Source organism: Muntiacus reevesi, chromosome 3 (assembly GCF_963930625.1).
Source record: "Muntiacus reevesi chromosome 3, mMunRee1.1, whole genome shotgun sequence".
NCBI classification, from domain to species: Eukaryota; Metazoa; Chordata; class Mammalia; order Artiodactyla; family Cervidae; genus Muntiacus; species Muntiacus reevesi.
This window is the reverse complement of record NC_089251.1, coordinates 107,284,682-107,356,770: the sequence shown is the minus strand read 5'-3', so window position 1 is coordinate 107,356,770 and position 72,089 is coordinate 107,284,682.

The following is a 72,089-nucleotide window of genomic DNA, read 5'->3' as shown; positions in this document are numbered from 1 at the left end:
AGGCTCACCACGCCTCCCCACCCCTTCTGGACACACCTCCCCAGTCACCACCAGGGCAGCCCCCCTGGGGGGTCTTGCTTCGGGAGATGCATCTATCTGCCAGCCCCCCACTCCAGTCCAGGGGGGCTGCTGAGCTCCGGGAGAAGCGGCCAGGTGTTCAGCCCCAAGACGCCTCCCAGAGGCTGTGCCAGAGTTTGGCAGATGGCAAGGCTAGAGTGCGGGGGTGGAGAGAGCCCAGCCTCGAGTATTTAAATATTTGCTTTCTTACAAAATGGCATTCTTGGGAATATTAGCCAATTTGTATAGAATGAGTCTGCACTGGGCCCCCAGGTGACACCAGAGGATTCTGAGGAGGAGGAATGTACCTGCAGCCTCACCTGCTGAGAAGGTTCTGGCAAGTCCCCGCGCAGGAGCGGCCCACCTGCCCGGACAGGGAGGGCCGGGGGTGGCAGCCTGGGCCCCACACCGATCACGAGCTGCAGCCGGCAGAATCCTTCCCAGAGCAGCGGGGTGAGGCTGCCACCCTTTCCTTCACATGGGTGCACACACACCCTGCCCAACAAGCTCAGGGCCAGCCCTGGCTCCTGGGTCAATGTCACCATGGACTGCAGCCTGCCAGGCCTCCTTGTCCCTCACCATCTCCCGGAGTTTGCCCAAGTTCGTGTCTATTGCATCAGTGATGCCATCCAGCCGTCTCATCCTCCGATGCCCTCTTCTCCTTCTGCCCTCAGTCTTTCCCAGCATCAGGGTCTTTTCCAATGAGTTGGCTCCTTCCATCAGATGACCAAAGTACCGGAGTTCAGCTTCAGCATCTGTCCTTCCAATGAGTATTCAGGGTTGATTTCCAGAGCTGAATTCAAATCCCAGTACCACTTCTTAACTCGCTGTGTTACCTTGGACAAAACACCACCTCTCTGGGCCTTACTTGTCCTGCTTGTAAAGTGGAGAATAGGGGCTTCGCAGGTGGTGTTCGTGGTAAAGAACCCACCTGCCAAGGCAGAAGACACAAAACACGAGGGTCCAATTCCTGAGAAGGGAGGATGCCTTAGAGGAGGCAATGGCACCCCCCTCCAGTATTCTTGCCTGTAAAATCCTATGGACAGAAGAGTCTGGCAAGTTATTGCCCATGGGGTCATAAAGAGTCAGACACGACTGAGCATCTAAGCACTTTAAATATTTACTACTATTTTACCCTCCAATTAAAAATAAATTTAAAAAGGAAGAAAAGAAAATGCTTCCAGTGGAAACAAGAGCTGAAGAATAGGAAACGTGCTTGCCTGCAGCCACGTAAAGGAACACGCGCTGGGTGCTATGAAGTGTATGCATGCGCTGACAGTCAAAGCGGTTTTACCCGGGATCCAGCAAACGAGCCACACCCCTGCTGTGCTGTTGTTCAGGTTTTAAATCACGTCCGCCTCTTTGTGACCCCATGGACGGCAGCGCGCCAGGCTTCCCTGTCCTTCACCATCTCCCAGAGCTTGCTCAAACTCATGTCCATTGAGTCAGTGATGCCACCCAACCGTCTCATCCTCTGTCACTCCCTCCTTCTGCCTTCAATCTTTCCCAGCATCTTTTCTCCAGTGAGTCAGCTCCTCGCATCAGGTGGCCAAAGTATTGTGGCTTCAGCTTCAGCGTCAATGCTTCCAATGACTAGTCAGGGTTGATTTCCTTTAGGACGGACTGGTTGGATCTCCTTGCTGTCCAAGGGACTCTCAAGAGTCTTCTCCAACACCACAGTTAGAAAGAGAAATATATTTAAGTTGATTCTATGAACAAGCATTTTGTGAGCACCTATTAGGTGACTTTGAAGAAGCTATTCTTGCTTTCAGGTCCTCAGTATATCTACTTGTAAAACTGGCAGGTTAGGACACAGCCCATGACATTCCTTCTAGAGCTACCATGCAAATCATTCATTCATGCAAAATTCTCTGACTACTAAGACAAAAGGTGAAAAGAAAGGAATCCGTATGAGGGCAATGTTGAAGCAGAAGGAATGCATGTCTAAGAGTGAAGTTTCAGGTGCTAAGAACTTCAGTGTATGAGTAACAGCTGAAATCCAAGGCCAGCAATGATTCTTTTCTGGCACGCCTATTCCTCAGTCTTAGGATCGTCATCACCAGATGGGGTAAACACTTATGGGCTGCTTGGGCTTGGTTATTAAATTTCTACCTGTAAAAATAGGGTAAGAATAGTGATTTCCTCAGACAGTTTTAAGTGTTTGGGGAGATAGATCTATGATACTTTAGTTGAGCAAGATCACCCCTCCCCGGATTTTTTCCCTCACCCTTCCTCGAGTAACTCTTCTCCTTCACTTTCAATCCTCTGCTCACTTAGCACATAAACCCTGAGAGCCCCCTATCCTCTGGGCACTGTTCTGAGGAGAGTGGCCAGGGCTGCAGCAGACAAGACCCTTGCTCTCAAGGGTCTCACCTTCTGGGCGGCAGGGGAGCTGGGGAGACAGACCCAGGACAGGCAACAAATAAGACCAAGGCACAGGATGCTTTGACTGAGTGTGACTGTGGGCCTCTAGGGAGGTCTCTCAGGGGAGGTGATATTTGAGCTGAGACCTAAGTTTCGTGCAAGAGCAGCCATGCAAGGATCAGGGGAGAAACATTCCAAGCAGAAGGGAAATCTGTGCAAAGGCCCTGAGACTGGGATCAGGCTGGTAGGTTTAGGAACATAAAGGTCCAGGTAACTGGAACTTGTCGAGTGAGTGACTAGTTTATAGAAGAGGTTCACGCTGAGCCTTCAAAGTTAAACTCTCAGGGAGGTCTCTGTTCCTGCCAGCATCCCTTCCCTTGCTTCCTTAATGGCCCAATGAGACCCAGGACCCTGTGGGCAGAGACCACAGTCTCCTTCGAGGAAATGGGTGGACAAGATTCTCACGTGGCCGTTTTAACTTTTCCTGAACTTAGGAAAGCCATTGAGTGTTTCTCCTCCAAGGAAGAGGCACACCATCTGGGGAGGGGCAAGATCCTACGCAGTGCCCTCCTAGGAGCAAGGATGCTGCAGGCAGGAATGCAGGCCCCTCTGGGAGCCTTTCAGGCCAAAGTCAGATCTTGAAAAGGCTTAGCCCCACGGGTGGGGATTAGACAGGCTGCAGGGAAGGGCTGGGATTATGGCAAATCCGTCAGGTACAAAGCCAGGCGGGACTTCCCCTGCCCTCGTTGCCACCCCTGAGCTGGCCCCTCAGCTGACCCCAGCCGTGGTCCAGCCGTGAGCCTTTGTCCCTCCTGTCCATCAGCACGAGGGCTGAGGAAGCGAGATGCTGGGCCGAAGCCCTGGGGGTGGGAGGTCCCAACACAGTCACCCCCACCCTCTTCTGCCCCCCTCGTGCCCAGACGGCTGACCCTCTCTGCTCTAGCTGCTTGGAGGTTTCCGGGCCTTCAACCCCTTAAACTAGGGCATCCCTCACAGCCAGATGGGTTCCCAGGGGACCCAATCCACCCTGCAGCATCTCATTCCAGACGGGCAGCACTTTGTTATTGCTGTTTTACTTTTGATTTAGGTCCAGCATGTAAAACCGTATACAAGTCGTATAATACTTTGGCCACCTGATGCAAAGAGTTGACTCATTGGGGAAAAAAAAAAAAAACCCTGATGCTGTTTAAGACTGAGGGCAGGAAGAGAAGGGGACAACAGAGGATGAGATGGTTGGAGGGCGTCACCAACTCAATGGACCTGAATTTGAGCAAACTCCAGGAGATAGGGAAGGACAGGGAAGCCTGGCTTGCTGCAGTGCATGCGGTCACAAAGAGTCAGACACGACTTAGTGGATGAACAACGGCAACAACAAGTCATGTGCGTGCAACTCAGTGAGGTTTTACCATCTGGATGCATCCCACACAGGGAGATCTAAGCAGCACCCAGGACACCAGTCCCTCCAGCCCCCCACTGCCAGAGCCCCTGCAGACCCTTTCACCCACCCCTGCAGGCGTAAACCAGTGTCCTGACTCCCGTCACTGTAGGTTAGTTTCACCTGCTTTCGCATTTGATAAGAAGGAGGGTCACACAGTATGTGCTTCCTTTGGTCTGGCTTCTTTCACTCAGCTCGTCTGTGAGATTCACCCACATTGTTGCCTGTGGTGATGGTTCATTCCTTCTTCTCATTGCTCTTTAGTATTCCGTCAAGTCTACTGTCAATAGTCACTGGACCATTTCTGCCAAAATGACTGTATTAATTATCTATTGCTGCATGATAAGTTATTCCAAAACTTAGCAGTTCAAAACAGCAATAGTCTTATTATCTCACAGTTTCTGTGGGTCAGGAATTAGAAAGAAGCAAAGCTGCGAGATCTGGGCTCAGGGTCTCTCACGAGGTTGCAGTCTAGGCCTCATCTGAAGGCTTGTCTGGGGCCGGGAGACCTGCCTCTAAGACAGTTCATGCACACAGCTGTGGGGAGGAGGCCCCGGGTCCTCACTAAGCGCTGGGCCGCCGTCTCCACAGGACTTCTTGCGTGCCCTCAGAACACGGCGGCTGGCTTCTGCTGCAGGAGAGAGTGACGAGGAAGCTGCAGGGCTTTTGTGTCCTAGTCTTGGGAGCCACACACTCCTGCCACACTCTATTCAATGGGAGGGTGTCACTGTGCCCACGTTCAGGGTGAAGAGAATTAAACCACCTCTTGAAGGGAGAAGTGAGGCTTCCCAGGGAGGTCAGTGGTAAAGAAGCCATCTGCCAAAGCGGGAGACGAGGGTTTGATCCCTGGGAGAAGGAAAGAGCAATCCACTCCAGCGTTCTTGCCTGGGAAATCTCATGGACAGAGGAACCTTGCAGGCTGCAGACCACGGGGTCACAAAGGAGTTGGACACGACTTAGCGGCTAAACAACAAAAACGAAGGTAGAAATATTAAAGGACCTGTGAGCTTGTCTTAGAACCACCATAACAAGTAGCAGTTCCTTTTTGCATCAAGTTCAATCTCCCTGGTCCCGGCAAATGAGACCCATCCCCTATTCCCTGCCCACCTCCTTGTTCCCTGCCCACTCCCTTGGCTCAGTCAGCACTGAAGACAAACAGATCCAGGTTCTGGGCCCAGCTTGGTCAAGAACCTCTCTGAGCCCCAAGATCCTCTTCTGAAAAATCAGGATAACAAGGGGTGCCCACTTGGAAATCATTTTGAGGATTGAATTCCATGTGGAGAACTCCCTTGTCCCTGAATTCCATTCCCTCGTGGCACTGAGTTTATAATTCTGGGTGTGAAATTGAGCCAAAGCCTTTAGCATGTTCAGTGTAAGTCAGGCAGATCTTACAGAAAAACCACCAACTTACACTTCTCCCTGGCAACAGGGGTGCAAACTAAGGATGCTCAGCGACCCTGCCCATCAATCCTGCTTCCGGTCAACTGGCCTGCTGGGGAGCTGAGACTCTGAATCCTCAGGGCCTGAACTCCCGTTGGAACACTGCTCAAGCCCAGAGGCCAGCCTGCCTGTCCATTCCTCAGGTCACCCTCTCAACCATCCGTGCCAGGCTCTGTGCAGACACAACGAACACAGCTTCCGTCCACCCCGAGCTGACCTACTGGCAGAGAAGGCAAACTGTAAAAAGCTCAGTTGTCACTTTATGTTGTGAAAAATGCTATAAGGCCGTGAGAGTTTAAACCTGGGCCCCTGGTCTTAGCAAGGTGGGGGCTCTCTGGGGCCGGGCTCTAGGGGGTGCAGCCCAGGGAAGAGGAGGCAAGGAACCTGGCACTGACGAGAAGGCTCGCAGCTGGAATTCGAACATGAGGGTCATTGTGGTGCCAGACGGGGCTGGAGGGGTGACAGGGCCCAGACCCCAGAGCTGTCAGGCCGGGCCCTCTGGCTATATCTTGCAAGTAAGCTGAGGATGCTCTTGAGTTTTAAGCCAAGAGACAACCTGATCCATTTTGCGTTTTGAAATATGCGAGCAACAGATTCTTCCGCGTGTTCCCGGTTGCCTTCAGAATCCTGCCCAGCCAAGGTGCCAGCTGCTCCAAAGGAACCCGCTTCTTCTACCATTTCCTGGCTGTGTGATCTGAGCCAGGTTGCTCACCTGCTCTGCGCCTTCAGATTTCCACTGAACACGATCGCCGCTCCAGGGTTTCAGGGTGAAACCGACAAGGGAAAGACACCGAGTGCCCCCCTGGACCCCTGGCATGCAGCTGACCGTTCTCAGCAGCGCTCTCAGCCCGGCTCCGCTCCCCTGCCCCTCGGCAGAGGCTCCCCTTCCCCTGCCCTGCCAGTGCCTGGCAAGGAGCCTCCTCTGTGCCTCCTCCACCCCACACTATTCGTTCCTCCTGCGTCACCAGCCCTTCATCCAGCTCTCGGGACTGAGGAAGGAGAAGGTGAGTTTCAGCCAGTTTGACTCCAAGCACACCCGCCAGGCAGCGGAGGAAGATCATTACTGTAGATAGAATCCTCACACTAGCCCTCTCTCTGGCCCACTTGCCACCGCGACCGTGTCTTAGGGTCTCTGGTTGGCACTGGGCACCATGCCAGGCATCATGTATATTTAGTCCTCACAGCAACCTGGAGACAGGAATCTTTTTTGTTTTTTTGGCCACAGCATGTGGCATGCGGGACATCCATTCCCTGACCAGGGATGAAACCTGTCCTCTCTGCGTTGAGAATGCAGAGCCTCAACCACCAGACCATCAGGGAAGTCCCAGGTATGTTACTGAACCTCATCTTCCAGGTAAAGAAACCGAGGCTCAAGGAGGCAAATCATTTTCCCAAGGTCACACTTTCCTGGTGGCTCAGACAGTGAAAAATCTGCCTGCAGTGCAGGAGACCCAGGTTCAATCCCTGGGTGGGGAAGATCCCCCGGAGAAGGGAATGGCAATCCACTCCAGTATTCTTGCCTGGGAAATCCCATGGACAGAGGAGCCTAGTGGGCTACAGTCCACGGGGCTGCAAATCATTGGACACAACTGAGCGACTAACACTTTCGGTGAAGAAACCGAGGCTCAGGGAGACAAATCATTTTCTCAGGGTCACATGATGGGACTCAAGCCCAGGTTCATCTGCTTCAGAGTATCAGTCAAACACACCCACACGGACACGCACACGTCCATCACTGGCCCCATCACTTCAATAGGGCGCTGTGTTATCAGACACTCACTAGGTGCCTGATTTCAGTTAAGCCTCACCACAACCCTGGAAGGAAGATACGGCTTCACGGCCATCTTGCAGGTGGAGAAAACGAGGCCCTGAGAGGTGGAGTCCCGTGCCCAAGGTCACTCCAGAGAGCTGGCGTTTGAATCCAGGCCCTGACTGTTCTAGGAGATGGGTTGGCAGGGCCGGTTGCCTTGGCCACGCCACACAGCCAGGAGCCCTCGTGCACCTCCACAGCTCCGCCACCTGGAGCTCGAGGACCGCCGGCGGGCCCACTATCACCTCCTGTCCGAGTCTTGCGGTGACTTGGCTGCGACCCGCCAGGCCCTGGACCGGGTTGACCCAGCCTCACCCTACCTGGCCTCCGGGGCTCTCGATGACCCCCCCCAAGCCTCCCACCCTCGAGTTCCTGGGCCCCAGGCTCTTCTCCAGTTCTTCTTTCACCCTGAGCCAAGCAGGTTAAAGACATGCCAAAAATGAGTCCCCTCTCGCTTTAGTGCACTTGTATAATGCGTGGCAGAGAAGACTGCGTTAATCGCTTGGAACCCACATTTTTCAGTGACATTAATCTCTAGCCGGAAAAGCCTCTCTGGACGGTTCTTGTCAGTCTGAAGGCACTTAACGTTGGCTAGGGGAGCAGAAGGGGCCCGCCTGGAATTCCTCTCTAACTCCCAAACACCACACCCACCAACCCAGCCCAGCCAGCTTCCCTGGGTATGGCGGGGTGGGGGAGATGCCTGCAGGGGGTGCGGGGGGACCAGGAAGGGTGGGGTGATGAGTGAGCTGCGGGTGCACCGTGGTGTGTAGGCGTGGAGGTGAGAGAGGCTGAGCTTCAGACATGGCCGGTGCTCACATCCCCCAGGTCTGCTGTTCACAGAAGTGCGTCCCTATATTCACGTGCACGACATGCATGCCAGTGACTGGGACACACATGTGTGTGTGTGCATGTGTTTCTAAAGTGTGCACCTCTGTGTGCATGCATGCCAGTCAAGGGTAAGCATAGGTGTGCACGAACCCACCAGAGAATGTGTGTGCAGGAGAGACTGCAGCTGTGCCCACGAGTGGAGCTGCGAGGGCCATGTTGAGGGTGCTGGTGGGTTCTGAACACACACATCGGGCGCAAGACGCACGCAAGGGTGCTTGTGCCAGAGCACACCTGGGATGGTGAGCTGAGGAGGGGACCTCTGACTCTGAGTGTGCACAAGTGTGGGGAAGGCAGCAGTCAGGCCTTGGGTCACTCAGCAGGAGTGAGGGTTTGGGCAGACAGATTGAGCGTGAACTATGCACTGGCCACTGGGTCAGGCAATAGGGAGACAGCGATGATCAGGACGCGGTGCTCAGAGCCAACGGAACACCACTCGGCTCACAGGCGCCATTCACACATCTCCTCCCAAGCCCCCATTTGGCAACTTGAGCTTGGTGACTTGAAACAGACCATAGTGAGAGCATTTATATCATATATGCTCAATTGTTCAGTGGTGTCTGACCCTTTGCAACCCCATGGACGGCAGTCCACCAGGCTCCTCTATCCATGGGATTTTTCCCAGCAAGAATACTGGTTGGACTGCCATTTCCTCCTCTGGGGGAACTTCCTGACCCAGGGATCAAACCCGCATCTCCCACGTATCCTGCATTGCAGGTGGACTCATGATCGCTGAGCCACCACACCATGGAAACTGTCAAACGCCAAATCAGGCTTTTCTTTTTCCAGAAAGCCTGTTGATAAAACCAGCACGTCACCGAAGGAGAGAACCATCCCCACCCTGCCAGGATGCTGTGCCTGCTGCTGCTCTTGCCCACGGGTGCGTCTGTCTTTGTGCCAGCGCAGCCCCAAAGCAGTTTCGGAACTGTGTGGGAATGAGCAGGATGAGCAAGCAGAGTCAGGGAAGAGGGAGAGAGAGGCAGCTTGATGGAGCGTGAATGGACACGGGTTTTGCAACACTCCAGGAAATGGATCCCTTTTTATCCCAAGAGCTATTTGTGAAAATCTCCAAAAATAAAAAAACAACTGCCAAGGGAAAAACAAAAAAAAAACAACTTGAACTCATAGACATGAAAACTGCCATGATCCTCTGTCAACACCGAGCGCCGTCAAGCCAGGCTGTCACTTGGCTGTAAGTGGTGGCTCTGGGTCCTGGGCCCCGGTGGTCAAGCTCAGAGCTGTGCTGGCTGGAAGTGAGTCAAGAAGACGGAAGAGACAGAACCAGAGAGACAGGAGGGACAGCAGGAGTGTGCAGGGCCCCCAAGCCAAGGGCAGAAGGAGCTTTGAGAATCAGGGTGACCTTCAAGAGCTGCGAGAAAAGTCCCTGTCTCCCGCTCCGCACGAGAGAAGCCGGAGGCTTGGGGAGGTCAGTGTCACGAGGCTGGGCCAGATTCAAACCCAGGAGAGTCTGATGCCAGGACACCCAGAAGAAGACTGCAGCCCAGAGGAGGATCCAGAACCTTCTTCTTAGCTTCTCAAGGCCCCAAAGCAGAGGCTCGAGTCCTCTGGTCTCCTCCAAACGCGCTCATCAGCGCAGCTGCCCGTGAACCACAGTCAGGCAGGACTCAGTCTCTCTGGGAACATCACCCCCTGCCAGCTCCCAGGATACTGAACACCCAGGGAGGCAGGTGGCACTGGGGAGAGGCCACCGAGACCCTTGTCCCCTGGCAGCTGCCCCCCTCCCCTTGACTGCCCTTGATCTCCTTGGCGGGATGACATCAAGGGATGTTTTTAATAAGAGGGCAGGAGGCCTTGGGAGCTGACCGGGCTGAAGCAGTGCCGGGCAATTAATCTCCTGGTTGAGGAGGCTCAGCCGTGGGTAACCAGATCCCCGGAGAGAGGCTAGGCACACCCCACCTTTCATCTCTGCCCGTGGCTGCTCTGCGTGGGCACTGTGTGCCCCTTCATTAACTCCAGGCCCCAGCAAACCAGGCAGGTGGGGGGGTGCGTATGTAACTGTGTGTGAACCCTCCTGAGTGTATCGATGCCCAGGTGTGTGCGTGAACAGATGAGTGGCCACGGTCCTCCAGGCACGTATATATGAGACAGACCAAATCACTGACCTCAGAATCAGACAGACCTGCATTCTGGGTAAGGCCCCGGCTCTTTCTAGCTGAGTCACCCTGGACAAGTAACTTAACTCCTCTGAGTCCCTATTTATCATCAGTAAACTGAGGATAATAATAGTGGTAGGAACAACCACATATGCTCCTGGGAAGCAAGTGATACTGTTCATATCGAAGTGCGTAGAACTTAAACCATGATAATGAATACATGTTTTTATTCCTATTACACATGAATAGGTTACCCATCTAAGTGGTAGTTAGAATCCTAGGAATGATCTCTAATAACCTTAGTATAAACCACCCCACTGTGAGTGTGGGGAGAACCTGTGCATACAATGAGATATCTTGCCCATAATTATGTTCCATCCCATGGCAAAAGTGAGATTATGCAAGTGGCCAAACCTAATCGCATAAGCCCTTTAAAATCAGAGATTTTTTTTTCCACCTGCCAGGCAAAAGTCAGGGCAATTTGCAGCATAAAGGAGATTGACCCAGAGAAGCAAACTTCTCCATTGTTGAGCCGGAAGAGGCCACACAAGAGTGGCCACTACAAGCTAAGAGTGACCCCTGCCAACTGCCAGCAAGAATGGGGATGTCAGTCCTGTAGCTGCAAGGAAGTCAGTTCAGCCAACAACCTGAATGAGCATGAAGACAGATTCTCTCAAGAGCCTCTAGGTAGGGCTTCCCCGGTGGCTCAGGAGTAAAGAACCCACCTGTCGATGCAGGAGACACGGGATCGATTCCTGGTCCGGGAAGATCCCACATGCCACGTATCAACTAAACCCGTGTACCACAACACCTGAGCCTGTGCTCTCGAGCCCCAGAGCCACAACTCTGGAAACCCAAGAGCCCTAGATCCTGTGCTCCTCAACAAGAGAAGCCACCAAAATGAGAAGTCTGCGTGCCACAATGAAGAGAAGCCCCGTTCGCCGCCGCACCGAGGGAAAGCAGGTGCAGCAATGAAGATCCAGCATAGCCAAAAATAAATTAAATAAATACATATTAAAAAAAATTTTTTTTTCTATAAGAGCCTCTAGGTAGAAGCTGAGCTGGGCTGACACCTTGATTTCAGCCTTATCCCTTGAGCCGAGAAGACAGCCAAGCCCGTTCAGATCTCTGACTACTCAGGTCAGGATGTCACTAGGAGGATTTTGCCAGTTTTGGAAACGTTCTGGGACACTCCTGGGTCCCTGGTAACTGGAAGTAACAACTATGCGTCTGCTTTGAGCTCTGGTAGACACTTTAGACTCCAGTCCAAAGATGTCATGGGCCCAGGGGACAAAAAGTGAGGGCTAGAGCAGGCTGAGAGGTACCCTGGGTGAGCCTGATGGAGATCTGCTGGAGAGACTGAAGCAAGTCACTTACCTTCTCTGAGCCTCAGTTTGTTCATCTGAACAATGGGACACCAGCCCCGAACACCACCAGCACCAGGCCCACCTTCATCACAAAGGTAGCTTGAGTGAATGAATAGATCTTTTCTCCTTGCTCTCCTAATATTTATTGGCTATTTTGTTTCTACACAATTTCATTCATTTCTCTGTGTTTCATTCTGTTCCATAATCATGACCCCCCCATCTTGGTTTTAGTCTTAGAGACAAAGACAATGAATTCAATCCTCCATAGCTTGAGTGAATGAAGAGCATCTTGGTGCGTAAGGAGAGCTGTCCCACAGCAGGAGAGGTGGTGGCCTGTCTTCCAGTAAAGTTGGTCTCTGGCCTGCTGGTCCACCTCAGCCAACACCAGGGCACCCATAAGAGAAGCCTGGACCTCATTTAGCCAGCTTCCTCTCCCCAGCCCCCTTATCCACTCAACTCTATGGCTGTCAACCCCACCTCGAAAATCTTCAATCATCTCCTCCCCACCTCCCCAGCCTTCGATCCAGTGCCTAAACGTAGCCTTGATGACCACACAGCCTCCTGACATTCCTACCTTCAGCCTCAGCCCCTGTAACTTAATCTCCATGGCCCTGTTCACAGCCCACCCAGGGCTCCTATTGTTCTTGGAGTAAACTTTCTACTCTCCTCTGAAAATTATGACTCATTTTCACTTTTGCCCAAACAAAAACAAACAAACAAAAAAACACTTTACTTTCCTGATGCTAGCAAATTTGAGCAGTTTTGCATATATTTACTCCCCAGTCCCTTCTTACCCAATTATTTCCCACTCCTCTTTAAAATTTTTGATCATTTCTGTTTTTTTAAGGTACTACATTTATGTGATATAAAATTCAAAAGTATAAAAAGGCAGACATTGAAAGATCAGTTCAGCTCCAGCTGTTGTCCTCAGTCATCCAGTTCATCACTAAAAAGAAAGCCCCTCCTACCACATTTTGGGGTGTGCACGCAGATTTATTCTAGGTGTATACTAACGAGTACATATACAAGCTCATTCCTACACAGGTAATTAGCATCTCATACTTCATTTCTGTTTCAGCTAACAATGGGTCTTGGCAGTCGTTTGTCTTGGAACGTTAAGGGTTGCCCCCGCCCTTGTTGACGGCTATATAATGTTCCACTGGGGTAGAAAGTGTATCATAACCCCTCTCCTGATAGACTCAGGCTGTGTCCCACCTCTTGCTGTCACCGATATGTTGCTGGAGTGTCATTTCACACAAAGTTGAGCTTATTTGTGCAAGAAGTTCCTAGAGGTAAGATTGTTGGGTCAAGGGCAAAGATATTGCCAAGTTGCTTTTCATAAAGTTGTAACAGTTTGCATTTCTGCCAACAACTTATGTTCCTTTTTCCCTATGAACTAACCCGGTGATGTCTCTGATTTCACGATCGTTATCTGATGGGTGAAAAATGGCATCATACTATAGTTTTAATGTGCAGTTTTCTTATTTTGAGTAAGGTTGATCATCTTTCATAGTCATTTCTAGGAGTCATTGTTTTTCTTCTCTGTGAGTGGTCTGTTCATATACTTCATCTATTTTTCTCTTGAGTTTTTGGCCCTTTATTTTTGATTTACAGGAGTTCCTTATATATGAAGGAAGTTAGCTCTCGGCCTATTTAAACAATTTAAATAACTTAAATAATTCTTTAAATGTTTGATGGCATTCCTTGTGAAATTATCTGTACCTAGTGATTTTTTTTAGGAAACTATCTCTATTTCTTCCATGGTTATTAATGTGTTTAGATTTTAGTACTAGCTACATTTTTATAAGTTATATTTTCTTTAAAAAGTATCCATTTCAACTAATTTCTCAAATATATTTAGGTATTCTTTTATTTCCTCTGAAATTGAGGGTATTTCTCCATAACCATTTCTTATTTCATGAACGTGTGTTTTCTCATTTTTTTCTGGATTACATTACCTAACATCTTATCTATTTTACTTGGTTCTAAAAGATAATTTTTGTTAGTTCTAATATTTCTCTGGTTTCTAATTCATTAATATTCACTGTTATCTTTATACATTTTTCTTGTGATTTCTTTAGATTTATTTTATTGCTATGCTTCTAAGTTCTTAGATTGAATATCTAATTTAGAAATTTTTAATCTTTATTATATATTAACAAAAGTGTTTAGAGCTATGAACTTTTCTCTGATCTTTGCTTTAGTGGTATTTCATAGCTCTCATATGGGTTGCTATTATTAACTCAGCTCTCTGGACTCTGGATTTCTGCAATCTGTATTGATTTCTTTTTTGATGCCAGAGAAGTTAAGAGTGGACATTTTATCTTTTGCTGTTTATTTCTTGTTGTATTGAATTGTGAGCTAAGGACTTCCCTAGTAGCTCAGATGGCAAAGCATCGGCCTGCAATGCAGGAGACATGGGTTCGCTCCCTGGGTTGGGAAGATCCCCTAGAGAAAGAAATGGCAAGCCGCCCCAGTATCCTTGCCTAGAAAATTCCACGGACAGAGGAGCCTAGCAAACTACAGTCCATGGAGTCGCAAAGAGTCAGACACAATTGAGTGACTAACACATACACAACCATAATTAGAAATAATGATAGAATTAGTTTATTTCTTCTTCCTTCCTTTTTCTCCCTGTGACCCAGAGTTATTATTTTATGTATTTTAAAGTTTACCTTCATATCTACAATATATCTATTACTTTAATTTTCATATTTAAAATATATCTTTGGTCCTCTGGCTATAAAAGATGAGCAAATCTGTGTATTTACATTCCTTTGTACCTTCTTCCCCCCTTGCTCTCCTAATATTTATTGGCTATTTAGTTTCTACACAATTTCATTCATTTCTCTGTGTTTCATTCTGTTCCATAATCATGACCCCCATCTTGGTTTTAGTCTAAGAGACAAAGACAATGAATTCAAATCTCCGTCAGTCTTTGGACCTTTTGCCACAATTTCTTCTTTCCAAGTTCATCTTCAAGAAGGGGTCATGGGACTTTCATTCACTGAGTTCTCATAGGTTGAAAAATTGGAATTGATTTCTACAGAGCCCAGGCTCTAGCCCACCAGGACAGCCTGGTGCAGTCCAACTGCCTTGCCGGAGAGATGAGGAAGCTGAAGCCAAAATAGGAACAACGGCCCCAGGTCATCCAGGGCTGTGCCCTGGACTGAGCCAGGATGAGAATCTACACAGGGTGCCACCCCAGTGGGGCCTTCGCCTCCAACACCCTCGTGCCCTCTGTCTTCTGGCTTTCTGAAGAAGCGGGTAGGAAGGAGCGTTGGGGCCTCCTGATGTGTTGGGGAGGGATCTTTTGTCACTGATTCCCTGGAATCTCACCTGGGACTTGGTAGGAAGTAAGCAGCAGGAGAATTCTCTCCCATCCTCGAAGGATTAGCAGCCATGCCGGGAGGCCCCCACCCGGGGAGCACATCCTCCCCAGAGAGGGGGAAAGTGTGAGCTCATCCCTGCCGCTGCCCGCCAGGCAGCACGGGGCGGGGAGGGGGCCAGGGGCTCCACCTGTTACTGATAATCTCCCTAAGCCAACCCCATAATTATTCTTTATTAACGGAGGCCGCTGCCTTCGTTACACACGGAAAGGAGGGCGTCCGGAGTGAAGACACAAGGATCAAAAGCTGGTCACATTTTCCAAAGCGGTCTATTTGCCATGACCAAAATAACCTCCCCAGGGGAAGGCTGAGTTCCTGTCTCAGCCCGTCCCGGTGCCCAGCCTGGGAGCTCTAGGACCCCCATGTCCACCAGCCTGGAGTGGCTCCCACAGCCCAGCAGCCTTCATTCATTCAAACATCCCCCAAGAGCACGGTTTAAACCAGGACTTGTACTAGGTTGCTCAACTGGTCAAGAATCTGCCTGCATGCAGGAGAGCCCGGTTCAATTCCTGGGTCAGGAAGATCTGCTGGAGAAGGGATAGGCTACCCACTCCAATATTCTTGGGCTTCCCTGGTGGCTTAACTGGTAAAGAATCCGCCCACAATGTGGGAGACCTAGGTTTGATCCCTGGGTTGGGAAGATCCGCTGGAGAAGGGAAAGGCTAACCAGACCATCCTAAAGGAGATCAGTCCTGGGTGTTCACTGGAAGGACTGATGTTGAAGCTGAAACTCCAATACTTTGGCCACCTGATGTGAAGAGCTAACTCACTGGAAAAGACCCTGATGCTGGGAAAGATTGAGGGCAGGAGGAGAAGGGGACAACAGAGGATGAGATGGTTTGATGACATCACCGACACAATAGACATGATTTTGGGTAAACTCTGGGAGTTGATGATGGACAGGAAGGCCTGGTGTGCTGCGGTTCAAGGGATCGCAAAGAGTCGGACACAACTGAGCGACTGAATTGAACTGAACTGAACTGAACCCACTCCAGTATTCTGGCCTGGAGAATTCCATGGACTGTATAGTCCATAGGGTGGCAAAGAGTTGGACACGACTGAGCGACTTCCACTTCACTATACTAGGTTGGGCAGATACACAGGTAAATAACATGTAGCCCTTGCCCTCCAGACTGAGTGTCTAAAGGCAAGAGCGCCAGGGATTACTATACGGACTACTCAGTGCCGTGCTGGGGAGGACAGGCGCCGGAGGAGCAGAGGGGTGGGGCCTGAGGACACTGTTGCAAATGGGGGTAGGGGTAGGAGAAGACTTTCTGGAGGGAGAGACATTACAACCCCGTCTTGAAGTTCAGCTAGAAGCTCCCCAATGGACAAGGTGAGAGAAGGACATTCTATAGAAAGAATGACAACGATGCGCTAGGACAAAAGTGAAAGTCGCTCAGTCATGTCCACTCTTTGCAACCCCGTGGACTATACAGTCCATGGAATTTTCCAGGCCAGAATACTAGAGTGGGTAGTCTTTCCCTTCTCCAGGGAATCTTCCCAATCCAGGGATCAAGCCCAGGTCTCCCGCCTTGCAGGAGGATTCTTTACCAGCTGAGCTACAAGAGAAGCCCAAGAATACTGGAGTGGGTAGGCTATCCCTTCTCCACTGGATCTTCCCGACCCAGGAATCAAACCAGGGTCTCTGCATTGCGGCCGGATTCTTTACCAACCATGTTAGGACAAAGCTGACCTGCAGTTCAGTGTGGCCAGAGCCAAAGCCGAGGGTGCGGAGGATCGGATTGACTGGGACTGGAGGGGTGGACAGGTCAAGCCACACAGGGCCTGAGGGTACTAGGGAGTCATTGAAGGTTTTAGTCAGGGAGGTGACATGGTCAGACTGTGGTTTCAGAAGGCCTTTCTGGCTGCAGAGTAGAGACTGGCTTGGGGAAAGCGGCTGGGAGCTAGAAAGAGTTGGGGACATTTTTAAGGGTCCAGAAGATAAATAGGAAGTTTGGAACCTGAGCAACAACCACAGGGAAGAGAAGAGAGGCAGAGCAGGGGGCAATGGTGACACAATCCCTCTGACTTCAGTGGCCACACAGACAAGAAATCAGAAAGGCCCCCAGGCCACTTGTGAGCCTGACCCTATCGCCATGACCGTATGTTCAGCCTGGCCCTAGATCTATGGATAACTCCCGGAGACTGTCACAACCCAGGGCAATGAGACATACGGGCATGAACTCCAAATCCCAAGCCCCCTGGTCTTCCCAGCCCACACCCCTATACTGCGTTCTCACACACACACACAAGCAAGCCCTGTTCGCTGCTTCCTTCATGTTCTTCCTGACCAACACATCTTTGCCCGTGTCCTGTCCACACCGAGGTCTTCCTGAAAAGCCCAGCTCGCAGACCCCCGCTGCCAGGAAGCCAGCAATGGCCTCCTGTCCGACTCCCTCGCCTCCCCGCCTCCCGCCTCCCTGCAGGTCTCATCTGTGTCCTTCCACCTCCGTCAGCATCTGAGAAGCCCTCCACATTCCCTCTGCCTCACCTGAGTCTCAGGTCAGCCTGGAGTCCCTCTTTGTTCTTCTCTGTCTCTCAGTACATGTTCCCTCTCTACCTCACCTTTCTCGTCAGCATCGAATCTCCTCCCAAGAACTCATACAACTCAGGATTGGTTTGTCTGAACGAGCATCCGGTACCAAGTCTGAGCCGGGCCCCAGGCCTGCCACTGAGAGCCGCGGAGATGGAAATGAGAGGGCAGCCCTGGTTCCTCTGGCCCCCTCCTGCTGCTCGCCCTCCAGCAGACAAGGTGGGCCGCACGAGGTAGCAGCAGGGTGGGAAGGGAGGTCAGAGGGTAAAGCCAGGGCACGCTGGGCTTTGAGAGGTGCCAGTTACACTGAGCCGCAGCCCTACATGCCGACCTCCAGCGAAGGGGCTGGCACTGGGGACCCAGGCGGAGATGAGGACAGCTCACCCCCTGCCCTCCAGAGGCTCACGGTCTCATCGGGGAGATGAGCAGATAAACACATCCACAGGAAACCGTGAGGCCTGCGCTGCAGCAGAACTGGACTCATGGTCCCCACAGGCCCTGAATCGCCACCTCACAGGAGGGATTACAGGAGCCGGGAGTCAAATATGTGGTGCTCTGAAATCAGGAAGGCTGGGCTCAATCCACCCCACTGGCCTTGACAGGTCCTTCCACGTCTCTGATCCTCAGCTGCAGAACCCATATAATGGGTGTATCACAACTCCCTTGAGGTTAATCCGTGTGAAACATACAAGGAAAGTGAAAGTCAGTCATGTCCGACTCTGCCACCCCATGGACTATACAGTTGATGGAATTCTCCAGGCCAGAACACTGGAGTGGGCTGCCGTTCCCTTCTCCTGGGATTTTCCCAACCCAGGGATCGAACCCAGGTCTCCTGCACTGCAGGCAGATTCTTTACCAGCTGAGCCACAAGGGAAGCGAAACATACAATATGTGAGCCAATATAAGTGGCTTGGCAAAGAGTCTGGTGTGGAATATATGTTCAATAAATCATCCCATGGCTTTCTGATTATTATTCCACTTACCCTGGGCTGGACACTGAGAGACTCGTTCATGGTCCCAGACTTGCCACGGCCTGGCTGCATGACCCTGAATGATTCCCTACCTCACCTGGCACTTTTTTTTAAGAAGAAGGTTCCCGGGACTTCCCTGGTGGCCCAGTGGTTAAGGATCCACCTTCCAGGGCAGGGAAATGTGGCTTTCCATCCCTGGTCTGGGAACTAAGGTCCCACAGGGCATGGGGCAATGAAGCCCATAAAATCAATTAATGAAGTGAATATTTTATAGAAAGAAGACGGCTCCTTCCTGCCCAGCCCCTAAAGATGTGAGGGTAAGGTTGACCCCCCTAGCCTTTCCTCCTGTCTCTTCCCCTTCGCTCCCTTCACTCCAACCACTGAGGCCTCCCTCCTTGCTCTGCCTCAAACTCCCCAGCCACGCTCTGGGCTTGAAGCTCTTGTCTCTGCTACGCCCTCTGCCCAGCACCCACTTCCGCCCGTCCCCCAAGGCTGCCCGACTCCCTTGCTCACTCCATCCCGGCCGCTATACAGTGCCACCTCCTCAGAGGGGCCTCTCCTGACCACCTGCGTCTCCGGCTTCCTCCCTAACCTGTTTCATTCTTCTCTGCAGCACGGAGCACAGTCTGGCGTGTGGTACGCTGATTGTTCATCTGTCGACCTTCCGTCCTGGCTCATCGGCACGTTGGCTCTGTGGGACAGGAGGGCGTCTGTCTGGGGCACAGCTGTCCCCACCCCCTACGGTGCCTGGCCACAGTCGGCACTCAGTTTTCCAAGGAGGACCAGGACCCCCACCAACAGCCCAAGAGAAGCACTGCGGGGGGGGGGGGGGGGGGGGCACGGGGAGAGAAGTCTCCAGAAGCCCGTTGTGCCAGCTCCTGGCAGCCCCGGCGCTCCGGCTCCCGAGTCTTCTCACAGTTTGGAAAAAGTACAAAGCTCCCGTCCGACCCTGCTGGACACATGCCCCCCGCCGCTGGGGTCCTGGACCCAAGACAACCAGCCCTCCCGCCACCCCAAAGCCCCCAGCTGCTTCCAGGTCAGGGCAGGGGAGGGGGGTGGGGGTGATGGCCTCTAGGCTCCGTCCTTTGTCCCAGGCCCCCGCAGAATTTAATTCCAAGGTTCAAAGAGCCTTTGCCTCCTTCCCAGATGAAAGGCCGCTCAGCCGGAGAGATGAGCTGGTTAATAAAAGATGGGAGGGGGGCCCTGGACAGGCGGGCCCACCGCCACTCCCTGCCCACAGCTCCTGCCAGTGAAGGCTCTCAACCCTCTGCCGCCGTTCCAGCCCACTGCCCCACAAGAAAAGCCCATTAATTTAACACTAATAGGATTTTCAATTTGTCACAATCCTCGGAGGTCCTGGGGAGGCGGCGAGGGGGAGGGTGGGATTCATAACAAAACCCCGTCAAAGACAAGCCTTGGCAGAGGGACTGGCCTGGACCGTGGGTGCTTCCCAAACACTCTAGGGCCTTCGAGCCAAGCCTCGGCCCCTTCTGGCCTCAGTCACCTTGGTGGGGAGAAAGTCAGTAAAACCCACTTTGAAAGGAGACTGTAGGGATCAAACGAGCTTACGGAGAACTAACATCCTGCAAATTCTGCCTGGACAGGGGTCGGCAGTCTAGAAGGACTGCCCCTCCTGCCTCAGCCTCTCTCCCGAGTCTGCCCCTAGGAAGCCTTGGCTGCAAAGACTAGAGATCTGCCCCACCCCCCTCGCACCCTTGTCCCCAGCCGCCGACTCCAGATCCGATGACAGTTTCAGCAAAATGCCCCCCTTGGCAGGGTGGCGGGAGGCTGGCGGGGGCAGGGGGGCGGCTTGTCTGGGAGCCCGTGGCTTCTTCATCCTTGGTGGGATCGGCATCCTGAATCCCCCGTTGTTCCAGGAGAGCTGAGGACTTGGAGCTTCCAAACACAGAGGCCCCAGCAGAAGGCCCCAGCCCGTGCCAACCAGCTGCGTCTCGGTTACAGCTCAGAACGCGGCCCGCCAGCTGCCCGAGCCCCGCTCTCCAGGCGGATTCCTCCCGGATCAGGAGATGCCAGACAGCGGGGACCGCGTCAGAGCCGCCCCTGGCCGTGGGCTCAGCTCGGCGCTTCTCCGCGGTCTGCTAGTGAGGGCCCCCTGGCGCAGGGAGGTGTCTGGGAGACTTGGGGAGATGGGCCTGTGACTGCAGTTGACGAGAGGCTGGGACGGACGCGGTGAAAATACCAGCTCCCAGCTGCCCGAAGCCAGCGGACAAGCACACCTGGCAGGCTCTAGGCCTGGCTCAGGGCCATGCCCCCTGGATTGGCTGCAGCCACTGCCACCCAGGAGACAGAGACGGGACGGGAGGACTCAGGAGCCCAACCGCCCGCCCCACCTCCCAGCGCGTCTGGCTCCGGGCAGCTGCTTTCTCAGCAAAGACCTCACTCCACACTGGACAGGACTGGGCTGGGGGGGCCGCGGGGGGCTTCCCCCGCGCTGCCTGTGGTCCCTATTTGCGTTTGCCTCCACCCAGGCCCAACCATAATTTACAACATCTCGATTCCTTAGCATCACATGGTCCAAACCAGACAGAGATGGGAAGGCGACAGCAGGGAGACAAAATTGAGGGTGGTCTCAACTACTCTATATTTCAATCACCGCAGACCCACTCAGGTGCAAAGAGAACTGTACATCTCATGAGTAAACGAAATAGAAGAAGGAAATGGGTGTTTACCCGTCATTTTAACAGTCACAGGAGGAAGCTTGATGGGGACCCCCAGCACGGGAACGGTGGTGAGCCTTCACCGAACCAGCGCAGCTGAACCCAAAGATACTGGAACGAAAGTTTGTGGGTTCTCAGGCCCAGGACAGAATGCTGCGTGGATGTGACAGGGAGAAGCTTCTAGAAGGGACCATTGTCCAAGTGCCATGATAGGAAATCACTGTGGGTTCCAGGTGGAATTCTAGAAGAGGCTGAGAAAGAGGGGCAGCCTGCCTGAGATGGGGAGAGTCACGCCCTGCTCAGGAGGTGGATGAGTGAGGCAAGGGAGGACCCCTCACAGGGGCCCAGTGGGTCCCACAGACGTCTCAGAACACCTTTGCTTCGGCCGAAGTCACATCTTTGGCTCGAGCTACAAGTGTCCAGCTCTGCTCGCAAACAGGGAGCCAGGGGCTACAAGGCAGCATTCAGAGCACCCACTCACACCTGGGTCAGCTCACGCCTGGGCTGCCAGCTCTCACATCAAGAATGATCAGCAGGGCTCTATCCAGCTTCCAACCTCACTCCAATCTGGCTGTGTAAGCCTCAGAGCATTGCTCACTCTCTCTGGGCTTTTAGTCCCCTGGGGGAACAACGTGAAGAAGGAGAAGACGGATTAAGAAGGGTTCTGAAATCTGTGGTTGCCAAGAGAGAGGAGGGATGAGGAAGGAACAGATTAAGGGATGAGCAGATGCAAATGATCACACGTAGAATGAATGAACAAGGTCCTACTCTATAGCACGTGCTCAGTCACTTCAGTCACGTCCAACTCCTCGTGATCCCACGGATTATAGCCCGCCAGGCTCTTCTGTCCATGCAATTTTCCCGGCAAGAACACTGGAGTGGGTTGCCATGCCCTCCTCCAGGGGAACTTCCCAACCCAGGGATCGAACCTGCATCTCCTGCATTTTCTGCATTGCAGGTGGATTCTTTACTGCTAATCCAACAGGGAAGCCCTATTACTCTATAGCACAGGGAACTATATTCAATATCCTGTGAAAAACCATAATGGAAATGAATATGAAGAGGAATGCATATATAAGTATAACTGTATCACTTTGCTGTACAGTAGAAAATAACACAACATTGTAAATCAACTACACTTTAATAAAATAAAAATTTTTTAAAGAGGTAGACTCCTGCCCTATAGGGAGTGAATGCTTTCTAGAACAGAGCTTGGTAAGCCATATTCAGAAAGAAGAAAACCAAAGTCTATCCCTGTAACAAAGAAATGGTGGCATTTATCTTATTAGCAAGGGTTTCAAGAAGGGATGAAAGCTATGGATTGGGAATGTGAGACCTGTCCTTCATCCATTCATTCATTTATATGACAGCTATTTATTGTGTGCCTACCTTAAGTCAGCCCTCACTCCTGGGACACAGAGGAGAACCCGAACCAGGCCCTTGCTTCCAGGATCCAGACAAGGATCCACCACAGTGATGGAAGTTCTGCCAGGGGCCACACAGGGGGCTTGGAAGCAAAGAAAAGGGGACCAGTATGGACAGTCAAGGAGCCTTCTAGTAAAAATGACCTCAGCTTGAAAGCTGAGGAAGAGGCAGCCAAGAGAAGTGAAGCTGGTCAAAGCATAGCGGCGGGGCCCTGACATTTGCAACAGCAGGAGGCATCTTCTTCCTTGCCTCCTTCATTTCTTGATCATCATGTAGTCCTCTGCAAAAGAAAAGGAATAAATAAGCAAGTAAATGAGCAAAAACTGGAAGGGATACAGGCATACATATTGCAGAAAAAGCCTCTAGTTATCTCAGCACCAAATGAAACAGCCCAGGAGTCTGACTTCCAATTTCATAATCAAACCATAGGAAGGACACAGCGGTTCTGTCCCCTCATCCACGGAGGTGGCCTTTGCTCCCACATCCAGTTCCCTTCCACTCAAAGGCTGGCACTATCCCACTCATTTGCCAATTCAATAACATCCCTTGATTATCAACCACACTCCAAATACATGGAGTGATCACCGACGGTAAAAGCCAGACTTGGTGATACCCACTTCATAGGTCCACCCACCTCTGCAGGTCCCCATGATCACAGCAGGAACCTAGAATTACCTGGGTAGGTGTCAGGTTATTGGAGTCATCCCAGTAAGTCACCAATCAAGGGCAGGACTGGGCCTGCGGAGGAACATTCCTTCTCTGCTCTCCCGCCCAAACTCGTGGCCAAAGGCAAGGCACACGCACGGCTGAAATCCCATCAATGGCGCCTGGCCAACTGGCTGCCACTTGCTTATTTGGCTTGGAACAGGAAATACATTTTTCTACTATTTATACTGCTGACCTCAGGAATAAACTAATTACTGCTGCGAAGCAGCATTCCCACACTGTCCAGCTCACATCTGTAACCCCTGTTGGGACGAAAGTTGAGGAGGTGCCAGATGGCTGGGGGGTCCAGGGGCTCTGGCCCAGGGGCCACTCCTGCCCTGCCGGCTCCCTAGGTCTTCAGGGGAGAAGGAATTGAGGCCACAAGTCACCCCGGCTGGATCTTCCACTCCAACCAAGAAGAGACAGGCCTGCATCTTGCCTTTGCCTTGAGCAAATCACTTCTCCAGCCCTTGGTTTCTTGGTCTGCACGCTGGAGGTGTGGTAATGCTGAGCTCAAGCAATGCCATCCAGAGTAAATGATACTGCGTGTGAGAAAGCTTCGTGTAAATGTGGTTACCCCCGAAGGCCCATCACCTGAACGGCCCTGCTCCAGAGGCCAGCTTGGCCCAGGTGGACCCCACATCTGCTGCAGATCCCACCTCAGCCCTTGTATCCTGATGTGTGGACACCTGCCTCTGAGACTGTGGTCCCCAGCAACCCAACCAGCCTCACAAACCAGCTACAGGATACAGGCAGGCAAGTTGAGCAACATCGAGGAGGGGCCAGGACACAGGCCATGGATGGATGGATGGGTGGATGGATGGATGGATGGATGGATGGGAAATGATGCCTAAGTCATAATACTGTTTTAACTGATTTTTTTTCCCAGTTTATTGAAATGAGCAACTGTGTGGCTCAAGGGTCCACAAACCGATCTGTCAAGGGCTGGATAATAAATATTTTAGGCTTGAAGGCCCATATGGCTTCTGTCACAAGTACTCAGCTGCCACCGTAGTGTAAACCATGCCACAGAAAATACATAAATGAATGGGCAGAGCTGTGTTCCAACAAAACTCTATTTATAAAACATATAGTGGGTTATAGCCGGCCAAACCCTCTGGTTGAACTAGCCACATAGGTTGTAAACTCAGCTGTGTCCTTCATTCTTCCTCATCATCCTTTTATCTGATGGGTCACCAGATCTTATCAAATCTCCTAAATAGCAGCCCCTCATTCCCGCATCACAGCCCTTTTCCTGGTCCAGCCCCATCACCCACCACCTAGACCCTCCAACAGCTCCCAACCTTCAGTCTCTTGCCCTTCCAGTCCATTTGCTACTGAGAGATCTACCTAAGTCACTAATATGACCTAACATTTCCCCTCTCCTGATTCTTGCCATCCTGAGCACAGGTCATTCAGGTTCTGTCCAGCCTCATCACTCACTGCCCGCCTCAACTCCCATTCTCAGTTCTAACCAGCCTATCTTTTATTTTCCAAACACATCATGCTCAATCTTTCTCTATACAAGGAGAAGCTTTCTCCCTCCACGTTGCCCTGGCCAACTCTTATTCATCCTCAGGCCTCAGGTCAGATGTCACCTCTGCTGAGAAGCCTTCCTGGGGTGCTCAGCTTTCCCTTTACACTGAAATGATCACACAGTGGCACAGACAGCCGTGTGTTCAGTAAACCCCATTTCCTGTTCTTTCCGGGTACAGAGCTAGACTACATTTCCCAGTCTCCTTTGGTGTTAGGTAGAGCCATGTGACTTGAGTTCTGGCCAATGGAAGGAGGGCAGACGTGATGGAGGCCATCCCAGGTCTGGCCTTGATTTCACTCCCCACTTAACTCTGCAGGTGCTTTCTCTTTCTCCCTCTTTCCAGCTGAATGAAAAGGATGCTGAGGACCTGCAGACGGGTGGAACCAAAGGCCTGGGTCTCTGAGCCACCGCTTAGGTGAGAGTAGCTGAAGAGAGCCACATGACCAGAAATCCCACCTCATATTAACTGAGCTATCAGGGAAGCCCGCATATCAAGCCACTGACATTTTAAGGTTGTTTGTTACAACAGTTAGCCTACCTTGAGTAAGGCAATACTGAAATGGAATTAACTGCTATTTGTCTGCCTTCCCCCATAGACTGTAAGATATGTAAGAACAGGAACTTGTCTGTCTCACACAGCACCAAATCCCTAGGACTTAGCACCTAAGCCCTGCATATTGTAGGAACTCGGTATCCATTTGTTGGTTGGATAAATAATAAATAAGCAAATACAGCCTTGGTGGCAGGGGCAGGCTACTCTCATCACCACGAGGATACTGTAGCAACCCAGAGCCCACCCAGATGCAGAGGGGGAGACTTAATTTAAAGCTTTGGCCTAGGGGAAGAGCGGCTTGGGCAGATTCCACTCCAGGGAGCTGAGCTCAAGCAAAGCCAGGGCCGAGGTCATCAGTCAACGCGGGAACTGAAGGGGGAGTGCCCGTCGGGGCTGGCGTGGCAGTACCAGGAAGAATCAGAGGGATGGGATCACGTGAGCAAGAGACTAGGGGTCAGGCGCTCCAGACTCTGGGACTCACTGCTTGACCTTGGTAAGTAACTTCCTCTCTCAGAGTCTCAGTTTCCCCAGCTGTGAAGGAAAAAAAAGGGAATCGGACATCCCCCCGCTAAAAAAAGCCTTTGGAGTGTCAAAATACAAAACAGATGCAAGTGGGTGACGAGTATGTGCCTGCTCACGCTCGGTCATGTCTGACTCTTTGCCGCACCATGGACTATATAGCCCGCCAGGCTCCTCTGCCCATGGAATTTTCCAGGTAGGAAGACTGGAGTGGATTGCCATTTCCTTCTCCAAGGGATCTTCCCGACCCAGGGATGGAAACCGCGTCTCTTGTGTCTCCTACATAGGCAGGCAGATCTTTACCAGCTGTGTTACCCATCCTATGTACAGAGAACTAACGAGAACCCACTGCTTAGCTCGGGAACTCTCCCAGTGCTCTGCGGTGACCTCAATGGGAAGAAAATCCTAAAAAGAGGGGAGATATGTAAATGTGGGGCTGATTCACGCTGCTGTACCATGGAAACTAACACAACATTGTAAAGCAACTATACTCCAATAAAAATTCATTTTTAAAATAAATAAATAAAACAGATGCACATGAAACAGCTCTAATTAAAGCGGGAGAAAGCTGACCCCAACCAACCTCCTTAGACACCTTCTCAGAACCTTCTTCCCCATCCTCGTTCAGCCAGACTAAGACTTGCCAGAAACCTGGCCTAGACAGAAGTTTTCAGATCATTCAGCCAAACCCCCAACCCCTGCCTGAATACCTCCAGTGATGGAGAACTCACTACCTCCTCCACAGCCCCAAGGCCTCCCTGCTGGTTAGATTGGCCATGCATCCTGGGTCTATGTGTCTCTTCTACCAGAGTCTCAGAGCAAGCCAGCTAGAGATCAGGACTTGAAAAGCTGGCCTCTGAAAATAACAGTAATGACTGACAGGTTTTGGCCACATATTTTTTCTAGGCTTGTTACATATATAGCACATTTAATCCATATAGTAACTTCATAAAGTAGATACTGTTATTATTTTACAAATGAAAAAAAAATCAAGACAATGACTTGTCCAATGTCATACAGCTAGTAAGCAGCAAAGCTGAGACTCAAATCCAAACCATCTGATTATCTGTTCTCAACTGCTTCTCTGATATGGAGAAATCTGACTGCAGCTAATAGGAGAGGACTATGGTAGTCAATATCACTTGTATAATATCACTTATATACGTGCTAGGTGCTTTTACAATAAGCATTTTACAAATACTCATTGATTTAATCCTTGAGCAATTCTATAACGAAGACACTCTTATCATCATTGTTTTGCAGATGAGGAAGCTAAATCACAGAGAGGGTAAGCAAATTAGTCAAGGTCACACAGCTTGTAAATGGTGGAGTCAGGATTTGAACCCAGGCAATTTGGCTCTGGAGTCTGTTGAAAATCTCTAAGAACTGACAAAAAACTCCGGGAAAAATTATAGCAGGGGATTATAGCAAGTGGACGGAGGAGCCTGGTAGGCTACAGTCCATGGGATCCCAAAGAGTCAGACACGACTGAGCGATTTCACTTTCTTTCTTTCACGATACAAAAGTCAATTGCTCTCCAATATATCAACATCAGCATGTTCGTTATGCTTGTTACCTTTCAGTTATACGTGTATTGAGTATTTGTCATATGCTGTGCTGGGTGCTCCATAGGCTCTAGCTCATTTAATCTTCTCCAAACCCTAAATGGGCAGAGAAAAGCACTTGACAAAATACAATACCCATTTATGATTTAAAAAGAAAAAAACTCTCAGCAAACTGGAAATAAAGGGAAACTTCCTCAACTTGATAAAGAACTACCAAAAACCTATAGTTGACATCATACTTAATAGTGAGAAATTAGATGTTTTCCTCCTAAGATTGGGAACAAAGGAAGGATGAATCCTTTTACTCCTCTTAGTCACCATCATACTGGAAGCCCTGCAATAAGATAAGAAAAGGAAGTAGGCGGTATGCAGACTGGGAAAGAAGAAATAAAGCTGTCTTTGTTTGCAGATAACATGATTGTCTATATTGAAAATCTCAAAGAACCTAAAAGAAAACCTCCTGGAACTATTCTATCAAGGGATTACAGCAAGGTTTCAAGATTCAAAGTTAATATACAAAAGTCAATTGCTCTCCTGTGTACCAGTAATGAACAACTGGAATTTGAAATTAAAAATACAATACCATTTCCATTAGCACCAAAAAATCAAATACTTGGGTATGCGCGCATGCTAAATTGCTTCAGTCATGTCTGACTCCTTTCGACCCTGTGGACTGTAGCCTGCCAGACTCCTCTGTCCACGGGATTCTCCAGCAAGAATACTGGAGTGGGTTGCAGTGCCCCCCTCCAGGGGGTCTTCCCCACCCAGGGACTGAACCCGCAACTCTCATGTCTCCTGCCCTTGCAGGTGGGTTCTTCACCACTAGCGCCACCTGGAAAGGCCGTGTAGGTACAAATCTAACCCAAAAAAATAACATCTATATGACAAAACTGAAAATATCAAAGATCTATTAATAAATAAATGGAGCGTCTATGTTCGTGAATAGGAATACTCAATATTACTAAGATAACAGTTTTTTCCAACTTCCCCTATAGATTCAACACAAACCCAATTAAAATCTGAGCAAGTTATTCGTGGATATCAACAAACTGATTCTAAAATTTACATGGAAAGGCAAAATCCAACGCAAAACTGAATGAGAAAAAAATCTTAACACTACCTGACTTCAAGACATACTATAAAGCTATAGTAATCAAGACAGTATATTTGCAAAATATTAAGCAAACAAATAAATAGAACAAAACAGAGAGCCCCTCAAAATCAACCCATGTAAATACAACTGACTGATCTTTGACAAAGAGGCAAAGGCAATTCAATGGAAAACGGGTAATCTTTTCAACAAATGGCGCTGGAACAACTGGACATCCATGTGGGAAAAAAGAGAATCTAGACACAGACCTTCTACTTTTCAAAAGCAATTAACTCAGAATGTACCATAAACGTGAAGGTAAAAGGCAAAACTAAAGTACTTCCAGAAAACCAAAGTACTAGGAGAAAAATCTAGATGACCTTGGGTTTGGCAAGAAATTTTTAGATACAACACCAAAAGCAAGATCCCTACCTGAAAAGCTTGGTAATCTGGACTTCATTAAAATGTAAAACTTCTGCTCTGTTGAAGACACTGTCAGGAGAATGGAAAGACGAGCAACAGGCGGGGAGAAAATGTTTGCAAACGCGGATCTGATAGGAGCCTGTATCCAAACACACAAAGAACACTGAAAACTCAATAGTAAGAAGACAAGAAGCAAAATTTAAGACGGGCAAAGGATCTGAATGCACTTCACCAAAGAAGATATACAGATGGCAAATACGTGTATGCAAAGATGCTCGGGCCTTCCCTGGAGGTCCAGTGGTTAAGAACCCAGCTTGCAATGCAGGGGACAGCAGTTTGATCGCTGGTCCAGGAAGATCCCACGTGGCTCAGGGCTACTACGCCCGTGTACCACACCTGCTGAGCCCGCACGCCGCGGCTGCTGAAGCCCGCACGCCCGAGAGCCTGTGCTCCGCAACGAGAGGCGACGCCGCCGCAGTGAGCCTGCGCACTGCAGCTAGAGAAAGCCCGCGTGCAGCAGCAAAGACCCAGTGCAGCCATAAATGCATAATTTTCTAAGGATGCTCAATGTCACGTGTCATTAGGGAACTGCAAATTAAAACAATAATAAAATATCACTACATAACTGTTAGAATAGCTAATGGCCAAAAAATTGACACCATCACATTCTGGTGAGCGTGTGGAATGACAGGAATTCTCATTCACCGCTGATGGCAGTGTAAAATGGTATCACCACTTTGGAAGACAGTCTGGCAATTTCTCAAAAAGCCAAACATAGTCTATTATACGATCCAGCAATCATGCTCCGAGGTATTTATGACAATGAGCTGAAAACTTTGTCCACACAAAAACCTAAACACAGATGTTTATAGCAGCTTTATTGATATTTTTCTTAAACTGGAAGAAATCAAGAAGCCCCTCAAAAGATGAATGGATAAGCAAATACATATAATGGAATGTTCAGTCAATTCAGTCACTCAGTCGTGTCAGACTCTTCGCGACCCCATGGACTGAGCACGCCAGGCCTCCCTGTCCATCACCAACTCCCAGAGCTTGCTTAAACTCATGTCCATTGAGTCAGTGATGCCATCCAACCATCTCATCTTCTGTGGTCCCTTCTCATGTTATTCAACAACAAACAGAACTGAGCATCAAGCCATGAAAAGACATGGAGGAACCTTCAATGTATGTTGCTAATTTAAAGAAGTAAACCTGAAAAGGTAACATATTCTATACTCCAACTATGTGACATTCTGAAAACAGCAAAATCATGGAGACACTATAAAGATCAGTGGTTGTCAGGGGTTCTTGTGGCCAGGGCAGTGGGGAGCAATGGGGAGGAACATGTGGAACACAGGGAATTTTTCGGGCAGTGAAACTATTTTACATGATACTATAATGATGGGTACATGATGTCATGCATTTGCTAAAATCCACAGAACTGTCAACACAAGTAGGGAACCCTAATGTAAAGTATATACTTTAGTTAATAATAATATACAATGATATGTCATTACAACAAATGTATCATACTAAAGTAAGATGTTAACAAAAGAGAACTCTGTGTGTGTGAACTCTGTACAATTGCTCAATTTTTCTATAAACTTAAAACTGTTCTAAAACATAAAGTCTATCAATTTAAAAGAAAATCTCTACATGGGCAGATTATTATTGCTCGTATTTTGGAGAGATTATTATCACCCTCATTTTAAGGAGGGATATTTTATTTACCCTCTTTTACAGAAGAGGACACTAATGTTTAAGGAAGCTGCATTCACCATGCAACATCACACCATGGGCAGACAAAGGGGAGGGCCAAGCTTCGATTAGTGGACAGGTGGTCAGAAACCCCTCAGGGTGCCCAGTCCTTGGAACCGACACACATCTGAGTTCCTGCTCAGCCTCTTCCATTCCCATCCCTGCATCTAGGTCCTTCCAGGAGATCAAGACAGAGATCTGCATCCTCCGCACGGAGACTGCTACTTGTGCAGTCAGCCCTGGGCTCTTCCTGCTCACCACCTCTGTGCTGGAAACCCAGAGGGTGTCTGCAAAAGTCCATCCTGGTCAGGCTGGTTCCGTACCAAGAAGTGGATTCATATGCAGAACAGAAAGATGGTTTCAGGTGGAAATCAGACCTCTGCCCAGTTACCACGGTACCAAATAGACCAGACACGCAGAATGTGAAGATAAGCTTGTGCCGCCATCACCACTTATTCCAGTATAGGAAGCCCATGATTGGAAGGACTTCCAGGGGCATCAGGTCCGACAGTCACCTCCCATCACAACCAGGACTGAAAGGGCCCCTGATCGTGGAGAGATGACCTCTGCCATGGGAATTGCCAAGACCACCCTTGGGTGGTGGTCAGGACTGGAAGGGATGGCAGTCGTCCTGAGTGCTGACTGTGAAGTTAATCTCAGACAAGCAGGATATGCCTAGGACAGCTGGCAACCGCCACCAAGCTCTGACCGGAGGCCTTGCTCTGGATGGAATGTCTGTGCCCCCCCAGAATTCATACGTTGAAGCCCTAATCCCAAGGTCATGGTATTCGGAAGTGAGGCCTTTGGGAGATTAGTGGGTCACGAGGGTGGAACCCTTATGAATGGGATTAGTGCCCTTAGAAGAAGAGACACTGTGAGATGATCTCTCTGCTCCACACGAGGACACAGCGAGAAGGTGGCCCAGCTGGAAACCAAGAAGCAGGCCCTCGCCAGGACCTGATGATACCAGCACCCTGGACTCAGACTTCCCGCCCTCCAGAACTGAGAGAAATAAATTCCTGCTGTTTAAGCCACCCAGTCTAGAGTATTTTTATTATAGCAGCCTGAACTTAGGGCATACAATTCTTTCCCAGAGCCTGAGAGTCATCAGAGATGAAGGAAACAGGTCCATCTGACACCTGGTCAGAGAACCTCAGGGCAGCCTGGAGGCAGAAAGAACCATGACCACAGACCCTTGGGCGATCCCAGCGAGGACCTTCTTACTCGCGGAAAGAAACGAAGAGTCTGAGAACTTGATAAAAGACTCTTCTTGGGCTATGAGGTTTTTCACACTGAATACCTGTGTTTAAGCTCCTGGCCAGAGCCATTTATGAAGGCCTTTCTTCTACATCATCTTGCTTTAAATACTCAAGAACCCTGGGAGGTGGGTGTATACATCCCTAAGTGACGGATGAGGCAACCAAGGCTCAGAGAAATGAAATCACCTCAAGCTCACAGCCACACAAGTATTAATGACCAGGGGGATTCCCCAGTGGTCCAGTGGTTAAGACTCCTCACTCTTTTTGCTGAGGGCCCAGATCCAATTCTTGATCGGGGAAATAAGATCCCACAAGCCTCACAGTTTGGCAAAAATAAATAAAGCATTCATTCTTAAAAAAAAATAACTAATTGACCAGAACTCCTCCTCAGACCCTCTGTCCCCACACCCTACCCCTTCTAACCATCCCCACTCTGCCCAGCACATAGAAAGTGTACAGAAAACCTTGGCAGAGTTTCACCAGAAGGAATGGTGTCCTTCAGCCCTACTCCTCGGAGGCCCAGAAAAGGGCTGTCTTTTCCCACCATAACCCTAATTGGTGAGAGAGGGCAGCTTCATCCACCACCCTGGGTCAGGGTTACCCAGGGCAGAATATCTCAGGCAAACCTGAGACAGGGCCACTCAGAATGACCCTGGGCCAGGAGGACGGAGGCTGTGTCTCCTCCACTGCCTGGAGGCCTTAAGGCCAGTGGACTTGGTCTTTGAAGGCGAGGTCAGCGTTAGGGCTCACAGTCTTGATTCTGCCACTGGCTGGTTCCATGATAAGGATAAAGGGCCTTCAAGTAGCCATATAACTTTGCCCCAATATTCCATTTCTAAATTATGAGTTAGATAGTTAGACAATAGATTATCAACTCATAAATTACTTTCTAATCTGAAATTTACATCTATAAAGATTTTGAAATAACATGAAAATTTTATATTCCAATGTTAAGTATAAGAATGCACAATTGTCCACTAAGTATCCATCCATCCACCACATGCTGTTGTGTCCGAATCTTTGCAACCCTATGGGCTGTATCTTAAATAAAATATGTAGAAAAACTATGAGAAAGAGACACACCATGATGTTAGCATTAAATAAATATAAAAGAAAATAACTTTCTATCAACATATCATTTCCAACTTTTCTGCTTTATCACATCTATAAAGCAAAGTACAAAATCAACTTTATTTTTAAAACAAAGTATGATGGGTTAGGGGCTTCCCAGGAGGCACTAGTGGTAAAGAACCTGCCTGCCAATGCCAGAAACGTTAAGAAATGCAGGTTCAATCTCAGGACGACCTCCTGGAGGAGGGCATAGAAACCCACCCCAGTATTCCTGCCTTGAAAATCCCATGGATGGAGGAGCCTGGTGGACAGAAGAACCTGGCGGGCTACAGTCCATAGGGTCGCAAAGAGTCAGACAAAGTTGAAGCAACTTAGCACGCGTGCACACATGATGGATTAAAACATTCAGTATCAGAGAGCTGTCCATTCTCCTCAGATTGATGTGAAAACTCAATGAAATCACAATAAAACTCTCAAAAGATTTTTCGTATATATATATATATAGAGAGAGAGAGAGGGAGGGAGATACATATGTGAAAAGTGACAATCTGACTCTAAAATTAGTTAGGATGCAAAGAACCAAAAATAGCCAAGTCAGATGTGAAGAACAAACTAGATTTGTACTACTTGCTATAGCCTAAATGTTGTGCTCCCCCAAATTCACGTGTTGAAATCCTAACCCCCAATGCGAGGGCACTAAAAGAGGGGGCCTTTGGGAAGGATTAGATCATGGGGGTGGGCATCTTCTTCTGCCCAGGTGCCCATCACGTCTCATGCCTAAGCGAGCAGGCTGGAGATAGACAGGAGCAGTTACCACAGCTCAGCCTTGACAACCTCCCCACTCCAATGCTCCTGTTTCCCTCACTGTCCACCAAGGACCAGCTGCCCCGGCAGGGGAGGAGGTGGCAGTGAGCCCTGTCTGGGCAGCTGAGGGGTTCCCAGGCTCCCCAGTCTGAATGAGGCCAGCCCCCTCGGAAGAGTTGCTACCCTGTGCCGTGAGCTGGTTCCCAGCGCTCCCATAGAAGACTGCAGAAGAGGAGTTGAGCTCTGTGCCAATCAAATGACAAGATCAGAACAAATACATTTGGATTAGATTCATGTCTTAGTTGTATCTGCCCTTTGCAAATCTTTGGTCAAACTAAGATATACCCCAGGCCCTTTTTTTTTAGCCTCCTTCCTTGAATCAGATCCCAGAAATGAGGTTCTAATTCCAACCACACAAGGGGATCTACCCTTTAGGAATAATAATGACAACAGCAGCTCTTATATTGCATCAGTTCCCTGCCAGGCACTGTTCTAAGCACTTCACAGATTATAACTCAGTTCATCCTCTCCGTAATTCTACGAGGTAAGCATTATTACGGGCTTCCCAGGTTGCACATTGGTAAAGAATCCGCCTTTCCAAAAACCATCACAATACTGTAAAGGAATTATTCTCCAATCAAAATAAATAAATAAATTTTTAAAAACTACAGGGAAGTCATTCAACAGCAGCAGAATACACACTTTTTTCCCAAGGACACAGAGGAATTCTGCTGGACAGGATAAATTATATCCTGGACCATACAATAAAGCTCAACAAACATATAAAACTTGAAATCATGCCATGTGTATTTTCTGACTGTTATGGAATTAAACTAGAAACAAATAACAGGGGGAAAAAAAAAAAAGAATCTGCCCCTCAATATGAGAGACACAGGAATGCCAGTTCGACCTCTGGGTGGGGAAGATTCCTTGGAGGAGGGCATGGCAACCCACTCCAGTATTCTTGTCTGGAGAATCCTATGGACAGAGGAGCCTGGCAGAATACAGCCAGTGGGGTTGCAAAGAGTTGGACACAACTGAAGCGACTTAGCACACACGCACAAGCATTATTATATGCCCATTTTACAGGTGAGGAAACTGAGACACACCAGGGAAAATATAAAGTCACTCTTTGACTTCTTCGGTGATTTCTGTCAGCTCGGCCCCTGACTGCCGAGAAACCAGCGTGACAGAGCCTAACACACTGGGCCTCGGCTGACTTCAGTGGGTTTTGCTGTATCTTCATCTTTAATTGTCTGCTTTCATTATGTTCTGTTTTGCAAGCAATCCTAAAAGCTTCTGGAAGTAGGTGTGGGATAAATCCTAAACAATTTTTTTTTTAATTTGGCTGCATCGAGCCTTAGTTGTATCACGTGGGCTCTTTCAATGCAGCACACGGACTCTCTAGCTGTGGCATTCAAGTTCAGCAGTTGCGGTCCACAGGCTCCTCCAGTGCAGGCTTAGCTGCTCCATGACATGTGGAATCTTAGTTCTCTGACCAGGGATCAAACCCTCATCCCCTGCATTGCAAAATAGATCCTTTACCGCTGGGCCACCAGGGAAGTCCCTCCTAAATGATTTTGATGCTGATTTCTTCCATTCATTTGTACACTTAATTAATTCACCCAACAAATAGCACCTGACAGCTAGCCTTATAGGGCAGAGAAGCGGGCAGACTTGGGAGGCCCCATACAGACAGGAAGAGGGTGTCTGCTGTGACCAGTGCATTCTCTTCTCAGAACTCTGTTAGCCTTTGCCCTGCTTCATTCTGTACTCCAAGGCCAAATTCGCCTGTTACTCCAAGTGTTTCTTGACTTCCTACTTTTGCATTCCAGTCCCCTATAATGAAAAGGACATGTTTTTTGGGTTAGTTAGTTAGAAGGTCTTGTAGGTCTTCATAGAACTGTTCAACTTCAGCTTCTTCAGCATTACTGGTCGGGGCATAGACTTGGATTACCATGACATTGAATGGTTTGCCTTGGAAACAAACAGAGATCATTCTGTTGTTTTTGAGATTGTATCCAAGTACTGCATTTCGGACTCTTTTGTTCACTATGATGACTACTCCGTTTCCTCTAAGGGACTCCTGCCCACAGTAGTAGATATAATGGTCATCTGAGTTAAATTCACCCATTCCAGTCCATCTTAGTTCATTGATTCCTAGAATGTCGATGTTCACTCTTGTCATCTCCTGTTTGACCACTTCCAATTTGCCTTGATTCATGGACCTAACATTCCAGGTTCCTATGTAATATTGCTCTTTACAGTATCGAACCTTGCTTCTAACACCAGTCCTATTCACAGCTGGGTGTTGTTTTTGCTTTGGTTCCATCCCTTCATTCTTTCTGGAGTTATTTCTCCACTGATCTCTAGTAGCATATTGGGCACCTACTGACCTAGGGAGTCCTATCTTTTTGCCTTTTCATACTGTTCATGGGGTTCTCAAGGCAAGAATACTGAAGTGGTTTGCTGTTCCCTTCTCCAGTGGACCACATTCTGTTAGAATTTATTGACTATGCCAAAGATTTTGACTGTGTGGGTCACAATAAACTGTGGAAAATTCTTAAAGAGATAGGAATACCAGACCACCTGACCTGCCTGTTGAGAAACCTATATGCAGGTCAAGAAGCAACAGTTAGAACTGGACATAGAACAACAGACTGGTTCCAAATAGGAAAAGGAGTACATCCAGGCTGTATATTGTCACCCTGCTCATTTAACTTATATGCAGAGTACACCATGAGAAACGCTGGGCTGGAGGAAGCACAAGCTAGAATCAAGATTGCCGGGAGAAATATCAATAACCTCAGATATACAGATGACATCACCCTTATGGCAGAAAGTGAAGAACTAAAGAGTCTCTTGATGAAAGTGAAAGAGGAGAGTGAAAAAGTTGGCTTAAAGCTCAACATTCAGAAAACTAAGATCATGGCATCTGGTCCCATCACTTCATGGCAAATAGATGAGGAAATAGTGGAAACAGTGGCTGACCTTATTTCGGGGGGACTCCAAAATCACTGCAGATAGTGATTGCAGCCATGAAATTAAAAGACGCTTACTCCTTGGAAGGAAAGTTATGACCAATCTAGACAGCATATTAAAAAGTAGAGACAGTACTTTGTCAACAAAGGTCCGTCTAGTCAAGGTTATGGTTTTTCCAGTAGTCATGTATGGATGTGAGAGTTGGACTATAAAGAAAGCTGAGCGCCAAAGAATTGATGCTTTTGAACTGTAGTGTTGGAGAAGACTCTTGAGAGTCCCTTGAACTGCAAGGAGATCCAACCAGTCCATCCTAAAGGAGATCAGTCATGGGTGTTCATTGGAAGGACTGATGTTGAAGCTGAAACTCCAATACTTTGGTCACCTGATGCGAAGAGCTGACTCATTTGAAAAGACCCTGGTGCTGGGAAAGATTGAGGGTAGGAGGAGAAGGGAACGACAGAGGATGAGATGGTTGGATGGCATCACCGACTCAATGGACATGGGTTTGGGCGGACTCCGGGAGTTGATGATGGACAAGGAGGCCTGGCGTGCTGCAGTTCATGGGGTCGCAAAGAGTCAGACATGACTGAGCGACTGAACTGAACTGAACAGAACTGAATATGCACAGGAGCCAGGTCACCCAGCACCCATGGGCCACAATCAGGCAGTTGGATTTTATCCCTTGTTAATGAGAAGCCGAACAAAAATGTCACTGAGCCCAGTGGTTAGGAGCAAGGGCAAACCTGGGCCATCTGGCCCCAGAACCCAGGCTCCTAACCACTATGCTCAGGGGTTGTCCACCAGCTGCACAGTCCTGGGTGAGCTACTGAACCTCTCTGGACCTCAGTTTCCTCATCTGTAAATGGGGCTTGAAATAGCACCAACCTCAGAAGGTAGTTGTGAAGACTGAATGAGTGTGTACATGTGAAGTATTAGAGGAGGGCTTGACACACAGGAAGCATTCACCCTTAAGGCCTTCAAGCCACGTCCACTGGAAAGAGTAAGGACTCCTATTTCGTCACCAGGAGCCTGAAATCCAAGAGATACAGCCACCTCCAAGGTCTCCTGGGTGTTAAGGTCACTCAGCGTCCATGTATGAGGGCCTCCTGAGAGCCCAGACTGTGCTGGGTATTGCAGCACCCCACTGCCTCACACCCCATCCTAGAAGTACTCACCCACATGGGGCTCAGAAGGAGACCCCAAGCCTGGGGTCTGGGGTCAAGTGCATTTGGTGTTGCAATCGCTCAGCTCTGCATCCTCATGGGCTCCAATTACCCTCTGATCAGCTCAGCTCGGCACCCTGAAGTCCAACCAGCGCATCCTCTGTGCAGCGCCAAGCTCAGCAAACACCCAGCACTTGGGGAAGAGGTCCAGGCACCTCACACGAGATCCTGCCTCGGAGGAAACGCTGTGTCTTCCTCACCCTTCTTGGCTCCTCCCTCAAAACAACAGAAGCTAGATAACATCTGTGAAAGGGCCAGGCCACAGTAGGCACTTTGTGAATAGTCACCAGTTCACTGTGAGGCACGACTCGCAGGACAAAGGCAAAGAACTAACTGCATCTTTCTGGAGAGAGATAAGCTGGAGAATATGGGCTTCCCTGGTGGCTCAGAAGGTAAACCGTCTGCCCGCAATGTGGGAGACCTGGGTTCGATCCCTGGGTGGGGAAGATCCCCTGGAGAAGGAAATGGCAACCCACTCCAGTATTGTTGCCTGGAAAACCCCAGGCAACAGTGGAGGAGCCTGGTAGGCTATAGTGCATGGGGTCGCAGAGTCGGACAGGACTGAGCAACTTCACTTATAATGGGGTCACGGGATAATTCAGCATGCCAAGCTCTGTCCCATTAGGAGCCTCTCACCACCCTGGCCATATCTGACAGGACAGACTCTGAAACTGGATCCAGGCACCTGGGAATGAGTCCTAGCTTTGCTGTTAATTCCATCTGAGACTTCGGGTCTCCATGTCTCTGTTGGTGAAACAAAAGGTTTGGGCTAGCTCTTACAGTCACTTGTCTCTATTGAAGGCATATTCATGGGTGCCTTACTCCGTGCCAGACCACAGGCTCAAGGACCCCACAGGGCTGGAGGGAAGCCTCCGTACCGGGGACACACAGAGCAGTCACTTGATCAGCCCTGGAGGGCTTCCCAGAGGAGGTGATGTCTGGGCTGAGTCTCACAGGATGCATAGGAGTGGGACAGATCAACGAATGAGGATTCCAACTTGTAGTCTGAGCAGTCACAGTCTGACCAGTGTCACAGAGAAAGCACCATGGCAACTCAGCAGAGCAGGGACTGGAGGGGACATCTGGGGTCAGAGAACAATTAGGGGCAGGTGATGGGATCCAGGTGGTCTGTGGACATCCCAGGTCGGAGCTCATTACAGAATGTTTTGGACTAGGGACTGGGAACTCCCCAGGCTGCAGGTGGGGGCCAAAGCCATGGAAACAGACAAACTGTGAAGAAAGAGTGTACAGACAGGAGCAGTTAGCAGAGGAGGGAAGCGGGAGGACCAGCCGAGCATCCATCAGCCGAAAGCAGAAAGAGAAGGTACAAACCAGTGAACATGCCCCCCACTGTGCTCCCCACTCAGGAGAACCAGGACCACACATTGCCCTTCTTAGCAAGGAGCAGGCATGTAGCAGGTGCTGAACAAGTGTTTGGGTTTTTTTTTTAATCCTTTAAATTAAGAGTAGTCATGTATGGATGTGAGAGTTGGACTATAAAGAAAGCTGAGCACAGAAGAATTGATTCTTTTGAACTGTGGTGTTGGAGAAGACTCTTGAGAGTCCCGTGGACTGCAAGAAGATCCAACCAGTCCATCCTAAAGGAAATCAGTCCTGAGTGTTCATTGCAAGGACTGATGTTGAAGCTGAAGCTCCAATACTTTGACCACCTGACGTAAAGAGCTGACTCATTAGAAAAGACCCTGATGCTAGGAAGGCACAAGGAGAAGGGGATGACAGGATGACATGGTTGGATGGCGTCATCGACTCAGTGGACGTGAGTTTGAGTAAACTCCGGGAGCTGGTGATGGACAGAGAAGCCTGGCGTGCTGCAGCCCATGGGGTTGCAAAGAGTCAGACACAACTGAGCAACTGAACTGAACTGAACTGAAGGAAACCCAGGAGAGATGGGTGGAATGGAAAGTCGGGAAGGAGAGTGGACTTCCAGGAAGAGTGTTCCGAAGACGTCAGACCACTGGGGTTTTGTCCCAGGATGCCCCTTGGTGGGACTGGGAGGTGGGCAAATAGACTGCAGGAGTGACGAGTGAAGACATGGAGACTGACTGTGAATGCAGAGGAGTCTCCAGACCTTTTGATGGAAAATAGAGGAGAAAGAGGGAGAAGGGTGAGGAGAGTAGAGGCAAGAAGGAAAAAAATAGTAACTGGAGGAGAGCATGAAGCCAAGAGAAGGTTTAAATCCAAACTGGTTACTTACTGTGTGACCTCAGATGCGTCAAGTCAGCTCTCTGAGCCTCGGTTCTCTCAACTGTAAGGATAAAGGGCCCCCACTCTTGGGAGCATTGAATGAGTTAGCCGTGCAGAGCATCCAGTGCAGTGCCAGGCGTGCCACAGTTTCGCAGACGTGTCTGTCTTCCTCACCCCCGAGCCCCACTCCAGCTCAGGAAGGGCAGAACACTCCTTAATGAATCATTATCCCCATTTATACTCGAAGAAACTGGGTCACAGAGAGGCGAGTGGCTTGTCCGTCCCTACTTTCTCAGTCCCGCCCCCAGACACACAGGCGGCCCCAGTTCTTCACTCGTGTGGGAAAGGTAAGTATCTGGCGCAAGAACACCTGTTGCTTGAAGGAATAGGAAAGAACAAGACAGACACCAGAGGAAGCCTGCCTCAGCCTGGCAGCAACGGGGCTACAGAATAAAAAGAGGATCCTGGAAGGTAGCCAATCAGAGTCGAGCATTTGGGTTTGGGGGGCCAATCAGAGCCAGACATTTGGGTCTTGGGGGCCAATCAGAGTCAGGCATAGGATCCAAGGCCCCATCTAGTCCAGGTATTAAGGGGGAACTGTCCAGGAACCTGTACTTCCAGCCTGGCGCCCAGGTGATGCTGATGCAGATGCCTATGCTTGGAAAGAGGTGCACCACACCTTATTTTACAGGAGAGGACCCAGGTCCAAGGAAGGGAAGATTTAAGCTTTAACCTTGAGACCACAGGTAAAACCACACAGGGCCTGATAGCCTAGGGGTTCAGGCTCCGGGCTATTGTCACTTCTGGGGCCTCTGGGTGCCCAAAGAGTGGAAGGCAGGACCAGGAACAATAAAGGGAAAGAAAGAAGGGAAAGTATGGGACAGTAGTCACATCTAAGGCAAGTGTCAAGAGGTAAAGCCCACTGCCTGACCTCAGAGCTGCTACGGGTCAGAACACGGACCCAGCTCTGGCTAATGCTAGCGTCAACTCCCTGACCAGCAGGAAGCAAGGCTTCCCAGAGAAACCAAAAGAGGAAGAAGAGGAGATGGAGGTGGCGGAGCCCGGGTGGAGAGGGGGCGGGGTGCTCTCGCCTCGTGGCAGAGACGGGCTGGCTGCTGCGGGGCAGAAAGCGCCTGCCCATCCTGGTGCCCGCGGTTGCCATGCCGACCCCCAGGCTGTGTTTGTGGATGTTGTATTTGATTTCACACGTTTGGAACTCCAATTACGTCACTTCGCAACACTGGGTTGCCATGACAGCCAGCCCCACGTTCCCCGGGTGGCCCACACCTTGGTGGAGGAGGAGGGGCTCGGCTGGCTCCCCCTGCCCCGACCCCCACCAAGCCTCAACCCCAAACCCCCTTGAGGGGGGAGGCCAGGAAGGTGGGGGTGGGAAGCACCTTGGAAGTTAGTTAGCATCCACCCTTGGTGATGGGGAAACCAAGGCCAGGGTGGGGAGCCTCCTGATCCTCTGACCCGGGCACTGCCCACACCCTACCTCCTTTTAATGGAGCCTTTGCACACCTGGCTGCCCACGAGCTGAGCGCCTGGCAGCTGGCACCCAGCAACCGGCCTGGCCGCGTGCCCTGACCCAGCTCCATGGGGCCTCCAAGCCCCTGGTTGATAAGCTAGTTTACAGACTCACATGCAGGCAAGTGAGGAGGTGGGTCAGAGCGGCTGAGGACACCAGCTTTGGTGTCCGACCTGAGCTCAAACGTGGGTTTCCCAGGAACCCAGGGTGAGCTGTGGACCGTTCAGAGCACTTCACTGAACTTCCAGTTCTACATCTGAAAACAATCAGAGAGGGACAGGCTGCAGGCTGTGGGAGGACGAGCTGCGTTAGTGCCTAGAGAGCGTCCATGACCTTAGAGAGCAGACACAGAAAATAGACAGTGGGTTTTTTGTTATTCTTCTTCTTTTTTCTTTTCTTTTCTTTTTTGGTATTGTAGCTGAATTCTGCACTCAGCTCCAATAATCTGCTCTGTGACTTTGGCCAACTAACATTCCTTCTCTGGTCCCTAAACTGATAGTGCAGCGATCTTCCTCCAGGGTTCACACCCTCAGCACTAAACAAACTCTCCAGCCCATCCCTCAGCCCCAAATGCCAACGACGTGGCCTCTCATCTTCTGGCTTCCATCTACCAGTGCTGCTCAGTTGAGTCTATGGACTGTAGCCCACCAGGCTCCTCTGTCCATGGGATTCTCCAGGGAAGAAGACTGGAGTGGGTAGCCTATCCCTTCTCCAGGGGATCTTCCTGACCCAGGAACCAAACCAGGGTCTCCTGCATGGAAAGGCTGCTAGACTTGATTCAAAACCCTGAGCAGTCCCAGTTCCTTCTCTCGTGGGAAGACAGCAGGTCCGTCCATGGCCAGAGGCCCTGCCTTTCTTATCTGTAAACTAGGCCTGTTGATCCAACCCCCATCTCTGTGCCCTAGGCCCCCAGAGAGGAGGCAACGTCTCTCAGAGTCCATGGGACTTTGTTCAGCACCAAGGCACTGCCACAGCCTCGCTTGCAAAGGACCTGTCCCCAGAAATCTAAAGGAGAGGAACTATTTTAATTCCCATTGTTTTAGATGAGGAAAACGAGAGCCACGGAGGTGACAGGAGCTGCCCAGAATCTTAGCAAATAAGTAAATAAACTGAAATCCTGAAATATGCAGAGCTGTTTCTACAGAGGAGGGCCATGTCCTGGGACACCCGGGAGACTCACCTATGGCCCCCAAGGCCAGCCAACCCCCCACCCAGCCTGGGCAGCCCTGGACGCGTCCCTGGGGCCAGGACCAACACAAGCTGTTTCCCCCGGATGCCGCCTCCAACTTGCTTGTACTTGAGTTTGTTGGAAAAGCCCAACACCGCCACATGTGTGGGAGACAGGCTCACTCAACCCGGTCCAACCCAGGGAGTCTTTCTGGGGCCCAGACTTTGGCCAGGAGCAGAGGCAAGCTTGATCCACCTGCAATCAAATCCTTTCTCCCCCGCTGCCATGCTGGGTGATCCCAGGCCCTTGACCTTCTGAGCTGCAGCCTCCTCATCCGTAAAACAGGAACATTAATGCTCATTTCAGAGTCCTCGGGGGGATAAAATGTCATGATGGGTGCCGGAGTACCTTGCACCAGCTGCTTCCTAAATGTCTACTCTTGCCTTTCTTCCAGGCAGCCGGCTCCATACTGGGGGAGGTGGGGACCAGGAGAACTAAGGCCACGATCCCTGCAACCCAGGAGCACTTTTTAACCAGCTCATCCGAGGCAAGACTAATCCTCATGAGAGAACTGAGGTCAAGACACGGACCAATCAAATACCGAAATGGTGCATCCAGGGGGTCGTGAGAGATGGTGAGACGGTGGATGGCGCCGTGGGCTGGAGGAGTCAAAGAGGACTTGCTGGAGGGAGAGGAGAGGAGCCGAAGGGCTGCCTGAAGATGGACATGGAAACAGATGCTCACAGCACCACGCGGGGTGTGGGGTGACGTCACAGATGGTGAAGGAGTGGTACGGAGGCCAGGGAAGACATCACAAAAAGGAGGGGACCCCAGAGCAGTGTCTTCAAGGATGACTGGGCCGTGACAAGGGGGGAAGGCACAGGATGCAGAGGGCACCTGCAGAAGGCACAGAGGTATGAGCCAGCCCGGGCACTCGAGGAAGCACCGAACCACAAAAGCGAAGGTGAGGCCCACAAAGAGAGATGGGGGCAGAGCAGGGAGGCCCTCGGGGGCCAGCCTCAGGGGCTCGGAATTAGTGCGGACCACGAATGGCTCTGTGGGAGGAACTGATATGAACAGATTTGAGATTTAGGAAAAAAAAACAAAACACTCTGATCAGGAGAGGATCGGGCTGTGGATACCGAGAGTGAAATTAAAGTCAGGGAGAACAGAGAGAAGGTTTTGCAGCGGCCCCGTGGAAAATCAAAAGTATGAAGGTGAAAAGGGATGGATTGAAGACAATTTAGAAAGTAAAACTGCTAGATTTTTTGTAGTAAAATATATATAACAAAGAGTTTCCCTGGTAGCTCAGCTGGTAAAGAAGCTGCCTGCAATGCAGAAGACCTTGGCTTGATTCCTGGGTCAGGAAGATCCGCTGGAGAAGGGATCAGCTACCCACTCCAGTATTCTTGGGCTTCCCTGGTGGCTTAGCTGGTAAAGAATCCACCTGCAATGTGGGAGACCTGGGTTCAATTCCTGGATTGGGACGTTCCCCTGGAGAAGGGAATGGCAACCCACTTTAGTTTTCTTGCCTGGAGAATCCCCATGGACAGAGGAGCCTGGCGGGCTACAGTCCATGCAGTTGCAAAGAGTCAGACACGACTGAGCGACTGAGCATCGTACAGCACATATATAACATAAAGTCTACATCTTGACCGGTCTTAAGCGTGCAGTTCTATGGTACTGAGTACATTCCCATTTTTGTCCGTTGCTTTTACTTACTTATTTGGGTGCCTCGGGTCACAGGTGTGGCACACAGGATCTTTTGTCGTGAAGCAAGGACTTGGCAAGACTCAGTAGCTGCAGCGCAGGGGCTCAGTGGCTCCATGGCATGTGGGGTCTTAGTTCCCTGACCAGGGATTGAACCTGTGTCCCTGCATTGCAAGGTGGCTTCTTAACCACGGGCCCACCAGGGAAGTCCCATATTCCTACCATTTTGTAACCATCATCACCATCTGTCTCCAGAACATTTTCTTCTCCCATGACTACACCCATTAAATGCTGAATCCTCATTCCCCCTCCTCCAAGCCCCTGACAACCATCTCATTCTACTCTTTGTCTCTATGAATTTGACTAGGCTAGGTACCTTGTTTAAGTGGAATCATAGGATTCCACTTGTTCTTTTGTGACCAGCTTGTTTCACCCAGCATAATGTCTTCAAGGTTCATTTGTGCTGTACTGTGTATCTGAATTTCCTTTCCCCTTAAGGCTATAAAATACCCCATTGTATAGCCTTTGTTTATCCATTCATCCATCAATGGACATTTGGGTTGCTTCCACATTTATGGTATGGTGAATAATGCTGCTATGAACATGGATATACAAATACCTCTTCAAGACCCTGCTTTAATCCTTTGAGGTATACATCCAGAAGTGGAATTGCTGGATCATATGGTAATTCTATGCTCAAATTTTTGAGGAATTGCCATACTGTCTTCCACAGTGGCTATACCATTTCATATTCCCACCCAGAAATGCACAAGGTTCCAAATTCTCTACAAGGCTGTACAATATCCCGTTGTGTAGATATACCACATTTTGTTTATCCATTCATCCATCCAAAACTTGTTATTTCTGGTTTTCTGATAACAGCCATCCTACTGGGTATAAAGTGGTAAATAACTAGATTGTGATGAATGACTGCATGGGAGAAGTTGAGGCAGCAGGAGGGTAAGGGAAAAGAGGAGAATAACTCTTGGGTGTGTAACTTGGCCAGATGAGTGAATAAAGATCCATCAGCTGAGCTAGCACCCTGGGAGGAGAAACTGGCATGAGAAAGAACTTGGGGGCCATTGGACTTCAGCATTGTACTTGAACATTGGAATCTGGAGGTCTGAGTTGCAAGTCACCATCATGTGATGTGAAGCCATGAGCAAGAACAAGATTACCTATGAAGCATATGATACAGAAAAAAGAAGACCCAGAACAGAGACTTGGGTTCCCCATACTTTAGGAGCATGACAACAAAGGTACCCACACATGGAGACAAACTGGTAACAGCCTGAAAGACAGGAAAGTCAGGAAACCATTCTGAAGTTGCATGGCCTAGGATTAGATTCTGCTGTGAGCAACAGGAAATCCAATCAGTGACTTAATCAAATTACAGGTTCTGTTTTCTCCTATATAAAAGAAGTTTGGAGGGAGGCAGCCTACCAACATCAAAGACTCTTTCTGTCTCTTGTTTTGCTATTATAATCCTTGATTTCCACATTCAATTTCACTTCATGGTCACAAGATTGCTGCTGCAGCTCCAGCCATCATGTTCATGTTCCAGCAGCAAGAAGGAGAAAGAAGCAAGAGTAGGAAATTTTCCTCCTTGCTAAGACTGCTCAGATTCTTTGAAAAAGAGCTTTCCTGAAAAAATTTTCCCATCCTATGGCTTTCACTTATACCTCATTGGCTGCACTTAGGTACAAGGGGGTTGGAGAATGTGGCCTTCATCAGAGCACGTTACTGTCTGAAAGAAAATCTGGCTGCTGATAGTAAGGAACCAGAGGAGGACAGCTGTAGGGGGGGCCATTGACAGGCTCTAACACAGATGGGAGAACTTCCCAGCAAAGAAAAGAAATGATAGGATAAATTAGATAAGGCATAAAGAATTAACCTATTAGCAGTGAGGTTATTAACATCCTTCTGCAGGATGAGGGGAAGGGCAAGTGGTAATGCCTTGAAGCATGAAAGAGGGAAATGAAGGCATGTTAGTGACCAGACTTGGGAGGTTCCAGGTAATGGGATGAGCTTAGTGTCTCGAGATAAGACATAGGATCAAGGGTCCTTTATTTTGAGATATGAGGAGTTAAACATAATAACCCAGGCTACAAGGACTGAACCAGAGAAGTGGGGTGAAGGGGTCAGAGAGAATGGGAATTATTGAAGGTGCAAGACCCAGGGGAGATGAGAGAGAAGAGAGATCTAGAAGACAGTGGAGGGAGCAGACATCACCAGACAGACGGTCTCAACCTGGGGGCTGGATGGTGGTGGGATTGGGTAGGGGGAAGGGCACGAACCAAGCCTTCAGGGAATGCAGAGGGTGGCAGGGAGGTCAGGGAATAGCAATGAGGAGGATCCCAGCCTGCCAGAGCATGGCAGGGTTAGGGAGGAGTGTGCCCAAGGGAAGCAGGGTCCCAGGAGGAGAGGGGAGCTGGTGTCAGGCTGAGGAGGGGGTGGAGCACCTGTGAGTTGTAAAGACACCCAACACCTGCACAGAGGACCAAAGGTCTGGCCAAGGACAGCGGCTGTGGTGAGGGGAAGGCAGGCAGCAAAGTGGGAGGGTAAGAGGAAATTGAGTTTTTAGGACAGACTGCATTACCCCCATTTTACAGATGAGAAAACAGAGGCCCAGAGAGAAATGACCCACCCAGAATCACACAGAAAGTGACTGAACTAGACCCAGGCCTTCGCTCTGGCCACTCAAGTGTGCACAGGTCCCTTCCCATCTGTAGGCCTCAGTTTTCCCATCCATTAAACGAAATCAGCTGGTGTGGTGACTGGACATTAGCTGTGACCCATGAAGATTTGGGGGCTACACAGAAGTTCTTGGGGTGAGAGATCCCCTTCCCCCAGCCCTGCTTTTTAACTGAGTCACCTCCAAAACGATATAACTTCTAAAATTCCCGGGCTTCCCTGGTGGCTCAGTGGTAAAGGATCTGCCTGCCAATGCAGGAGACACAGGTTCGATCCCAGGTCCGGGAAGGTCCGACATGGCTTGGGGCAACTAGGCCCGTGTGCCACAGCTATGGAGCCTGTGCTGCAGAGCCTGGGAACTGCAACTCCTGAGCCCACACGCCACAACTCCTGGGCCCACACGCCACAACTCCTGAGCCCACAACCCAGAGGCTGTGCTCCTCAGCAGGAGACGCCACCGCAACGAGAAGCTCGTGCACTGCAGCTAGAGGAAAGCCCGCACAGCAACAAAGATCCAGCACAGCCAAATAAAGTTCTTGGGGTGAGACTGTGTGTCCTGACCTTAGGGGGACCGAGGCACAGGGAAGGTAGCTAGGCGGGAGCTGGTGGCTGATGCAGGTGAAACCGGGCTGCCGCCAGGACCTTCACACAGGGGCGCCCTTTCACAAGAACCGTATCACTCCCGCTGCGGTCACCCGCCACAACCAACCCTGCACAGTGAGTGGTCCTCAACGCAGAACGCTGATTCCCCCCTCCCTCCCTGTCCCCATCCCAGTTCCTCTCCAAGCTTGTCAAGCCGTCTTCCCACGGCCAGTTTGCTTCTGGTCCCTCCCCTGGTCTAAAGCCTTCCATGGCTCCCCAGTGACTACACAGAAAATCAAGTTCTCAGCTAGCACTCCAGGCCTGTGTGTCCCAGACCCTCTGCCCGCAGCAGCAACACACATCCGAGAGTCCTCCACGCCAACCCTACGCTTCTCAACCCCAGGCCTGGGTCCTACCTTTGCCCCAGCTCCACCCCTACCTACTAGGGAGCGGCTTTTGTTCTCTGCTGGTCCAAATCATACAGACCTAAAACCATAACCCCAATGTCACCATGTCATCTAGGTTCAAAATAAAATCATTCAAAACCCTACGCCCTGTACTTTGGAAAGTCCAAAGCCCTTCGTGAAATCTCCAGGACCTTGTGAGAAGGTGCAGGGCTCCTGCTTCCTCTCATTCCTGACTCTACCCTTGGCATGAGCCACGTCTCCACTGCATCCTGCTGTCTTTAACACACACACACACCCCTGCCGCCCTGGTTTCCTCATCCCCAAAGGCTGTGCGTGCAACAGACCTCACTGAAGGGTCAGGGAAAGGAGAGAGATTTCTGGACCCAGCTGGCAGCAACAGCAAAGCGACTGTTCTCTTACTGTTGGGAAGGTTCCAGGGCCTTCCTGGCCAGCCCACTCCCCGGCTCGGGCTGCCCCCACATTCCCAAGCCGCTCTCTACCGAGGAACCGACTGCTCATCGCTACTCTGCTCTGAGTCCTGGGCCTCCCGAAGTCTCTCTCCTGCAGGCCCAGAGATGACTCCCAAACTGCTCCTCATGGTGTGATCACTCACCTACAGCCAGACATCCTGGAATGCGAAGTCAAGTGGGCCTTAGCAAGCATCACTATGAACAAAGCTAGTGGAGGTGATGGAATTCCAGTTGAGCTATTTCAAATCCTGAAAGATGATGCTGTGAAAGTGCTGCACTCAATATGCCAGCAAATTTGGAAAACTCAGCAGTGGCCACAGAACTGGAAAAGGTCAGTTTTCATTCCAATCCCAAAGAAAGGCAATGCCAAAGAATGTTCAAACTACCGCACAATAGCACTCATCTCACACGCTCGCCCACTCCAGTGTTCTTGCCTGGAGAATCCCAGGGATGGGGGAGCCTGGTGGGCTGCCGTCTATGGGTCGTGAAGAGTTGGACACGGCTGAAGCGACTTAGCAGCACACGCCAGCAAAGTGATGCTCAAAATTCTGCAAGCCGGGCTTCAGCAACACGTGACCCGTGAGCTCCCAGACGTTCCAGGTGGACTTAGAAAAGGTGGAGACCAGATATCAAATTGCCAACATCCATTGGATCATCAATAAAGCAAGAGAGATCCATAAAAACATCTACTTCAGCTTTATTGACTACGCCAAAGCCTTTGACTGTGTGGATCACAACAAACGGTGGAAACTTCTTAAAGAGGTGGGAACACCAGACCACCTGACCCACCTCTTGAGAAACCTGTATGCAGGTCAAGAAGCAACAGTTAGAACTGGACATGGAACAACAGACTGGTTCCAAATAGGAAAAAGAGTACATCAAGGCTGTGTATTGTCACCCTGCTTATTTAACTTATATGCAGCCAGAGAAATGCTGGGCTGGAGGAAGCACAAGCTGGAATCAAGTTTGCTGGGAGAAATATCAATAACCTCAGATATGCAGATGACACCACCCTTACAGCAGAAAGTGAAGCAGAACTAAAAACCCTCTTGATGAAATTGAAAGAGGAGAGTGAAAAAGTTGGCTTAAAGCTCAACATTCAGAAAACTAAGATCATGGCATCTTGTCCCATCACTTCATGGCAAATAGATGGGGAAACAATGGAAACAGTGACAGACTTTATTTCTTTGGGCTCCAAAATCACTGCACATGGTGACTGCAGCCATGAAATTAAAAGACGCTTGCTCCATGGAAGAAATTATGACCAACCTCGACAGCATATTAAAAAGCAGAGACATTACTTTGCCAACAAAGGTCCGTCTAGTCAAAGCTATGGTTTTTCCAGTAGTCATGTATGGATGTGAGAGTTGGACTATAAAGAAAGCTGAGTGCTGAAGAATTGATGCTTTTGAACTGTGGTGTTGCAGAAGACTATTGAGAGTCCCTTGCACTGCAAGGAGATCCAACCAGTCCATCCTAAATGAAATCAGCCCTGAATATTCCTTGGAAGGACTGATGCTGAAGCTGAAACTCCAATATTTTGGCCACCTGATGTGAAGAGCTGACTCACTGAAAACCCTGATGCTGGGAAAGATTGAAGGCAGGAGGAGAAGGGGATGACAGAGGATGAGATGGTTGGATGGCATCACCAATGCGATGGACATGAGTTTGAGTAAGCTCTGGGATTTGGTGATGGACGGGGAAGCCTGGCGTGCTGCAGTCCATGGGATCGCAAAGATTCAGACACAACTGAGCGACTGAACTGAACTGAACTGACACAGACCCTAACCCAGGTCCTTCACTTTTTGAGGAACCAGGCCTCAAGAGGGGTGGGGTGGGCAGACCCTACCCTTTCATAACCAAAAAGGGCCTCTCAAGGGGTTTTCTGAAGGAAAGCGCAGGCTTCTTCTGTAACAACCACATCTCAAGCAAGGAGCAGCTGTCCTCATCCTTTATTGAAGTAGCAATGTTTCGGTTTTCAACAGAATGGAATTTTCGAGTCAGAAGCAGGACCATCAAGCCGAAGGTTATTTTTTAACAGATGAGAGGTCAACTGAGACCCGGAGGTCAGGATCTCACCTACAGAAAGCCCAGAAAATTAGTGCCAAGCCTGAGGCAGAACCTAGTTCTCTGACTCCAGGTCTGGGGTTTCTCAGCTCCACATACCACCCACTCCTCCACATTCGGTACAAAGTGGAGAGGTGGGCAGGAAGGAGCTGACATTTCCTGAGCACCTACTATGTGCCCGGCATGATGCCAAGCACTTTCTGTGCATTGTCATTTAATCCTCATGTCTACTCTTGAAATAGAAATTGCTACTCTTCCCATTTCACAGGTGATCAAACTGACACCTGAAGAGGAAGCCCATCATCCGTCGCCCAAGGTCCACCTGCTCAGAACTAGGGTGAAACCAAGGCCAACTCTCGAGGGAACTCACCCAGCTTGGTCTGCAGCAACAGACTTGTATTCTTCATGACAATAAAAGCAAACATTGGTGAACTCTGTACCAAGCACCAGTGTGAACATTTTAGATGATTTATCCTTGTTTACTGGATAGTCATGAATGGATGTGAGAACTGGACTATAAAGAAAGCCGAGCGCCAAAGAATTGATGCTTTTGAGCTGTGTTGTTGGAGAAGACTCTTGAGAGTCCCTTGGACTGCAAGGAGATCCAACCAGTGCATTTTAAAGAAGATCAGTCCTGGGTGTTCATTGGAAGGACTGATGCTGATGCTGAAACTCTAATACTTTGGCCACCTGATGTGAAGAGCTGACTTATTGGAAAAGACCCTGATGCTGGGAAAGATTGAAGGTGGGAGGAGAAGGGGACGACAGAGGATAGGATGGTTTGATGGCATCACTGACTCAGTGGACATGAGTCTGAATAAACTCCGGGAGTTGGTGATGGACAGGGAGGCCTGGCGTGCTCTAGTCCATGGGGTCACAAGGAGTCAGACATGACTGAGTGACTGAACTGACTGAACTATTCCTTGCTTAATCTTCACAATAATCCCATTTTACACCCAAGGAAACTGAGACTCAGAGAGCTGAGATGATCAACTCAAGCTCTTGCAGCTGGTTAGGCAGAGCTGTAGATTCGAGCCTAGATCCATCGGGCTCCAGGTCAAGGTTCTTTCCACTCCCCCAGGGCTCTCACTACCCCCCGCTTCTGCTGGAGAAGGAAAGGGGGCCCACAAAGACCTGTACCTGCCTCTCTCCTCTACCTCCTACCAGCTTTAGGGCCTGTTTTCTTTCCCCACTCATGGGTTCCCTTCTGGGCACCCAGAACGTGGTTATGGTCATGATGCCAGTCTAGATGGGGCAGCCCCTCCTGGCCCTCCCCCGCGCCCCACCATCCCACCCTTAGATGTCGGCAGAAAGGACTGGGTGTGGGGCCAGGAGGGTAAAGTCCCGACTGCCTGGCTCAGTCCACCCCCGGAGACGGTCCCTGGGCACCATCCAGGGACTGAACAGCTGGCCCCTGGGGTCCCATCCACCCCCACCCTCTCCTCCCCGCTGGGGCCCTGGCTCTCTGCTCCTCTGTCCCAGGAGTTTGTAGCTTTGCAGGGTGTCTCCCTTCACTGCCAGCCACGCACTCCAATTTGACTCCCTTAAGCTTGCAGGGTATTTACTGAGGGAGAAGGAGGAGATAGCTCACGGAGTGAAGGGCTGCCTGGCGAGCCAGGTCCAGACTCAAGTCAAGAGAAGGAGGGCTTGAGTCTGTCCGGCAGCCCCTGCAACATCTCATCATGTCCCTTTGGCTCTGAATGGACCAGTTTCTGTGGCTGAGGGAACACGAAGACCAGGCTGGCTCAGGCAGCTCCCAGGTTCCATCTCTCAGGGGAAGAGGCGCACAAAACAGTGGTCTAAGAAGGCACGGGAGGATCCCCGGGACTCTGGGTGCTAGGTGCTGGCTGGGCCCAAACCCAACCCACTGCTTCTACAAGGGACTTCAGATGTTGTTTCTTCCATCCATGCAGAAGAGGCTTCTCTGGCTTGGTACTAACGCCTCAAGCATCATACCAAGAGTTCCCCTCGAGCAGGAAGGCTGTGCTTTCACGTTGGAGACAGAGAGGGAGGAGACAGGGAGGACAGAAGGTGTGCTTTTAAGCACTGGTGATGCGCTGAACACAGCGCTGGCCTCTTCCACACGGGGTTCCATGCACGTAAGGGAGGGCGATCCTAGGAGTGCAGACAGCCTGTGCAAAGGGCGGAGGCGTGACTCAGTGCGACTGCCGAGCAGCTCCTGCCTGGAAACTAGGGCGGCTGGGCAGGGGAGGAGGCTGGAGGGGTGGGTCAGGGCCTGATGGGGAAGGCCTAGAGCACCAGGCCAAACGCTGGCCTCAGGACTTCCCTCGTGGTCCAGTGGCTAAGACTCCACGCTCCCGATGCAGGGGGCCTGGGTTCAATCCCTGGTCAGGGAACTAGATCCCACATGCCACAATGAAGAGTTTGCAGGCTGCAAGGAAGGCTGAAGATGCTGCATGCCACAATGAAGACCCGGAGCAGTCAAATAGGTAAATAAAAATAAATAAGTTTTTTTTTTTTTTTTAAAGAAATCTGGCCTGTCGCTAGAGACTAGGCAGCCAGCCACTGGGGCTCGGCACGGTCTCCACCATCCCAGTGAGGCCCAGGCCCCAACCACAAAATGAGACCCTCTAGTAAGTGATCCTGCCTGGACCACAGTCAGGGGCTCTTCCAGGAAACTCCCCATCACCCAAGTTCATACCCTCCACCTAGTGAGCCGATTCCAGTGCCTGAAAGGGCTGAACAGACAAGTGAGGAGAGACAGGTAGCAAAGGTGAGCCTGTCTGAGAAAAAGAGGCAGGCAGCACTGAGCAGAGATGCAAAAACAACAGTGTTGACTTTTAAACTACTTTTATGGAGCTGAGAGTGAGCTGGTGAGCAAAATAACCACTGCTTTTTTTAAAGACATACAGTATTATTCTTAGTTTAACACAACTAAGATGATGCTTTGCCTGGTGGCCACGGATCTGTTTTTTTATTTGATTGGTGTGTTAACAAGTGCCAGCCCCAAATCTCTCTGCAATTGAGCTGTACAGACGTCCACACATCCCCGTAGACGTGTCATCTCTCGGCCCAGTCTGCCCAAGATGCCTGTGACCTGTGAATGTGCTACTGAGGCGTACATAGCCCTGACCCAATAGGGCAGGACAATCAAGCCCTGGGGTGTGGAGTGAGTGGGACTGGGATGGGCCCTAAGGAGGGGCTTCAGGACATTATCTAGAGAAGGTGAATGGCCAGGGGATCACCTGGATTCAAATCACAGCTTCACTTACAAGCCATGAAAACTTGACCAAATCACTTCACCTTTCTGAGCTTCAACTTGCTCGGCTGTTAAATGGGACTGACAACATAGACCCAACTTGGAATTGTTGCAGATATTAAGAAATCGATGTAGGGCCTTCCATGGTGGTCCAGTGGTTAAGAATCCACCTTGTTGGGCTTCCCTGGTGTCTCAGTAGTAAAAAATCTGCCTGCAATGCAAGAGACACAGGTTCGATCCCTGGTCTGGGAAGATCCCACACGCCTCAGGGCAGCTAAGCCCACCTGCCACCACCATGGAGCCTGTGCCCTAGAGCCGGGGAACTGCACCAGTTGAGCCCACATGCCAAAACTACGGAAGCCGTCATGCCCTGTGCTCCGCAACGAGAAACCACCGCCCCAAGAAGCCTGCGCACGCAACGAAGAGCAGCCCCCACTCTCTGCAGCTAGAGAAAAGGACCACGCAGTGATGAAGACCCATCACAAGCAAAAATAAGTACAACTGTTTTTTTAAAAAATCTGCCTCGCAATAAGGATGCTGGTTCAATCCCTGTGGGCTTAGTCACTCAGTCATGTCCGACTCTTTGCGACCCCATGGACCGTAGCCCGCCAGGCTCCTCTGTCCATGAGGATTTTCTACGCACAAACCCTGGACTGGGTTGCCATGCCCTCCCTAGTTGGGAACTAAGATCCCATGTGCAACTAAGCCCACGTGCCAAAACTAGAGAGTCCGTGTGCTGCAACGGGAGATCTCCCATGATACCATTAAGACTGACACAGCCAAATAAAAGAATAAAGTATTTTTAAAAAGAAAGAAATTGGATGCAAAGGCCACAAGCAAGATGCAGCACACATACTTGTTTAGTTGCTCAGTTGTGTCCCACTCTTCTGCGACCCCATGGACTGTAGCCCACCAGGCTCCTCTGACCATGGGATTCCCCAGGCAAGAGTACTGGAGTGGGTTGCCATTTCCTTCTCCAGGGGATCTTCCTGACTCAGGGATCAAACCCAGGTCTTTTGCATTGTCGGGTGGATTCTTTACCCCCTGAGCCACCGGGGAAGTCCAACACACATAGCAGATCCACAGAAAACGGCCACTTTTCTTTCCTTAATCAGCCCCACTGGTTGGCTGAATTTTCTCGTCTTACCCAGCATGCCCATCCCCTCCCTAGCCCCATCCTCAAAGCCAGTGGGGGATCCCATCCCCTCATACGGTGACTACTGGAGGAGGTTCGCTGGGTGGGTCCAACCAGCCTCAGAAGGCATACCCCACACCCCCACCCCCGCCTGGAGCCCATGGCCTGAGGTGCCGAGGCTGCCCCCAGAAGGTGGCCTGCCCTGAGTCACAGGCACAACAGAGCCTGCAGCTTCCCCTGGCCACGGCCCCACCACCGGGCGAGCCCGTGTACCTGCAGCATCTCGGCAGAGCCAGGGCTGCCCGCGCCGCCAGGGCCGGCAGGGCACTTGATGAAGACTGAAGTCTGAACCTGCCAGGCCTTGCAGGAAGCAGAACCGCAGGGCCCCACTCCCTGGGCAGGGCCACCACCCAGGACTTCAGAGATGCTGGAGGCCATCACAGACGGCAACGGGCTCCCTCCTCCCCTCCGCTCTGGGCAGTCACCGCGCAGCTCACCCCGCCTCCCGCCCCTCGCCTGCCTTCTCATCAGCTCCAGGCCCTTCCCTCCCTTGCTCACCCACCAGGGGTCACAAACAGCTGAGTCGGGGGCCAGGTCCAGCCTGCACTTGGGTGCCGTGGATAAACACAGGGACTCGGGAATCAGACTGGCCGGGACAGGCATCTCGCTCCAGCCCTGACTAGCTCCCTGTCCCTGGATGAGTTACACAGCCTCCCTGTGCCCTGTCCTCATCTCCCAAAGCAGAGGCAGACGCCTCATAGAACTGCTGTAAGGAAAAGGAGCTTGGAACGACCCACAGTAAGTACTACCAAATTGCGCCTTTTTAAGTTAAGCCAACAGTTTAAAATAAGCACATTTCACAGAAAAACCTGGATTTCTCACTTTTCTTGAAAAATCAAAAATATGGGAAGACACATTCCTGCAAGACAACAACTGGCATTCCTAATGGACCAGGGGTTCTCTGTGCCGGCTATACCTAGACCCATAGTCACCTGGGCAGCTATTAAAATATTTTGCTGTCCAGGCCCCACCCTGGGCCAATTAAGTCAGATTCTTCGGGGATGGGGTCCGGGAATCCTATGTTGTAAAATGCCCCTGGTGATTCTGGTGGGTAGCCTCATTTGTTTTAGGCAGACCATGGACTTTCCAGTTGGCCATGAGGACATTTGCGCTTCATCGTTTCACCGTGGTTTGTTTTATTAATAATTAGAGTGCAATTACTGGATCCCTGCCCTTTTTAAAACGGGAAATAGCAGCAGACCCACAAAGCCATAAGTTTCCTCTCAGGGACTTCCCTGGTGGTCCGGTGGTTAAGAATCTGCCTTCTAATGCAGGGGCCACGCGTTCGATCCCTGGTCGGGGAACTAAGACCCCACATGCCGCATAGCAGCTAAGCCCACAAGCCACAGCTACTGAACCCGCAAACTCGAGTCCACAGGCCGTGGGCCACAACCAGAGAAACCCGTGTGTGGGAAAAAAGACCCAGCACAGCCAAAATTTTTTAAATAAATAAATGGGCTGAGATAAACTCCTTAAAAAAAAAAAAACTCTCTCACATCTGACTAGCTTAGCTCAGTCATGTGCCTGCCTGACCCCCAAAGGCAGCAGCCTGTGACCCTGGCCTATGCTCGGAGAATCTCCATGGCCAGCTGCATCCCACATGTCACCTCAGGACAGGCGACTTCCAGGTCTTCATCTCTAATCCAACCTCGTCACATCAGGAACACATCACGAACTCTTCCTTTTCAGTGCCTTCACCTTCAATGCCTCTCCTGCCTTCTCTCCCAGCAAACTCCTATTCATCCTTCACGGCCCTGCTCAAATGCCACCTCCTCTAGGTAACCCTCCTCAATTTCTCAGGTTGACTTGAAGTCTTCTTCTTCGCAGCTCCAGAAGCATATTGTTCATCTCCCTATCTGCACACTGAGGCCCAGTCTTCATTCCTTAGGGATCTGATCCCACTAGACCGGGATCTAATGGGAGGCCTCAAGAGTGAGGTTCTCTCTGGAGTCCCTGAAGCTAGCTTAGGACCTAGTTTCCTGAGCTCTCATCCTCTTCATTCACACAGCTTCCCTCGCTCATGACTCCCCTTTGCACAGCCCCTCATGGCCTCTCAGCCTCTCTTTATGTCCTCCAGCTTCATATCCCTCTCCTGGTTGCCCTGGCCTCTGCTCACCTCAAAGCTGAAGTATGGGATCTGCTCAGGTCAGTTCAGCTCCTCTCATCAAGTCACAGCGAAAGACTGGCCCTGGGTTGGCTGCCTTTGGCTCTGGGTCCATTCTTGTCCAGATCACTGTGGAGGGAGGATCATGGGGTGAAAACATGAGCTCCTTGCGCAGGGGTGAGGATGGGAGAGCTCCCTCTTCCTGGAGTCATGACCACTGCAGGTTCAGTGATGCCCATGCTGAGTACACGTCCCTGCAGGGCATCCGGGCCCCCGTCTGCTGACACCCTCAGTAACTCCACTCCTCTCTGCTCTCTTCTCTCCTGCACGTTCAGTCTCCCCAGTCACCTCTCACACCTCCAGGCTCCCTCCACTGACAGCTCGCCAAGCACCATGCCTGTCTCCTCCTCACCTTGTGAATGAACCTGTCCAGAGCAACTTCAGAGGAAGTCTGGGGTAGATTTGCCAGGTTAAATACAAGATGCTCAGTTAAATTTAAGGTACAGATACACAAGAATGATTTAGTACAAGTAGGTCCCAAATGGTGCATCAGTTCAATTCAGTCGCTCAGCCGTGTCCAACTCTTTGTGACCCCATGGACTGCAGCACGCCAGGCCTCCCAGTCCATCACCAACTCCCAGAGTTTACTCAAACTCATGTCCATTGAGTTGGTGATGCCACCCAACCATCTCACCCTCTGTTGTCCCCTTCTCCTCCTGCCTTCAATCTTTCCCAGCATCAGGATCTTTTCCAGTGAGTCAGTTTTTCACATCAGGTGGCCTAAGTATTGGAGTTTCAGCTTCAGCATCAGTCCTTCCAATGAATATTCAGGATTGGTCTCCTTTAGGATTGACTGGCTGGATCTCCTTGCAGTCCAAGGGACTCTCGAGAGTCTTCTCCAACACCACAGTTCAAAAGCATCAATTCTTCGGTGCTCAGCTTTCTTCACAGTCCAACTCTCACATCCATACATGACCACTGGAAAAACCATAGCCTTGACTAGATGGACCTTTATTGGCAAAGTAATGCCTTTACTTTTTAATATGCTGTCTAGGTTGGTCATAACTTTTCTTCCAAAGAGCAGGCGTCTTTTAATTCCATGGCTGCAGTCACCATGTGCAGTGATTTTGGAGCCCAAGAAAATAAAGTCTGTCACTGTTTCCATTGTTTCCCCATCTATTTGCCATGAAGTGATGGGACTGGATGCCATGACCTTAGTTTTCTGAATGGTGCATGAGATATACTAAAAAAAAAAAAAGAAAAAGAGCTGTCCTGCATTTTTATGTGCTAAATCTGATCGCTCTAAAATGAGTCCCCTGAGTGAGGCGAGTCCCAGTTGGAATTCTCTCTCCTCCAGGAAAGCAAGTCCTTGATACATCTCAGTTGAATTACACTGAATGTGCCTCTTTGGAGAAGCTGGTCTCTCTGGGGTGATAACAACTAGCCGGGTGTCAGAATTTCAGAACCGCCTCTCCTGTGTGTCCATTAGGACCCTTGAACAGTTTAAGAGAAAGGGAATTCTGTGGCTCCAGTGATTGAGGAACCCAGGGATGAGCTGGCTCTATGAGGTCCCAGCAGAGGCTCAAACCGACCTCTGAAAGCTCCTCTGTCTCCAGCTCAGCTCCCCTCTCCTGCATGCCCACTCGACTCACATACAAGTTTCCCTTCGGAGCGCAACACTGCAGACCGCTGCGGCTTCAAGTTTAAATGCTTCAAGTCATAGTGGGCGGCTCTTTCCCAGAAGTCTCAAGGAGACACCCGTTGCATCTCATTGGCTCTAAGGTAGGGGTCACTTTCACAACCCTGAGCCAATCCGTGTTTCCAGGGAAATCCAATGTTCTGATTGGCCGGTTCTGAGTCGCACGCCATCTCTGGAGTCAGTGGGAGGAGCCAGTCTCCCAGAGCTCTTTCAGGGTACAGTCCCGCGGGAAGAAAAAGTGGGTTCTGGAGGCAGGAAGGGCAGACCACAGTCCTGCAGTGCACTCTCTGCTCATCACACTCCACATCTGTGGTTCTAACAGTCTCAAGAGGAGCACGCCACTGCCACGTAAATATTTTTCCAGCTTTTACATTCAATACTGGTTAGATGATACACCACCTAATGGTTTTTTAAAATGTAAATTCAGAAATGACTTGAAACAAACTTGTATTTTATTAATCACTTCAGCATCATTGTATATGTATGTATCCAGCCTGCAGACAACGCTTGATGCCTGACAATGCACTGGGACTTTGAGGACACCCTTCACAATTACCAGTTTGCCTTTGCAAGGATGAACCCATACAGGGCACCTACAGAGCCTTGCGGGGAATCCTCCAGCCCTGCATTTGACAAGGCTTCTCAATGAATGACAGACGCCTCTCCCACCTTGTTGCAGCCTCTTCGGCAGGTGTATCACTGAGGAGTCTTTGGTGGTAGATAGCAGAAATGAATCTTGTTAGCTTCAGCAAAAGGAAAAAATGTTGGAAGAACAGCTCCCGGGAGCTCACAGGATCCACTGGAGGCCAAAGTCCCTGGCTTGGGAACCAAGGATACCATGGCGGTTAGATAGCAAAAGGAACATCAGGTTCACGACGGGAATACTATGGTGAGGACCTCAATGCAGAGATGGTGGGCCAGCCTCTTCAGCTCAAGATTTGATCTCAGTAAAGGAGCTTGTGTTTAGCCCACCTTCAGCTCTGGAAAAGGTGGGACCCCTGCCATAAGTCCAGGAAAGGAAACCCAAGTGCTGGCCTGCGGGGGAGGAGATGCCGACAGCCAGAAGAGAGGAACACACCCCCAGGGATGACACACCCTTCAGGTGGTGTGGACTGGGGTACGCCCTCCTCAACCAGGAGTGTGGCAGTCAATTATTTTGCTATTAGAGTTGCCACCACTTTTTTTTTCTTCTTCTTTTTGGTTATTCTGGAAGCATTCATTTGGATTTTTCCCTGCTCTGGTTTTCTTTATGTTTCCATAATCTTTCGGCTCCTGGGTGGTCTGGTTTCCGACAGGCAGCAGCGTCAGCTGGTTCTCACAGAGACCATGCGCTCATGGAGGAAATGTGGCCTGAGCCGATGTCACCACGCCCACAGAAAGGAAGTGACAGCTGCGCGAGGTGGAGAAATGTATGTGCTGCGTCCGTATGGGGGACTTTGGTTACCAGGAGCAGAAAACTCAATTCAAACAGCCATAAATCATAAAAGTAATTTACTGGCTCACATTTTTTGAAAAGTCCTTCAGGAAAGGCTTGATCCAGCAGCTTAACAGTGCTAACAAGGACCCAAGTACTTTCTCTTACTCAACTTGCCTTTTTCAGGATTGGCTTCCCTTACAGTCCCAAGACACCTCCCAGCAGTTCCCAAGAAAAAGATTGTCTCATTCGTGATCAGGAGGGTATCAGAGAAGCATCTTTGTTCCAGAATTCCCAGGAAAAGTCCTAAGATTCACTCTGAAGTGGCAAGTCTAGATCACATGCTCAACGCTAAACAAGTCACTGAGACAGATGTTTGAAATGCACTTATTGACTTAGCCCTGCTCCAACCTGACACCAGGAGTGGAATCAGTTCGTGCAATTACATGGCTCCCCAAACCAAAATTAAGGGTATCTGAGAGGGCAGAGGAGTTCTGGGAAAGCCATGCACCTGGGCCCACTGCACTGCGCAGCCACATACGTGAAAATGAGCTGATTAATCGTCGTAATTGCAGCTCCCGTCATGAACGGCATTAAGCACTTCACATGCCTGAGTTATGTGATTTAACAAATCATCACTGAACCCTGGGAGGTGGCCTTTTCACTCTAGTTTGCAGAGAAGGAAGCAGGTAAAATGAAGCAACCTGAAGCATCATGGCTGTTATGAGTCAGAGACAAGATTGCTGTCGTCGTTGTTATCGTCGTTGTCGTCGTTGTTGTTGTTCAGTCACTGAGTCATGTCTGACTTTTTGCGACCCCATCAACTGCAGCACACCAGGCTTCCTTGTCCTTCACTATCTCCCAGAGTTTGCTCAAATTTATGTCCACTGAGTCAGTGATGCCATCCTACCATATCATCCTCCGTCGTCCCCTTCTCCTCTTGTCCTCAGTCTTTCTTAGCATCAGGGTCTTTTCCAATGAGTTGGTTCTTCCCATCCAGCAGCCAAAGTATTGGAGCTTCAGCTTCAGCATCAGTCCTTCCAATGAATATTCAGGACTGATTTCCTTTAGGATTGACTGGTTGGATCTCCTTGCAGTCCAAGAAACTCTCAAGAGTCTTCTCCAGCACCACGGTTCGAAAGCATCAATTCTTTGGCGCTCGGCCTTCTTTATGGTCCAAATCTCACATTCATACGTGACTACTGGAAAAATCATAGCTTTGACTATACGGACCTTTGTCTGCAAAGTGATGTCTCTGCTTTTAAATACACTGTCTAGGTTTGTCATAGCTTTCCTTCCAAAGAGCAAGCATCTTTTAATTTCATAACTGCAGTCACTGTCCATAGTGATTTTGAAGCCCGAGAAAATAAGATCTGTCGCTGCTTCCATTTTTTCCCCTTCTATTCCATGAAGTGATGGGGCCAGATGCCATGATCTTCATTTTCTGAATGTTGAGTTTTAAGCCAGCTTTTCACTCTCCTTTTTCACTGTCATCAAGAGGCTCTTTAGTTCCTCTTTGCTTTCTCCCATTAGAGTGGTATCATCTGCATATCTGAGGTTATTGATATTTCTTCCAACTGTCTTGACTCCAGCCTGTGTTTCATCCAGCCCAGAGACAAGATATGAACCCCAAAATCTATCTGACCCCAAAATCCATGCTCTTGTGCCCCACCCTGCCTCTTAATAATGGTCTGAGCACTTCCAGAGACTCAAAATAAGGGGTACATTTATTTAATAGGATTTAACTGAGACCTACAATGCACCAGGCATCCTGCCGGACTCTGAGAACTCAGAGGTCAGTGAGGTGTGATCCCTACTTTCTTTGTGAGGCTCATGGCCTAGAAAGGGACACAGGCACAAACCAATAACACAACCCAATGAGAAGCACCGTTCTTTGCTGTGACAGGCACTTCACATACATTATCTCATTGAATCCTTAAATACACGCTGGGGAAGATGGTCTTATTGCTTCTGGATTCCTGAGTTAACAGATGGACAGTAAGAGCAAGCCACTCCAGGTCACTCAACTGGCTGGACAACTCTACCTGGTCTCGCTTTCTGGAAGCTGAGGGGTCACCCGCAGAGGTCAGATCAGCAAGAAGACAGCCACATCAGGTACAAGTTCACCGAGAATTCATGGCCTGGAGGATGGGAGATGTGCTGTGGATGGGGGTGGGCTGGAGAGAAATAAGTTTTGCAGAGCAGAGACAGTCAGGGTACAAATTCAAGGTGGGTGGGCTGGCCACTGGTGCCAGCCACTCCCTCCATGTGCCATGGAGAATTGTCTTTGCAATATTCCCACCTCAGGGAATTCCCATCCCAGAAACCCAAATAGGAAAGCCTGAATGACTCTCTTGAAATTGCTCATCCCCCAGGGTTGGCATAAGAGAATTTTAATAGCAACAATTCATACCCCTTCTCAGCGCCAAAAGCTTTCATTTGTCTTCATCTGTCTTGGAATCACCCTGCAAGGCAGGCATGGGGAGGAATGTAGACATCATTTTACAAGCAAAGAAACTGAGTCCTGGAGACAGAATTCGGAAGTTATGGGGGCTGGAATACAATCCCCAGGCCTGGCTGCAGGACCCTTGCCCATCCTGAGACAGACGATCCCCCGGCTGTCATGGGTGGAGAAGGCTATGTTCATCCGGAATCACCTCCTCTAGGCTTCTCTCGGTCTAGCCCGCTGACTTGGGCTCCTGGCTATGGACTTTCTAGAAGCTTCAGGCAATTCATTGCAGGTGTTGCACCAGGAGGGAGCTAAGCCCGCTAAGCATCTATAAACCTCCCCATTTCTCAAAACCTTCATGGAAGAGATCATTGCCGAGAAAGACCAGGGAGAAGACGAACAGAGGTTTTAAAGACAGGCAGACTTTGAACCCAGGCTCGATAGCTCACGAGCTGTGTGACCTTGGGCAAGTCGTCTCTTGTCTCTGAGCCTCAGTCTCCAGAGCGGTTAAATGAGAGCTGATAACCCCCACTCCATGGGTTTCTGTGTCAGCCAGAAATCTGGAAGCCGTCCTTCAAATGTTTATCTCCGCTCACTCCCCCCCTACTCAGTCGAGTCCCAGATTTTGTTCATCTCCGAAATGTATTTCACATTCATCCTGCGTCCTAAGTCCCTGCCTTCATTCACGCCACCGTCAGCTCCTGCTACAGCCAACCGTCTCTCAGTGCCTACTTGTCCGCTTCAGTCATTCTCCACAGTGCAGCCGGAGAGATCTTTATAGAACACGCATTCAGTGATATCACCCCCGGCTAGAACCCTCCAGCAGCTTCCTGTTGCTCTCAAGGAAGCACTGAAATTCTCACTGCTGCCTCCATGCAGAGGCCGTGTGGGCTGACCCTGTCAGCCTAGCCTCCCCAGAGCACTCTGCACCCGGCCTCACAGCCTTCTGCTCCTTCTGCCTGCGACCCTTAACCAGAAACTGGTTAACTTCCACCTCTGTGTCACACCCCTGTTCAGAGGCTAATTCCTCCGGAGAGCTTTCCTTGATTTTTCGGGCCTGATCAGACTCCCTCATTTACTGGCCTCATCCTGTATCTGTGGCACCAATCACCGTGACAACTCAACCGGTCCTTGAACGTCTGTTTTCTCAGTCACAAACAAGGTATTTTTGCCTCTTCTTCAAGAGAATGCCGCCTCCCCACACACACTACCAGTGGTCTCAGAAATGGGTCCAGGAACTTTGCTGGAGGCTCGCTGGTTAAGAATCCACCTTCCAATGCAGGGGATGTGGGATCAATCCCCGGTCAGGAAACTAACATTCCACACACTGCAACTAAAGATCTAGCAAGCTGCAACGAAGATCGAAGAAGATCGAAGATTCCCCGTGCTGCAACTAGGACCAGGCTCAGCCAAATATATATAGGCTCCCTCTGGGAAGAAGGCCACCTGCCAGTGCAGGAGACATAAGAGACTCGGGTTAGACCCCTGGATCGGGAAGATTCCCTGGAGAAGGGCATGGCAACCCACTCCAGCATTCTTGCCTGGAGAATATGAATGGATAGAGGAGCCTGACAGGCTACAGTCCATAGGGTCACAGAGAGTCAGACACGACTGAAGTGACTCAGCATGCACGCATGCACATATATATGTGTGTGTGTGTGTGAGTGTTAAAAAAAAAGTGATGTACGTAGATAACCAACAAGGGCCTGCTGTGTAGCATAGGAAACTACCCTCAATATATTGCAATTAACCTATAAGGGAAAAGAATCTCAGAAAGATTTATATATATATATATATATAAAACTTTATATATGGATATATAAAGTTCCAACTTTATATATATATATATAACTGAATCACTGTGTTATCCACATGAAACTAACACAACATTGTAAATCAATTCAACTTTATTTTTTTACTTTTTTTTTCTTTTTTTTTTAAGTCGACTTTAATAAAAAATTTTTAAAAAGAAAGGTGAGGGTTCTCTTCCTCTCCCATCTCAGAGATGCAGCCAGGTTGAGCAGAGAAGTGCCTCCCTGATGTCCCAACTCCAGGACCCTCCTCCCTGGCAGGGAGACCCTCCCACCCCCGCGGGGCCCGCCTCTGGGACAGCAGACTCCCCTCGGGCCCTCCTGATCGCGCCCGCCCCCCTCGCTCTTGGAACCCGAGGCCTCTCGTCTCCCTCCTTCAGTTCCCGGAATATTCCAGAGCTGACCTGTCACCCAGGTGCACACCCACGTAGCCACGGTGACTGTTTACCCTCTGCCCTTAGAAACCATCTCTGGCTTGCGGCAGTGGGCACCCAACCCAGCTGCCCTCTGCCCGCAGCCTGGCCGAACAAGCAAAGGTGTTTCCTGCTGAGGTTGGCCTTGCCAGGCTGGGTTTCCTATCCGTCCACACACTGCCCTCCCCCACGGCCCCCACTGCTCCTGTCCCCCTGCCCCCCCCCCGGCTCCCCACAGCTCCCAGAGCATCACACACGCACACTCTGGCCTGTCTGGGAACCAAGGGGAGAGACAGTCAGAACTCACCTCTTCCCGCTCCTTCGGTCACACAGCCCGAGGGGTCGGCAAACACCAGGCAGATGGCGGAAGTCGAGTCCTTGAGCTCCGGAGGCACGGAGCCCTGGGTCGCGATCCCCTCTGCACCTGCCGCTCTGTGACCTCGAGCCAGGCGCCCCACCTTCCCGAGCTTCCATTTCTCCCTACGTAGCACGAGGATGCTAAGCGCAACCACCCCTTTGAGCTGTTGTGACAATGAAATTGGCAAAGTGCCTGGCACGCGACCTAACACTGACGGACTGGAGGGGCCCTGGTCCAGGGGTCAGCCCTTTCCTGGGGGGGGACAGTGAGGGTCAGTTCTTTCCTGGGGGGCGGGAGTGCTGTGCTGGGAGAGTCCGGTCTCACCCCGGGCTGAATTCTGCTTTTAGGGGTGGCCACCTAGTTGGAGGAGGGCTTCCCAGGTGGCACTAGTGGTAAGGAACCTGCCTGCCAGTGCAGGAGACATAAGAGATGCGGGTTCGATCCCTGGGTCGGGAAGATCCCCTGGAGGAGGAAATGGCAACCCCCTCCAGTACTGTTGCCTGGAGAATCCCATGGACAGAGGAGACTGGTGGGCTACAGTCCACGGGGTCGCAAAGAGTCGAACGTGACTGAAGCGACTTAGCACGCCTGCATGCACCAGGTTGGAAGGGAACCCGCGAGTTTGAGCTGGAGCCTCATCTGTGTAGCCAGGACCCTGTATTAACTCCACCTGTGTTATCTGGGGAGAGGCTCTGGGATGTCCAATGGTGGGATGGGGGTCTGAAGAGCCCCCAGTTTGTCCCAGGACACCGCTGACATCCACCTCTGCAACTGGGCCCCGTCCTTGCCCTTTCAGGATCTTCAGAGCCATACCCACCTCCTGGCACCACTCCAGAAACACCAGACATACACACCCAATTTCCCCAGAGTTCTGGCCTTTCCTAAAAAGTCTGTTCACCAACCTGTGAACCCTGGCTTTGGAGTCAGCAAGCACGCGTGTTCCACTGTGTGGCCTTGGACAAGTCACCTCGCCTCTCTGAGCGTCATACGGCGGGGAAAACATTACCTAACCCCCTGGACACCCTGAGGATTAAACATGGAAACTTAAAGAAGCTCTGGACACGGCAGGCCCTACATAAACGATGAACATACGTGGCCAGGAAATGACACATTTTCGTCCCGCCACCCTTCCCTCGCTTGCTGTCTAAGGAGGGTGCAGGCTTCAACCAGAGAAGCTGGGGAGAAGTGAGATGTGAAGGAAGCAGTGGCCAGGCCCAGAGTGGCCTGGGACCCAAGTGGGTACAAGACGAAGCTCTGCAACTTGCCCGCCCCGCCTGGCCCCTTCTCTTTCCACTCTGGGCTCGATGTGGACACCCCAGCCGGTACGTCCAATTTCTGTCCACACCCCCTGCTGCCAGACATCTGCTCTGTGGCCATCTCGGCCTTGCAGGGCTCGTAGCTGCAGTGCAGTCCATCCTCGGGAGAACACGCCTGGGAAAGGGGCCCCCAGAGACCCCAAGAGCAGGCTCAGGGCTCTTCAAGCCAGGCGGGCATTCCAGGATCTGGGGGATGGTCCACCAGGGGATAGAGTATGAGCTCTGAGTGGGCACATTCCCATTGGTCCCTCACTCTGGGGGATGGAGTGTGAACCAGAGCAGGGTCCAGCAGGAGGTCAGGACTTGGCTAATGTAGGTCTACGGGCAGTTAAAAACTGACTCAACCCCTGCCCTCGGGATGCTTACAGTCTAGCAGAGAGAACAGACATTAAGCAAGCAATTATTCGAAAGTGGGATCCATGGACTTCCCTGGTGGTCCAATGGTTAAGACTCCGTCCTTCCACTGCGAGCCCCATGCGTTCAATCCCTGGTCGGGGCAATTCCACACATTGCATGGAAAAACGCATTGCAGTCAAAAAACAAAACAAAAATAAGAAAAGATCCCTGATACAGATGTCTGAGGGAAGAGAGAGCCTGGCTTCACCTGGAGGGAGGAGGGGCCACCCTCTGCTACCCCATGCTGCTGCTGCTGCTGCTGAGGTGCTCAGTCATGTCTGACTCTTTGGACTGTAGCCCACCGGCTCTTCTGTCCATGGGGATTCTCCAGGCAAGAATCCTGGAGTGCCATTCTGGAGTCCCAGAACACTGGGTTGCCATTTCCTTCTCCAGGGGAATCTTCCGAACCCAGGGGTCAAACCCAGGTGTCCTGCATTGCCGGCAGATTCTTTACCACTGAGCACCAGAGAAGCCCCTGCTACCCATTCTGAGGGTCCAAGGCCACTCCTGCTACATAGCTGCCTCCCAGACCCACCAGGACAGAAGGCGGGGGGCCACACCCACAGCTCAGCACCCATCCTGCCATGCTCTGGGCCCTCTGCCTGAGGCCAGTATTTCCCAAAGGATGCACCCCGCCTCAGACCTGCTGCTGATGCCTGTCCAGACCCACCAAATTCCATTCTCTAGGGCAGGACCCACGTCAGTACGGTGAGGAAGAGCTCTGGAGCTCTGATGCTCCTCGACATTTGGGGACCATGATTGAAGGGAACACATCCCATTCCTGCACTGACTCAGGATTCTTTGATGGAGCACCTCCAGGGGGCCCAACACTGCCCTAGGTCCTGAGGATAAATCTGTGAACGGACACAGCCCCTGTCCTTGGGGCTGCATCCTGGTGGGGGAGATAGTAAGACGAATCAATGTAAGACGAGATCATCCAGACGGTGGTAAGCACTGTGGGAACAGTAAAACAGGGGCAGAAACATCAGGGAAGGCTTCCTGGAGGAGGTGACCTCAGAAGTGAGACCTAAAGTCTTTCTGCATCCTCACCTTCTCCACTTGGCTGCACTGTCTCCCTTGGCTGGTGGGCCTCCCAACTCTGAGAAGCCAGGAAAAGCAAGAACGATGGTGGGAAGAAGAGCATGCTCCACCCCGAGAGAGAAACCTTCACAAACTCAGCGTGGAGGGAAGTGGTGATACAATGCCCACCACATATAAATAGGCCCGTCCGCTCCAGAATCACCCTGGAAACCTGCGGTCAGTTTGGACTTTGCTTAAGGCCGAGCTCGCTCGCCACCAGGAGCCCAAAACGGCTGAACAAACTTCAAGCTTCACATGGGGCCGGCCCCTGATGAGTTCAAGGCCAAAAGCATTTCTCCAAAGTCAAAACCGCAACAGGAAGACACAGAAACGGGCTTCTGAGGAGGCCCGGCCTGGTGCAAGCACTCTGGTCAGGTTTCCCGAACGCCGCATGGAGTTGCAAAGAGGGCAGCTAGAAATGACCCCAAGCTCTAAACTCTCTGCTCTGCCCAGGTGTGCCACCTTGCCTGAAATCTCCCCACAGGAAGCTAGGGATTGGGGGTATGCATTGCCCTGCACCCTCCCTCCTGGAAGAAGCCATGCATTTAGCCCCTGAGATTGGAGGGGACGGGGGGCTGGGGGTTTACTGTGCAAGAGGAGAGGCTCGAGGGTTTAGTTGTGCTGACTCGTGTCTCAGATTTTCTGCGATTATTCTGATGTCAGATCACTTGTTCCCGTTTCCCACGGGAACTAGCTTGTGACTTGTTCGGACGGTAGGATCGTCCTGGGGCTTCCTGGGTGGCACAGTGGTAAAGCGTCTGTCTGCCAATGCAGGAGGCACAAGAGATGCAGGTTCTGTCCCTGGGTCAGCAAGATTCCCCTGGGGAAGGAAAAGGCCTCCAACTCCAGTATTCTTGCCTGGAGAATCCCGGGGGGCAGTGCAGAGGAGAAGGGGCCCTGGGCGGGGCTGCTGGAGCCCAAGTTCTCTTAACTCTGCCTCTGCCACTGGGGTTAGCCTCTCTTGCTGTCCCTGAGCCTCAGTTTCCTCACGGTGGGGACTGTGGCCTGAATCAAGTGCAGGGTCCCCAGGCTGACTCTCTCCTCTGATCAGGGGGAGGGATGTGGGCTCCGGAATGCAGGTGGTGGAGGCCTGAGCAGAGGGAAGGACCCTGGGAGCGAAGTGTCGGGAAGCGCGGACTGCCCAGCACTGCAGCCACCTGCTGCCCAGCCGCCCACTTCCTGCCCCCTTCCTGCCCACGGGCCCCTGGGGAGCTTGACCCAGAGCAGAGCTGAGCCCACATTCCCACCGGGGTGGCCGCCAAAGCCAAGCCCCAGGACACGGCAGCCTCCTGCGGGGATAATGAGAGGCTTAGGCAAAGCTGCCGGGGCCATCACACGACCTTGACTGGCAGTGGACAGAGGGACCAGCCCAGAGGCCTGGGTACTGTTTACGCAAGAAGGAACACAGGACAGGACCAGGCTTGGAATCGTCCTCTGTCTCCTATTCACTCTGTGGCCTTGACCAGATCTTTGGCCTCGGAGCCTCAGTTGCACCATCTGTAGAGTGGGTCTAATCCCCCTTAAAGCCCATGCGAGGCTCCCAAGAAGTCACGCGCCGACTCTTCTTGCCTGGGTACCCAGCACCCAGGGTGCCTTATTATTTGGGTCTCTGTCGCTCCAGGCAGCTTTCTCTAGTTGCGGCGAGCGGGGCTGCCCTCTAGTTACAGTGCTCGGGCGTCTCATTGCAGCGGCTTCACTTGCGGAGCAGAGGTCCAGGCTCTTAGGCCTCAGTAGTTGCAGCTCGTATACTGTCAAGTCCTGACTCAGTAGCTGTGGTTCCTCGGCCTGGTTGCCCTGTGGGATGTGGAATCCTCCTGGATCAGGGACTGAACTCACGTCCCCTGCACTGGCAGGTGGATTCTTAACCACTGGATCCCCAAGGAAAGCCAGTAGGAGTTTTAGAAAAGAAACATTCCCTTCTCCTTATAAACAGAAGTGGAATTGTGCCCTTGATCCTGGTTCTTAACATTTAACTCCAAGGTCTAAGCTTCCTCCACAAGAGAAACTGGACTTAGTTCAAAAATAAATCACCACCGTCACCCTCATTTCTGCTACCAAATCTCTGCACATTTGTCACCAAGTAAGGACTTCCCTGTGGCTCAAACGGTAAAAGCGTCTGCTTACAACGCAGGAGGCCCGGGTTCAATCCCTGGGTCAGGAAGATCTCCTGGAGAAGGAAATGGCAACCCACTCCAGTATTCTTGCCTGGAGAATCCCATGGATGGAGAAGCCTGGTGGACTACAGTCCAAGGGGTCGCAAAGAGTTGGACATGACTGAAGGTCCTCTCCAGTCACCGTCATAATAGTGACTACCGTCTGTGGCCCACCTACTACGTGCAAGGCACTTCTGTCACTGTCCCATCATTTTCAGATCAACCCTTCCTCAGGCCGAGGAAAAGCCCATTTTACAGATGTGAAAGCCCGTTTTATATCTGTTGGATCACAGAAAAAGCAAGAGAATTCAAGAAAAACATCTACTTCTGCTTCACTGACTACACTAAAGCCTTTGACTGTGTGGATCACAACAAACTGTGGAAGATTCTTAAAGAGATGGGAGTACTAGACCACTTACCTGCCTCCTGAGAAACCTGTACGCAGGTCAAGAAGCAACAGTTAGACCCGAACATGGAACAATAGACTGGTTCCAAATTGGGAAAGGAGTGCATCAAGGCTGTATATTATCACTGTTTGTTTAATTTACATGCAGAGTACATCATGTGAAATGCCAAACTGGATGAATCACAAGCTGGAATCAAGATTGCCAGGAGAAATATCAGTAACCTCACATATGCAGATGACACTACCCTTATGGCAGAAAGTGAAGAGGAACTAAAGAGCCTCTTAATGAAGGCAAAAGAGGAGAGTGAAAGGGCTGGCTTAAAATTCAACATTCAAAAAGCTAAGGTCATGGCATCTGGTCCCATCACATCATGGCACATAGATGGGGAAACAATGGAAACAGAAAGACTTTATTTTCTTGGGCGCCAAAATCACTGCAGATGGTGACTGCAGTCACGAAATTAAAAGGCTCTTGCTCCTTGGAAGGAAAGCTATGACAAACCTAGACAGCATATTAAAAAGCAGAAACATTACTTTGCCAACAAAGGCCTATATAGTCAAAGCTATGGTCTTTCCAGTAGTCATGTATGGATGTGAGAGTTGGATCATAAAGAAGGTGGAGCGCTGAAGAACTGATGCTTTTGAACTGTGGTTTTGGAGAAGACTCTTCAGAGTCCCTTGCACTACAAGATCCAACCAGTCCATCCTAAAGGAAATCAGTCCTGAATATTCATTGGAAGGACTAATGCTGAAGCTAAAGCTCCAATATTTTGGCCACCTGATGTGAAAGCTTACTCATTAGAAAAGACCCTGATGCTGGGAAAGATTGAAGGCAGGAGGAGAAGGGGACAATTGAGGATGAGATGACTGGATGGCATCACCAACTCAATGAACAGGAGTTTGAGCAAGTTCCAGGAGATGGTGAAGGATAGGGAAGCCTGGCGTGTTGCAGTCCATGTTGTCACAGAGTCGGATACGACTGAGCATCTGCACAACAACAACAAGAGATGTGAAAACCGAGGCTCAGAGATGTAACGTTTCTTCTCAGGGCCACAAGGAGATGGAAAGGAACTCAAGTCCCGCAGTCCACCTGCAAAGCCCAGGCCTCCACTGCTAGGCTACCCTGCCTTCCAGGTGGAGGGAAGCCTCCTCTCTCTCATTGCAGCAACAAGAGCAGCTGGGGAAACACTGCAGGAGATTGCAAGGCCTGAGTGTCTCCCCTAACAAATCAGCATGGGACAGTGTCACTCAAACTCAATTTCCCTCCATCAAGGACTCCCCTCC